General features: G+C 36.4%; 1 protein-coding gene across 4 annotated transcripts; it reads left to right on the top strand.

The window, feature by feature from the left end:
- The first annotated feature begins 21801 nt into the window (after positions 1 to 21801).
- On the top strand, positions 21802 to 44068 carry Znf644 (zinc finger protein 644). 4 transcript variants are annotated; one of them, XM_013018314.1, is made up of 4 exons: positions 21802 to 24826; positions 25023 to 25625; positions 40921 to 41023; positions 42369 to 44068. In XM_013018314.1, exons 1-4 carry the CDS (start codon positions 21832 to 21834, stop codon positions 42559 to 42561), a joined length of 3894 nt encoding a protein of 1297 aa, XP_012873768.1. In that variant the 5' UTR covers positions 21802 to 21831; the 3' UTR covers positions 42562 to 44068. The 4 variants fall into 4 exon arrangements, with proteins under 4 accessions (XP_012873768.1, XP_012873770.1, XP_012873769.1 ...); XM_013018316.1 differs by lacking the exon at positions 42369 to 44068 and adding an exon at positions 26416 to 26466 and having other exon boundaries at positions 40921 to 40980; XM_013018315.1 differs by lacking the exons at positions 40921 to 41023; positions 42369 to 44068 and adding exons at positions 26416 to 26466; positions 27951 to 28183.
- The last annotated feature ends 18689 nt before the right edge of the window (positions 44069 to 62757 follow it).

The following is a 62757-nucleotide window of genomic DNA, read 5'->3' as shown; positions in this document are numbered from 1 at the left end:
GGAGTCTCACAGTCTCTCCTGCCCTGGCTGGCTTTGAACCGCGATCCTCAGATCTCAGCCTCCTGAGTAGCTAGGATTACAGGTGTGAGCCACCAGTGCCAGCTAAATTTTAATTCTTAAGTCACACATTCAGAAGTTTTCAAATTCATGTTTTTAGTTAACAGTTTCATCTCCTGCTGTTTGTAAATAGACATTTTGCTGCAACCTAATTGATTATTGCTATGATGAAAGTATATTTTTACCCCATCTTCTTCACTAGGGTCAGCTCTTCTCTTGAAATTTAGCTTATCAAAAGAAGCTCAGATTCTTTTTTTGTCTTGAGGTGATCTTGTTAGTGATGTGTGGCGATTCTCTAAAAAATAAAATGCTGATATCTTCTATTAATACTCTCTGTAATTGATAGATTCATATATATATATATATATATATAAAATTTTTATTATTATTATTTTTGCCAGTCCTGGGGCTTGATCTTAGGGTCTGAGCGCTGTCCCTGAGCTGTTTTTGGTCAAGTCTAGTGCTCTGCCAAGTACCACTTATGGCTTTTTCTGTTTATGTGGTGCTGAGGAATCGAACCCAGGGCCTCATGCATGTGAGACAAGCACTCTACCACTGAGCCAACTTTCCAGTCCATGTTCTTATATTTTTTGACTAATTAAAAATTAACAAGTTTGTATGGTATTTGCTGTTTGTACACATAACAAGCTCTTAGGAACTTTTTCTGCTTTAACAAAACCATGTTAAATCCAGGTTTACCTCACTTAATATTATAAAATATCAGGCATTGTTATAAATATTGTGTCGTTCTCATTTTGTAGATGACAAGACTAAGTTGCAATGAGTTTAGTTATGAAAGAGCTAGGATTTGAACCAAGTAGTATGGGTTCAGAGTCTTGTGTTCCTGAAGATTATAATGTTACTCTTAGCACAGCAGTAAAGTAATTTCATGCTTACTTCACTCATTATTGTTCCTCACTCTCCTTGGTTTTTATTATCTCATATGGACAATTTGTTTTATTTGCAATAGTGTGCTTAAAGTTCATCCTTGTTATAACATTTTGCCAAATTTCTTCCTTTTTAAGGCTGAGTAATACTTCTCTATGTATATACTACATTTTGTTTTTCCCTTTATTCATTGATGGCTTCTTCAGTTTCTTCCCTATTTTTTGAATATTATGGCTAGTGCTCCTATGAACATCGGTGTATAATAATCTCTTTTGAGACTTTGATTTTGATTATGTATCCAGAAATAGAATTTCTAGATTATATGGTAGTTCTATTTTTAGATTTCTGAAGAACCATGGCATTGTTTTCTATAGTAACTTCACTATTTGATATTCCTACCAGCAGTACCCAGAACTTAGTGTTGGTCATTTCAGTTTCTGCTTACATATGTTGAAGTAGTGTCTATTCCTCATCTGCTGGGTATGTTTACCATGAAAAAGGATATTGAATTTTGTCATATCCTTTTTAACAGCAGTTGACATGATCAACATGATGTATTTTTTGTTTTTCATTTTGACAATGTGATACACTTAAATTATTTTTTTGTGTTAAACTTATTCAATTTCAGGAATAAATAAATACAGTCACTGTATATTCATATTAATTTGCTCTTGAATTTTTTTTGCTTTAGTAACTTTTTTCATGTTCTCACTCTCTTCTACCCAAATAATTAAAAGACTCATAGATGATTTCTATAATGAAGCCATACTGTAGTTTTTTATTCTTAACACTTATTACTAAGGAAAGTATGTTCAATGGAATGTGATAGCTTTCTATTAAAAATCATTTGAATATCTTTGTTTTGGTTTGTACATACTTCACAATCATAATATATATATGATGCATAGGTTTTAGACTATTATTTATCATGGCTGTTCATTATAGTGTTGTTGGAGATTTATATACATTCCATTGCCAGAATGACTTAGATTAGAATATTTTAGAATGAGAATCGGTATTTTTTAAATTAAAAAAGAAAACAAAACCTTCAAGTGCAGACATATTTGAGAATTATGACCTAGTTCCTACATATTAGGAATTACATGAAAGCTGAGCACTGGTGGCTTATACCTGTAATCCTAGCTACTCAGGAGGCTAATGTTTATGGTTCAAAGCCAGCCCAGGCAGGAAAGTCCCTGAGACTTTTATCTCCAATTAATCACAGAAAAAGCCAGAAGGGGTGCTGTGCTCAAGTGGTAAATGCTAGCTTTGAGTAAAAGTATTCAGGGACAGTGCGCAGGCCCAGAGTTAAAGCCCCAGGCCCAGGAAAAAAGAATTATATGGAATACTTAAAAACCAACAAACCTGGAAATCTTAGTAAAGTTGAATGAGTCAAATTCCAGGAAAGGAGTTGTAATAGTGTGTCTCTTAAAAGAATTTCTCTGATTTGTTGTGTTTCTGGGTCTCTATTAAGAAAATTTCGGCCTACAAAGGAGGCAGCAATGCTTGATCAAAGAAATGTACTCATTATCTTGCCCATAAAATTGTAACCCCTCTATACGGTATTTTCACAATTAAAAAAAAGAAAAGAAAAAGAAAATTTCGCTCTCTGCCAAGGAGCCCTAGAGTTTCTCCTATTCCATCCTGCAATGTTTTCAGAGTGTCTGCTTTGACTCCAAGGTCTTTGATCCATTTGGAGTTGATTCTGGTGCAGGGTTTTCTACAAGTGATTAACCAATTTTGCCAGCACCATTTACTGAAGTGGCTGTATTTTTTCCATTCTATTTTTTAACTCCCTTATTGAAGATTGGATGGCTATAGGTCTGTGGGTTCATTTCTGGGTTTTCAGTTCTATTCCATTGGTCCTGAGGTCTGTATGGTTTCCCTTATTTGCAATAACTAGTATATGTCTGAGACAAGCAGAATCGGTCAGATAAGTTGATGTTAGGTGAAATGAACCCTAAAATAAGGATTCAAATGGTTTTTCTTTCTTGCTATTGTTTCTAACATATTTATAAGATGATTTCTTTGTTGCTTTGTATGTCCTTCCCCCACAGTATAACCCCTGTTTTCGCTGTATTTTATGTTGATATAATTTGTGGAGGGGAAGGAAATAAAAACAAATTGTTTAAATAGAGATACAGGTGGACCCATTGCAACAATGAAATGTATAAGACATTATGTCAAAAAATGAACTTTACAACTTTGGCGGGCGGGGAGGAGGGTGGGAGGGCAGGGATGGTAAGGGGAAACAAAGGAGGAGGCAGCAATGCTTGATAAGAAATGTACTCATTACCTTGCTCATGTAATTGTAACTCCTCTGTATGGTATTTTCACAATAAAAAAAATTAATTAAAAAAAGAATTTCCCAAGTTTTCTGAAGCATGTCTGGGATTTTAACAGTAATTTTTGCAGTAACATTTTAACAGTAACATTTTCTCAGCGACATAAATTAAGGGCTGCAAATCTGAATTTTCTGTTATGTGGATTGAAAGGAGATATATATGTCTTCTTTATAACATATTTGGAAGTTAAGCTGTTCTTTGATCATTAAGAAAATTGACAATGGTCTCCTATCCAATAATAATTTATCTCATTGCTAATCAGTGTTGACTTACAGATAGCTGCCCTCTTGCTTTGTCCTTATGACTTTTTCTTGGTTCTTGCCTATCCTTGGTATCCCTTTGTATGTACTAGGCTTCTTGAGGTTGAAATAGGGCCCATCCTAATAACTTCATTTTAACTTCATTTTTTAAAGGCCTTCTTCAAATATAGTCATCTGTGGAGGTATTGAGGTCAGGGCTTCAATTAATTTGAGAAGAGACACAGATTTGTAATGATGAGTTCAAAATATTCTTGTATATAATGAATATTATTTAGTGGCATCTTTAGAGCATAATAATGGGATGTAATACACTGCTTAGATTTGTGACTTTTGGTTTGTTATGACTAGTACTGTGTGTTTATTTATTGGTACATCTGAAAGATACATTATTTAGTAAAATAGTTGTTTATCTGGGGGAGGTTATTACGTTATTGTATATTACTTATGCTATAATTTTTTAGAGGCTGAGAATTGAACTCAGGGCCTCAACTATATATATACTTTTCCTTCATTCCTATTCACTGTGACAAAGAAACAGATTGTACTGTGTCAGAATCATATTTCTATCATTGTATAGTCACTAGAAAGCTCTAATGATAGAGTAGATAAGTGTTGTAGAAGTTTAAGTTATTCTTATTTTCTCAGAAGAAATAATAATGATTAGTACTAGAGCCATTGTCTAAAGTCTTATTACTCAAAATACATTAAAATGAGAGAACCACCTCCAAAACTGAAGTATATTAAAGAGAGTGCTTATGTAAAGTTCAAAAAGGACTTAGATTGTATGTTTTTAATTTGGAGGGGTCACCTTTTTTCTCAATGTAATAATGTACTATGTTTTGATTTTATGATGTTGTAAGTTATATCACATCACATATATAACTTTTTATTTAAAGTTTTCAGTACATACAAGTTCCTTTACATGCATACAAAAATAGTAAATCATTTATTGATACTGCTGATGAGGCACATGAATAAAGGTGTGATCTGTTATACACTAATGCTTAACCATACCTGTAGAATATGATAACTTGTAATAGTGTTTAGATGTGTGACCTTTTATAAAGTATTTAGAAAAAGAGTTGTGGATCTGAGGGGGAGTTATACACTTGATATAAGTATACACACATATATATTTGAGAAATGTTATACGGTATCAAATCATATAATTTTCCATAATTTTTCAAGTTGATTTCAAAGATGAATTTTAATACAAACTTGTAACTTTATGCACACACTGGTAGCTAGAGAGAAAGAGAGGCTATATACAAACAATAAAGTATGTTTGATGAAATTAATTGAAGTTAATAAAAGGAAAGTTTGTTTCTATAATTTGACTGATTGCAGGCTTATGTTGTTTACTCTAGTGAGATTACTTTTTTGTGTCTCTTTAGGTTTTCTATTACCATCTAGTTGTTTTAAAACATATATACAAAAGAAGATATGGTTACTTTTCTTTTGGAACCTAGAAAGCCTTTTTCATGGAACTTAATTCATTTGGAGGAGATACATTAATCAGTAATTATCAGAAGATATCTCTGAGAGTAGTTCTGCATGAATATATTAAAAAAGAGCTTAAGGAATGTCAGGGGAATCAGAAGGAGAGGAAGGGTTACCGATAAATGAAGAGGATCAAAGGACATTGCATTGATGTTGGGCACCTGTGGTTCACTCTTGTAATCTCAGGAGACTGAGATCCAGAGGATCAAGGTTCAAGGACAGTTCAGGCAGAAAAGTCTACAAGATGGTCTCCAACATAACCAACAAAATAGCAAGAAGCATGGATCAAGAAGCATGGTAGAGCACCAGCTGAGCAGGCAAGCCGAGTGAGAACAAGAGCAAAAAACCCTAAGTTCAAGCTGCTTAAAAGCAAAATAAAATGAGACAAAAGAGGAAAAATGCAAGAAGAGGGGAAGAATAGTATACGCAGAAAATTTGTATTTGATCATAGTGCACTGAGTGCATGTGTTGAAATATCACAATGAAACCCCTTCATATTACAAATGAATGCTAGTTCAAAAATAATCTACAGAAAATAAGAAGTGCTTGTTAATGTGTAGAGGAAGGCTTTGGGTAGCGATACTGAAAGCTCAGTTGATGGGAGATTATGAAGTAAGGTTAACTAGATTTGGGTGATGGACAGCTGAGAAGAGGGCAGAGAATTCCAGACAAAGTTTATGATGAGAAATATATTTGGTGAATTTGAGAGGCCTCACAAATTGTATCAGGCCTCACAAGTTGTATCACTGAGGAGTTGTCAGAGGGAAATGAGTGACTAATGTAGTAAGATAGGGCCCAGTATGGCTAAGTAATTTTTACCATTCATCAGTGGTAAGGATTTGAATTATTTAGCATTATATAGCATTGAGAAAGGAAACATGTCAGAGGAGTGATGAATTTAGAAGTTTCATTCTTCCTACTGTATAGAGAATAATTAGTAAGGGACCAGCACCTATAAAGAAATCCAAGATGCTATTTAGATTTCTTTCTGCTATTACAATACACAGAAAAGTAGTCACTAATTTTGTTGAACACATTAGGTACTATTTTAGACCAAAGAGATATCTGTGACCAAACGTGTCTCCATCTTTGAGAAACTTTTACTTTGAGGTAGGGAGGAAAAAACCCAAATAATTAGTTAGGTAACCATATATTCTTTGTGTACTATGAAGAAAAATAGAGCAATAACAGCAAGTACTATTTAGGATGGTTTAGGTAGAACTAAGAAGGAGATAGTTGGGCACATGGTGAAAGAACTAATCTGTATATTCCTTGGTGGAACTACAGGCAGAGAACATGAGGCCAATGTGCAAAGTATAATGGGCATAGTCAAAGAATAGCAGAGGTTAGCGTGAGTACAGTGAGAAAGCAGCAGATGAAGCCTATGTACATTAAATTGTGTTGGATATAAACACTGAATTCCTTTGATACTTTTCATATAAACTCTACTAAAATTTGTTACGTCTGCTCATAGTATTTCATGAAAGAAAAATAGCAGTCTATGATTAAAACAGTTTTTATACTCGTAAAGTAGGACAAACGTACTAAAAATATTTACAGAAATTCAATGTTTTGGATTTAATTATGCCCCCTTAAAACGCTGCCTCCCTGTTTTCCAGAGTGTGAGCTTACTTGGAAGCTCAGATTATTATAGTAAGCAGTAATTCAGACTGATAATCTTTTTTTTCTTTTTGGTCAGTCGTGGGGCTTGAACTCTGGGCTTGGGCGCTATCCCTGAGCTCTTCAGCTCAAGGCTAGTTTTCTACCATTGAGCCACAGTGCCACTTCTGGTTTTCTGGTGATTTATTGGAGATAAGAGTTTCACGGACTTGGGCTAGGAAGGTGGCTCAGTGGTAGAGCACATGCCTTGCATGCCAGAGGCCCTGGGTTTGATTCCTCAGCACCATATAAGCAAAAAAAAAGAAAAAACCGGAAGTGGTGCTGTGGCTCAAGTGGAAGAGCGCTAACCTTGAGCTGAAGAGCTGAAGGACAGCGCCCAGGCCCAGAGTTCAGGTCCCATGACCGGACCCCCCCCAAAAAAAAGTTTCACGGACTTTACTGCTAAGGCTGGCTTTGAACTGAGATCCTTTCTCAGCCTTCTGAGTCATTAGAATTACAGGTTTGAGCCACTGACATCCAGCTTCATAATATTTTTGTTGTTCCTTTGTGACATTCCTAAGGCTTGAATTTAGGGCTTGGGTGCTGTATCTCAACTTTTCTTGCTCAAGACTAGTAGTTCTCCACCACATGAGCCACAAACCTCTGCCTTTTTTCTAATTAATTGGAGATAAGTATCTCATGGACTTTCTGTCCAGGTTGGCTTCAAACTGTGATCCTCAGATCTTAGCCCTCCCATTTGCAGGGATTATAGGCATGAGCCACTGGCACCTGGTGTTTCATATTCTTATGTAAAGAGGAAATTTGAATACCAAGATGCTTGTGGAAGGAGATGATGTGTACTTGAGAAGATAACTACTTATAAGCCACGGAAGGTACCAACCCTCTGATACCTCAATCTTGGATTGCTACCTTCCAGGTCTGTGGGACAGTAACTTATTGCTAAGGCAACCCAATCTTTTAGTACTTGTTATAGCAAACTAATATTAGCAAACTAGTACAGGTAAAGAGCAAAAATTTTCTGTTTCCACTCTCTTCATACCTTCCCCATACTTAATAAAGGGAAAAAGTTATTAGGAAACTGTATGTTCATTTAGTTGCCTGTGTGTGTTTCACTAATTTCCTAATAAATTGTGGGGATTTTTTTTTGAGAAATGTAGAATTAAAACATAATAAGCAACAAAAACTAGTGCAGCACCATGTTTAGTTTCTTGTCTTCCAAGAAAGTTTCACCTCTAAATCTCTTAACTGCCATACGGTAGGTACCATACAAGTTTTCCCTGACAAAAATTAGCCTCTTGTTTAAAAGTTTTCACCAAACTTATGATTGATTTTTCGATTTCATAAAATATTGAAATATAACTGTTTCAATTACTTCAAGGTATTTTTGGGGAAAAATGCTACCACTTGGTGGCAGTACATAGCTTAAAAATGAACTAAATTTTAACTATGCACTGTTAAACATAAATGATTTAATTCAGAGGGGAACTATTTGATACAATCAACTTGATAGTATAAGTGTTTGGTTCTTACTTTATAAGTAAAACAATTGTTACTACTGTAAAGTAGGATTTTATCAAAATGTCACTGAATACAAAAATTAAAGCAAGGCATAGTTTAGTATGTAAATTTTTTATAGAAACCTTCAGGCATCCTTTATCATTGTTAAGACAATGATACTTTTAGTCTAAATGTACAAAAATATGTCAGTATTAGAAACAAGATATCTTTATAGCATATTACAAGGTGGAATTTTCTTTTATAAAGTGAAGAAGCTGATCTGTAAAAAGGGGTTTCAGTTCCACCTATCAGTTTATGTATAGAATGCTTCTTGGTCAGTGCCCTTCCACTATCCCCCTTCTCACCTATCCCAATGCTACTCATCTTCTCAAGTTTCCTCATTACATATGTACATTGAATATCATAACTATATTTGTCGCCCAGAAGCTGAATTGTTAGAAAGTAAGGTAAAAAATATTAGGAAGGCAAAATTTTATCATACTTAATTATGTTTCTTGCAACTTATGGAAAGCTCAGATAATTCCCCGCCCTCTCCCCCGCCCAAGTATGAGGCTTGAACTCAGGACCTGAGTGCTGTCACTGAGCTTTTTTTGCTCAAGGCTAGGGCTCTACCACTTTGAGCCACAATTCCATTTCTGCTTTCTGGTGGTTAATTGAAGAGAAGAGTCTTACATTTTCCTATTCCTGCTGGCTTTGAACCGTGACCCTCAGATCCCAGCCTTCTAAGTAGCTAGGATTACAGGCATGAATCACTGGTGCCTGGGTTCAGATAATTCTTTTTCAAGATTTTAAAAGTCATTTTATTTAACTGGACAAAGTGTAATTGAAATGTAAGAAGTAAAAATTGATTGTGTTCACATAGTTTTAACTCCTAAATAATATATAAAACTGTAGTGAAGCATTTGTGTAGTGTCTTGTTTTTTAGGTTACATATATAGGATTTTAAAGACCAGGGTCATAATTAAATGCTAGCAAGTTTGATGCCCTGGAGAAAGAGAGGAGAGAGAAAAGAAAGAGCAAGGAAAAAATACTAAAGGGAAAGAAGTAAAACACATACAGGAAAGTGCATAAAGTCTAAATATATAGCTCAGTGAATTGCCACAAGTAAACACTCCATAACCACTACAGATCAAGAAGTAGACTACTACTAAGCCACTCCTGTGGTTTCTCTTTCTCAGTCACTGTTCCTTCCTTTCCTGTAATTACCACTAGCCTTTGACTTCAAAGCATCTTTTTTGGCCTTCCTTTCAAAGTTTATTTAAATATAATTATACAATAGTGTTACTTTGTTTGTGGATTATTGTGCTCATCATTGTGTTTGGGAGATTTTTTAATGTTTTCTTTCTATATTTCTTTCTGTATTTTCATTGTGTACATACTCCAATTTACAGATAATTTTATTCAGTAAATCTTACTACATGTTATTAAAGTCCTCTATATACTTACTTTTTAAATCTTGAGTTGTTTACCTTGGAGCTACTCCATAACTCCTAATATGTTAGTTTATTGTACCTGTAATTCACTCTATGATTGTATAACACTTTTGTAACCTAGGACTTTTGGGTTAAATAATGCTGTCATGAGCATCCTTTTGCATGTTTCTTGTGCACATGTACAACATTTCTGCTGGGTGTATACCAAGAGCAGAACTGGACTATTGATACCTGTATGTTTAAACTTAGAGAGAAACACAAGAATTGTTTTTAGAATGATGGGGTGTATGACTTCTTCAACTGCATATCATGGTTCCTCTTGCTCTGTGTCCTCACCAATGCTTTTGGTCCTTTCAGAGACTGCATTTGCCTGATTTCAAATGAAATTGAGTACCTGTCATAAATGTATTGCTGTTCAAGTATCCTCTTTTGTGAAGTTCCCCTCTCTCACCACTGTTTTTTTTTATAATTACTGTTTATTCCTCTGTGTAAATTGGGATTTCTGTTGTTTTCCTTTTGTTTTTAGGAGTTTTAATATATTACAGATAGAAATAGTTATATTTGTTAGAAAAACATAACCCACTTTGTCTTGAATTCCTCCTTCCTAATGTTATCTTTTGATGAAAAGGTCTTGCTTTTAGAGTAGCCCAGTTGTCACTATGAATGCGAAGCTACTCTCTTGTGTTATGTTCTAGAACAAGGCAATTCCCCTATCCTCACTCCATATCTCCCATCCCTTAAACAGAATATTTTTAGTTTACATAGGAATATAGTGCTCTTGACCTCCTATACTGTATGAAAGTACTTAGCTTATGATGAGACTGAAAATGATATCCTAAAAACTAAAATTTTTCTAGAACATGCTTTTACATATTGTATGACATGCTTTTAGTCTAATATTTTCAGACTCTTCATACTGTAAGTTTAATTACTTTGGTTTATAGAAAACATCTACCAAGTAACATTTAACAAGGCCGGTGTTTACAGCTCAATCAAAAAATTAATATAAGGAAGACGATAAATTTGGAAACTTGCTTTGGTAATGTGATAAAAGGGTATTCTTTAAAGGGGTGATACAAAACAGTTACAGGTTCACGCCTATAATCCGAGCTACTGAAAGAGACTGAGGATCTGGAAAAGCATTGTGCAGACCTAGCCCCAGCACAAAAAATAAAAATCCAAAAACCTCACATCTCTGATTAGCCAGCAAAAAGCTGGACTAAGGTAGGACTCAAATGCTTATGAGCATCAGCTGAGAGTAAGTAAACTGAGCATTACACCCTGAGTTCTTCAAGCTCTGGTACCAGGAAAATAAAATTAAGTAAGTAATTTTAAAAAAGGAATGCTTTAGAGGTAGAGTACATTTCAGATGCAACATTCACAGCTATTTTATAAGAAAGATGATACACAGAAGTTTAGGAACTGGAAATTATCATTGATAACTCAATACCCCTTGAGAAGTCTTTCTATATTTTCATTGTGTACATACTCCAATTTACAGATAATTTTATTCAGTAAATCTTACTACATGTTATTAAAGTCCTCTATATACTTACTATTTAAATCTTGAGTTGTTTACCTTGGAGCTACTCCATAACTCCTAATATGTTAGTTTATTGTACTTCTAAAAGGTTTTGGTTTGTATTTGTAACCATTTGGTTGTAAAGAGGTTCGTGAATATTATATCTTCATGATTATATAACTTTATTAATGTATAATGCTTATCATCAGGTTCAAGGCTTTGTGTCTTAAATTCTGTTTGATTTTATGATAGTGGAGATATCTTTTTGACATAAATGTTTGTCCAATTTATCTTTCCTTGCCTTATTTTCAGCCTCTGTGTTTGATGCTTTCAGAAACAACACAAGGCAGACTTCAAAACAAATCTGAATGCATTTTGCTCAGCACATGAGCTTTTCACTTCTGTATTACTTAAATAAAGATGTATTATTTGTTTGAACTTTATACCCTCTCAATTTTATTTTCTTTTTGTTCTTTCACTATACTTTATATTTTTATTGGATTAGTCAAAGATTGGCCATTGTTTACTTCTGTGGATTAGAAATTTATATTTCATTGTCTCAGTCATTACCCTTAACATCTTAACACATTTTTTTCTAGAGTTTTTTTTTCATTTATTGTTATTGCTTTAATTCAATGACCATTAGTTTAACCTTTCAACATGAAATATTTTTGGTGTGTCTTATCTTCTCATTTCATTTGAATCATTTTTAACAGTTATTACTTAACTGGATTTAATTGTATGTTTTAGGAGTTTAACTCCTTGGGCTGGGAAGGTGGCTCAGGGGTAGAGCGCTTGCCTTGCATGCATGAGGCCCTGGGTTCGATTCCTCAGCACCACATAAGCAAAAAGAAAAAAGCTGGAAATGGCGCTGTGGCTCAAGTGGTAGAGCGCTAGCCTTGAGCTGAAGAGCTGAGGGACAGCGCTCAGGCCCAGAGTTCAGTCCCCATGACCGCCCCCCCCCCCGAAAAAAAAAGAAGTTTAACACCTTGCTAATGTTTCCTGTTCTATATCTTCATTTTCCTTTTATTCATTTCTCACTATTATTGAATATTTAGTAAGTTACTTATCTTGATGGGATTACATGAGTTGTATTTTCATATGTTAGTGGTAAATGATTAGAATCTTGCTCAGAAATGCCCATATGTTTTTGTTATACTCAAATAGCAGTTTGGCTAATTATTAGGGAATTCTGGTTTGAAAAAGTAATGTTTTCACCATCATACTAAAAATGGCAAGGAGAGGAAATACATATTTATACATTGGAATTAAAGATGCAAATTCCTACAAAGCTGGAGAAATGGTTTGAAGGCACATATTATTAAACTGGAAATATAATAGGACTTTCATGCAAGAATATTGTAGCATGTGCTAAGTATAATTCCAAATATATGTTTTATGGATAATGAAAAAAGAATAGAAGGATAAATATGACTACTAACACTGGTAACTGAAGTGAAAGAGAGGGAAGAGGATGAATGAGATTGCAACAAACATGTATGTAGATAATTATTTTTAGACAAATTTAATTTTCTAGTTTAAAAGTTTCTAGTCAGTGGCTAGTTGCTTACACCTAGCAATTCTAGCAATTCAAGAGTCTGATGTGGTTCAAACCTAGCCAGTTCTTGAGACTCTTAGCGCCAATTAACCAGCAAAAGCTAGAAATAGAGCTGTGGCGCAAGTGGTAAGAATGCCAGTTTTGAATGAAAAAGCTAAGGAATGGTGCCCTGGCCAAATTATTAGCACCCAACCCCCCAAAAAAGTGTTTTCTCCTATAAGTTTGAAGATGTATTGTGGGTTCTTACTCCTTTCTAATTTGTATTTTGTTTTTAATCTTGCTTTCTTTTCTGAAAAATAACAGAAATTTCCTTTTATTTTTATAGTTCTGAAATGTCAGGTGTGAGGACTTTTTCTTCATCTTGCTGAGCAGTAATCTGAAGATTTATAGGTTCTTGATTCTTCATACTCTTTTTTTTTCTTATTCTTCGGTTCTGCTTTCTGTAATTTCTCCCCTATGTAATATGTGAACTTATCTGTGTGTTATCTGTGTGTCTCTTATACTATTTTTACTCCGTCACCCCTTTTTTAAAAAGATGCTTTTTCTGTAGAATACTTAAGTTCACTCTAGCTGTATGTATACTCTTCAATGAACCTATTAAGGATTCATTCCTGTTGGCAATTTTTTATTTCAAAATGTTTTGTCAGCTTCCTGTCAAAAACAGATATTTTCCTATACCAGCTTAATCTGAGGATATTAAATATATGTATTTAACTCTTTATTTTTCTAGTGATTACTTTTTAATTTGAAGCTTAATGTAATTTATTTCAGTCACTATTAAGAATTACTAAAATTGTAACTTAATTTATGTGTAAACTAACAACAGTCTTGTATGCTAATTTCAGCCATTTGTGCATCCCTACACACATGCCTACTTTTGTGAAATTTTTTTCTGAGATAGTAGGTGAATGGTAAAGATTCTCAGTGGTAAGAATGCCAGTTTTGAATGAAAAAGCTAAGGAATGGTGCCCTGGCCAAATTATTAGCACCCAACCCCCCAAAAAAGTGTTTTCTCCTATAAGTTTGAAGATGTATTGTGGGTTCTTACACATTCAACTTAATTTTTCTCTGTAGGACTCTGGAATCGAAATAATTTTTAACTCCAAACTTTGACGCTATTTGTTCATTGACTTAACACTTAGTCTTATTCTGGCTCATATTTTATATACCACCTGGTTTTTATTTTCTTTTTCTGATTTATTTCACTTGACACTAATTTCTCTATTCTTTCCAGGAACCCTCGCTGTGTCTGTTGTAATTTGTGATTTTGATTTGTCAAGTTATCTCTCTTTCCTAGTCCATTTTTTTTCATTTTATTGAGATTTTTTAGAAAGAGAAGTTAAATTTCATGTTTGGTAGACCTCAGGAATCAGAAACTGTTAACTCTTTGAGTGGTCAATTCATATCCTTTTTCCTTGGAGTGCAAAGATCCCTTTACTTTGTTACTTACTGAACATCATTTCTTGGAAGCCCTGCTCCACAAGAAGGTTTCTAATTCACTTACTCTTCAGCTTTTGCCCATTTATCATGCTTATTATACCCCGGGAATGGTAAAGTTACCCAGGTTATCTTCTTCCAAAATAAATTTCTTCTTCAAAGGTTCACCTGCACTACTTGTCATTCAGCACTACTGTAGCCATTAAACATCAGAACAGAGTTCAACTTCCATGCATTTTGGAAATGAAACAAGGCAATGGCATATAGGTCATGGAGCTTTAACAATGAATGCTAAGTTTGTTCTACATGTTTTCACATACAACTGTCTTACTTAACCCCATAATTTTATAAAGTAGAATTCTCTCTTCTTTTATTATGATACAACTAATATTAAAAGTAGATGCTGTGGAGCAATTTTAATAGCAATAAGAATAATTTTTAAATTTCCTGAAGTGATACTAGTTTTATGTATGGCTTTTTTATGTATGGCTTTTTCCAGGTAGAAGTGTTCTATTGATTATTTAGGTTTCACTGAGGAGGTAAATTGGAAATAATTGGAAGAATAATAAGCCTATAATGTATAGACTTACCAATGGTCAAAATAGTCAAAATATCCACTTTTGAACCTTGTCTTTGTTTATGTGGATAGACTGAAGGAAATTCTCTTAAATTACAATTGTTTAAATAGAGTTTTAACATTTGGTTATTACTAATGACTTTGTATTTTCTAAATATTATCTAAATTACATAATTTTGTGTAATATTTGAGTAAATTTTTACAAATATTCAAATCAGAAATAAACATGTCTTATAAAACTAGAACTGAACCTGTAATGCATAAGAAATTATTAGCAGTTCTAATGTAAATTGGTAAAGTAGTAATGTTTGCCACACAAAAATAATCTCTGTAAGGATTTTAACGTAATTGTAGGGTAGTGATTATCTTGGAATAGCTTTCTTAAAAGATAATTAGATTTTTTTTTGCTGATTTTAGAAAAGGTTGAGAATTCGTTTTTTTTTGGGGGGGGGGTTCTTTTTGCTTATGTGGTGCTGAGGAATCGAACCCAGAGCCTCATGCATGCAAGGCAAGCACTCTACCACTGAGTCACCTTCCCAGCCCCATTGATTTTAGAAAAGGAAAAGTAAGTTGGATAGTTACATTAAGAAAGCTCACATTAAATAAAATATTAGTTCATAAAAGCTTAAAGCTTTGCTTATCTGTAGTGTTTTTCAAAGAATGTCACTTTCCTATCTAACAAAAAAATTTGAATACATATGTAACAGGTAAAAGGTTAAGAATTCATTGCAGGTATCAGAATTAAAGATTTGTAAAAAATTACCTGAACTCGCAATAAAATTAAATTGCCTAACAATTCATTCTGTGGATACTAATATACTTACTTCCCCCCCCCACACACACACCCTCTTCTTCCTGATGAATATTCTGTTGGCCACTTTTTCAAATAATAGAATAGTTTCATTCACACTGACAGATACTAACTTTAATGTGCCTTGATCCAGAACGCCTTTATCCCATGTGATCCACATTTTGAAGGTAGAAGTGTCATTAGCAGCAACATTGAACATTCCTGGCTTTTAATTTCTTAGAACCAATTCCTTAGTTTTCCTAAATAAACACTAGGTAAATAGACATCTTCCTTACCTCTCACTGATGATTGCTACATTTGTTGGCACAGTAGAGTTTTTTAATAATGTATTTTTAAAATTTTATTGTCAAGGTGATGTACAGAGAGGTTACAGTTACATAAGTATGGTAGTGATTACATTTCTTATCTAACTTGTTACCCCCGCCCTCATTTTTTCCCTATTTCCCTCTCCCCTCAATCCCCCACCCTAGGTTTGGCACAGTGGTAGTGAAATTCGATCTCCTTTAGAATTATTTCTCTCTTGAAGACATTCATTTCACATGTACATGTAATTATATAATCTTGGCCTCACCATTTAAGAGTATTTTCTGTTTTTGTAACTATAAGCATATGCTTTGTTTTCCTAGGACTTTTAACCTTATTGCTTCTTTTGCACTTACTAGACATATTTAGAAATGTGATGTATTTCTTTATATTAAACATCAAAAAACTAAGCATTGACAACAAACTCATCTCAGACTTAGAATAATACCAAGACTATAAGTAAAATGACAGTTTATAATAGTTAATACTCATGGTCAGTGGAGGGCAAAGTTGACACCTTATGTTTGAAATGTGAGATTAATCTGTTGTAACTAGGGTTGGTACCTTCAAAGTATTTTAAAGATTTGGCTACCTATATTTACACTATTCATTTCACAAGTGGGGTCAAACATTTTATAAGTTTGAGAAACACGCAGCAGCATCATTCAATTTTAGCATTGTTTCTTGTTGGAGCCACTGTGCCTGTCACTCACCTTGTCAAACCCAAGATCAGCACCATTATTTTCTGATTTTATGAACGTGTAACGAATAAAAGCCATTTCATGCTTAATATAACTTAGCATTCTCCATTGGGTACAACTGTTTATTGGCTTGTGTCTTCCGTTTACAGTACTCTTCATTAAGAAATTAACCTTTAATTAATGAATATTTGTCTTATTACTACTGTTGATTCTCATTGTTATATAATTTTGCTAAATTGTTAGTTATGCATTTGTAGTGCAGCCTATCCCATAATCCTTATGTTATCTATAGCAATGTTTCCCACATAGCAGCAGAGTTTTGAGAGTTTTCTTGATATTCATAATTCTGTGACCTCAGTGTATTGTCATTTACCACCATATGTCTATTGCTAGTCAGCTTGCTGACTAAAGGATTATTTCATGTAATTGTGAATCGAAAGAGTTGAAGATTGTGTAGTGAGTGCAGTTCTCTAATTTTTAACTCATTATTTCACATTGTGTTAAGTATTAAAATGTAATATAAAGATGTATGGTACATATTAGGAAAGATGTTAGAAATCAATCCCATATTCCTTGTATAGTGTACCTGACAAATAGTCTACCTGCTGAACCATTCTTTCTTGCTCTTCTACATGTAAAGCGGCCCTTTGCAGTGTTGAAGGATTCCTGTTTCTAGTTTTTTAAATTGTGAGCCTAAGTTCTCATATATATGTTTTGAACACACTGATTTCTTCTTTCTATATGACTTCCAAATATTTGAAGGTTGTTAATTGTATGGGTTGTTATGTTAAGCATACCACCTTGTCTCTTCATTTTATTGTATGGCATGATTTTCAGTCACCCTTATACATGTGTGTGTTTTAGTATTTTCAATACAATGTCCACAATAGAATACTACCTAGGTGAAATGATTATGTAGTATTCTCTTTCTTCTTAGGGACTGTCCAATGGATGAGAAATAGGTTAATAAATTTGTATTGTATGTATAGGCTTACATACTGTACTAATTTAAAAGTAGCTAATTAAGATTTGTTTTGCAATTAGGATGACAGTTGTGAATGGCTCTCTCTTCTTGACCTGATCTCATACATTTCTAAGCGAAATTGTCATATATTCTTAAGGGTAATTTAAATGAACATAGGTTTTGTGAAAACCTGACAGATACTAACTTTAACTCAGCTAGTGGGCAACAGCATAATTTATTTATAGCTGTGTAGCATTCTTGCTAATAAACTAATGTATAACAAGAGCAAATTACACTATATTTTTGTGTGAAATTATACTACATGACAAAGGTTGGCATTATGTAATAAGGACCCACAAAATGTTAACCTACTTGCAATAAATACAATTTATAATGTACATAAAAGAATGGAATTAAGCTAATTTTCTATAAAAAAGAATTATTTATGAACAGAAAGTGGACAGCATAGATTTGATGACAGGAAGGTTGTATCTAATCTGAATTACTGAGTGACCTAGGAAGCTTGCTCAGAGGGATTACAGAATAATTATGTTAATATGCAATTATCACCTCATTTCTTCTGTAGTAACCTCAAGATGTAGTGTAGTGAGGGTGTTATAGCAAGTGCTGATAGTTTGCAAAAATACTGATGTTTGAGATTTCTGAGACAATAAGTCTAGCTTGAGGCATATAAGTGATGATCTGTCATCTTGAAGACAGATCTGACCTTTGTACTTTTTTTTAATGCTCACAGTATATAACTAGAGGCAGTTATAGCTGTAGAACTCATTATTATTGTCTGGAAACTGAAATATGTTTTATGTAGATTTTAAATTCCCATTTGCAGCTTTTTTTTAAAGTATGAATTTTTAAAAGAACATCTTTAAATTCAGTTAAAGGAAAATTCTACAAATGTGTGAGTGTATGAGGAAAGATTTAATAATGGTATCTAAATATTGTTTTAAAAGACTAATTGTAACAGAAAGTTAATTGAATATTCAAATTTAGAGAATCCAAACAACATAGCATTATGATTTATTTTAAATTTGTTAGCTTTTCTATTTAAACTTATAGATAAACTTGTCTTCAAACATGTCACTTTTGTTATGGTAATATAAGCTGATATTGATGACTTTGTTTTATATATGTGTGTGTGTGTATATATATATATATATATACACACACACACATACCTACACACACACACACACACGTGACCATGTAGAGCTACTTGGAAAACTATGACAGTATAAAATTAGCTTATAGGTCAAATGCTGTCTACCTAGAAGCTACATAGCCCTCTATGAATTGAGGGAAGTAAATGTCAGAATTCTTAGCCTGTTATTTAGTGCTATAGAGCTTGATGATCCATTGTTTTTCATTGTGTCTCTGCAACAGCTGTGATGACTACTGCTATTAAGAACAAAAATATTTGGAGCATTTTATAGTGTGTATAGAGTGTATTCTGAAAACTAAACTAGGAAAAATTTTTGTTATTCCTAAAATACTAGACTACTGAATCCATTTCATATATTTTCTAACTGATGCAATAGAGACTCAACATTAATGTGCTCCTAGGAATAGGAAAGCCTTGCCACCATAAAAAAGTAAAATTTAAGATTAAGCTATATTTTATTATGTAGTTGTCAAGGAAAATTTTGTTGTCTAATCTTAACAATAGTTTTAATAATATATAATTAGGTATTTTGCTAGAGATTTGCTTCATAGATACAATACCTATGATTGCATGTGCATTTTTTAGTGTTTTGGATAAAATAGTTTGGTGTCTTCAAAATGTGCATTTATGAAAAGCTCTTACAGCCATTCTGGTAATGAGGATGCAGTCTCCAAGCCGACATGGTATTCTCATAGTTTGTCACCCTGCTGTTCAGGGGGTACCAATGAAGTTGCTTTAAATGGAAAGCGTCTGTTCCATCTCTGAACCTCTAACACCAGAACAGATGGATGGAACATAGAACATGGAAGGTTTTACCTCTGAGGTGGTAACAGTGAAGCCACTCATTAACACTGAATTTACCACTTCGTTAGCAACGTTGCTTCCTGTTGAGAAAAGCTAATACAGCCTTTCAAATTGACTGAGCATATATTTGTCTACCTCTGATTATAATAAATAGGAACAGAAAGTGTCATTCAAGCTAGTTTTTTTTTTTCTTAAATGTCATCCACTTCAAATTTATGAGATTGTTACAATTGAGGTGTTTTACTACTACCTTACTGAGAAATACCAGGAATGGCAGAATAGTATCAAAACTCACTTTTTGTTGTCATTTGCATACTGCATCCTAACACATGTTTATGTGCTGCCCATTTTTAACTTCTGTGTTTGTGATGTAGAAACTCCTGCTGGGTGCTACATTAGCACCATTTTGGGGTGATATCATTGAATATGATCTTATTGGAAGTCTATTTTTATTACTTTGGAAGTTTGCCAAACTCACAATTCTAAAATGTGTGAGGGATGGAATAGTGATTATTGATATAAATAATATCAAAGAAAGATATATATAATTATTATAGTAATTGTTATATTAAATATTCAATGGAAAGAATTAGGTCATATGTATGAGGGTTTGTTTTAAGTTAAGAAATTAGGAAGAAAGGTCTTTAAAATAATTGTTTGATTCTTGAACTGGGTTTAATATTTTATAAAGCATGAAATTTATACTATAAAAGTAGAAATTTATTTAAAATGTCATAATCTCTAAACAGTGAATTGTAAACTCCTGTTGCCTTGTTTTTGTGTGAATCCAGAACTTTATGGTTGGCATGCAAGCTATCTGCCACTTGAGCCTATGCCTCCAGTCCTTTTTGCTTTATGCTATTTTTTTCGGATAGGGTTTCATGGTTTTTGCCCATAACTGTCTCAGACTGATCCTCCTATCTATGTTTCCCATATAGATAGCATACAAGTGTAAGCCATCATGCCTAGCTTGTTTATTGAATAGGGTCAAGCTGGTCTTAAACTACAGTTCTGCTGATCTCTGCTTCCTGGGTAGATGGGGTTACAGATATGAACCACTGCACATGGCCAAAATCCTGATATCTTTAAGAAGCATTCTACTGAATAGACAAATTTGAGATATTGCAGAAGAATGTGAAGATTTTATTATTTGAGGAACAGAAACTCAGTCTGTCTTGTTGACTGTATCTCTACTAGAGCAATATTAGTACTTAGTTAAATGCTCAATAAGCACTTGGAGAGTGAATAAACTTCACTTACTCCTCCTATGTTAAAGGATTTTTTGCCAGTAGTTACCACCTGGGAATGGATATTCATTCAGTGTTTCTTCGGTCCTTTATTGAACAAATATTATCTAGCACTTAGGCCAAGTGCTGTCTTGGTTCTAGAAATACAAGGGTGACTGGGTTTAATCCCTTTCCTCACAGGTATTGTATGGCTATATTTTCGAATAGGAGATCAGGCTATAAAGAAACTCTTAAGGTTAGTAATTATAGCCATGATGTTCTTCTTACAATGAGCCAGTATATTGTCAAAGCATTTTTGAAAAATTGTATATACATTTTATATGAAATAGTCTATATGGGATGTTTCATTTGTAAAAAAAAAATCTTCAGATTTCTGCACTAGCTTGTCAAAACATAAGTTTTATAGTTGCTTTTAGAGAAAACATAATTTTAGCCTTCCCGGTTTAGAATTAAAAACAGTTTGAATAAGGAATAAGTAAGACCTTATGAATAAAGCATTTTTATAGTTGGTAGACTTAGAACTTCATCTTGAGCAAAGTAATCTTAAACAATTTGAAAGTAAAGATTGCTAGCTTTTGTTTTTACACAAGTTGCTGGTGTTGATAGATATGTTTAAACAAATATAGCTTTGTATTGTATAATTTTGATATCTTTCTCCAGGAATAAACTTGTACTTCTGTGTAATATATGATAATTCAAATTATCTTTTAATATAATATTTACCACTAATGTACTTAATTTTCTTTTATCAGCAATCTGTATAAGAAGTTTTACCTTTTTCACTCTGTAGAATACTCATTTGCATTGTATGCATGAGTGTATGTTATCTTTCTATATATAATACATATATATTTCAAATACACAATGTTGAGTTGTTGCCTAGCAAAAACAACAATATTAACCTTTGAAATAATTTTTAAGTGGTTTTATTTTGTTCAGTGCTTCTTCATTCTGGGAGAATTACTAGGATCTTGAAATAGGAAGTAAAAATTAAGCTAATAACATGTACTTTCAACTCTCCATACGTTCCAATAGTATTTTTCTATACAAATCTAAATTTTTGTTTTCCATTTTCTAGACTAAATGTGTTAAATGGGCTTGCCAACAATATGGATGATTTGAAGATAAACACCGATATTACTGGTGCTAAAGAAGAACTCCTAGATGACAGCAGTTTTATCTCAGAGAAAGACAGTGGAGTTCATAAATCAAAAGATTATCAAACATCATTTCAGAAAAACAATACTTTGACCCTGCCTGAAGAATTGTCAAAGGACAAATCTGAAAAAGCCTTAAGTGGAGCCCAGTCTACACTGATGATACATTCTGGTGCTCCTGTTGTTTCTAGTGAAAAATTTACCTTGCCTAAAGGAGCTATTGTTAATGGACCAGTTTCACACTCCTCCTTAACTAAGACTTCCAGTATGAATAAAGGCAGTGTTTCAATAACCACTGGACAGCCTGTGGATCATCCAACAACAGAATCTTGTTCAACTTTGAAGGTAGCAACTGATCTTCAGCTCTCCACATCACAGAATGCAAGTCAACACCAAGTTCTGTTTTTGTTATCAGATGTAGCACATACTAAGAATCCAACCCATTCCATTAAAAAACTACCTACCTCTGCTTCAGTTGGTTGTGACATTCAGAATTCAGTCGGGAATAGTATGAAGTCAGATAGCACTTTAATAAACCAAGTAGAGGTAGGTGAGGAGAGAAAGGATTTATTGGTAAAGGACGGTTGTATCAATACATTAACAGGAATTTCCTCAGGTACAGATGAATTTAGGTCAGAAAATGATACAGACTGGGATCCCCAAAAAGAATTCATTCAGTTTCTTATGACTAATGAAGAAACAGTAGATAAAGCCCCCATTCATTCTAAAGTAGGTCTGGAAAAAAAGAGAAAGCGGAAAATGGATGTAAGCAAAATAACTCGTTATACAGAGGATTGTTACAGGGATTCTAATTCCAGTAAATCAAAAGTGGTAGAAGTTGACTTTCTGGAACAGAATGAAGAGGTACAAGCAGTGGACTCAAAGAAATATACAATACCAAAAGTAAAGCCTGAGTCAACTGATGAAGACTTGGAGTCCGTAGATGCTTTTCAACATCTAATTTATAATTCAGAGAAACCTGGAGAAGACAGTTCACCTGTTCATACTAGCACTTTTATTTCAAATACCTTAAAAAAGAAATGTGAAGAGAGTGATTCTGAGTCACCTGCTACTTTCAATACTGAAGAGCCATCATTCTATCCCTGTACAAAGTGCAATGTGAATTTTAGGGAAAAAAAGCACCTGCACAGGCATATGATGTATCATTTAGATGGGAATAGTCACTTTCGCCATCTTAATGTTCCAAGGCCATATGCTTGTAGAGAATGTGGACGGACATTTCGAGATCGCAATTCACTTCTAAAACATATGATCATTCACCAAGAAAGAAGACAGAAGTTGATGGAGGAAATTCGTGAATTGAAAGAACTCCAAGATGAAGGAAGAAGTGCACGATTACAGTGTCCTCAGTGTGTCTTTGGTACCAATTGCCCTAAAACATTTGTGCAGCATGCTAAAACCCATGAAAAAGACAAAAGGTACTATTGCTGTGAAGAGTGTAACTTCATGGCGGTGACAGAAAATGAACTGGAGTGCCATCGAGGCATCGCCCATGGAGCCGCAGTAAAATGTCCTGTAGTCAATTCTGATGTTGCCCAGAGAAAAACACAAAAAAAGACCTCAGTGAAAGACTCTGTTACGGGATCATCCAGAAAATCGGCTTCCTACGTATGTAAGATGTGTCCTTTTACTACTTCAGCCAGAAATATTTTAAAAAAGCACATGGAGTATTTACATTCCTCATCAAGTGTTGATTCATTTGGTAGTCCTCTTGGTCTTGATAAAAGAAAAAGTGATGTCCTTGAGGAACCAATAGATATTGATGGCTCTAAACCATTAGTTAAACAACAGTCAACCACATTTCCAAAGAACTCTGCTTTAAAACAAGATGTTAAGCGAACATTTGGGTCAAGCTCACAATCAAGTAATTTTTCAAAATTGCATAAGCGGCCACATAGAATACAAAAAGCTCGGAAAAGCATTGCCCAGTCAGGGGTAAACTCGTGCAATCCAAACAACACTCCTCACAAGACTGTTACAATTAAGAGCAGCGTCGACCAAAAACCTAAGTATTTACATCAAGCAACAAAAGAAAAATCTAATGCTAAGGTAAATAACAACTATTTATATAGACACAAATATGAAAACTACAGGATGATTAAAAAATCAGGTGAATCATATCCTCTGCATTTCAAAAAGGAAGTTAGTCCATTAAATTCTTTACATCTATTTTCATCATCAAGTAATTCTCACAATAGTTTCATTTCAGACCCACATAACTCTGACACCAAAAGGCCAGAAAGCTTCAAAGACCGCAGGCGTGTAGCTGTGAAAAGAGTAGTTAAGGGGTCTAAGAAGGAAAGTTCTGTTGGAGGAGAAGACTTGGATAGCTATCCAGATTTTTTACATAAAATGACTGTTGTTGTTTTGCAGAAACTTAATTCTGCTGAAAAGAAAGATAGTTATGAAACAGAAGATGATAGTTCCTGGGATAATGTTGAGCTAGGTGACTACACTACACAGGCCATAGAAGATGAAACCTACAGTGAACTTAATCAAGAACATGTAAACTTATTCCCTCTATTTAAAAGCAAGGTGGAAGGTCAAGAACCTGGAGAAAATGCTCTTGGTTATGATCAGAATGATGGCTTTTATTTTGAATATTATGAAGATGCTGGCACGAACAGCTTCTTACATGAGATACATGATCCTCAACATTTAGAAAATACAGAAACTCCATTGTCAAAGCATAGTTCTGTTTTTCATTGGACTGATTTGTCTCTGGAAAAAAAATCATGCCCTTATTGCCCAGCAACATTTGAAACAGGTGTTGGGCTGTCAAACCATGTCCGGGGACATCTTCACAGAGCAGGATTAAGCTACGAAGCCCGTCATGTTGTATCACCAGAACAAATAGCCACAAGTGACAAAATGCAACATTTCAAAAGAACTGGCACAGGGACACCTGTGAAGAGAGTTAGAAAAGGTAAGTTTTCCTGTGGATAGTTTGGGCTAATTAAGTCTGTGTTCAAATTCAGAGGATTTGAAAGTTGTTGTTGAATTTGATCTTTATTAGAATCTTATAACTTCGTATTTCAGAGTTAATTCCTTTTAGGGTGGTTAATTTGTAAGAAAAAGAAAAAAATACAAAACTGATACTACTTTTAAAAAATTTTTTTTAGCTATAGAGAAATCTGAAACTACTTCCGAACACACTTGTCAGCTCTGTGGTGGTTGGTTTGATACTAAAATTGGTTTATCAAATCATGTTAGAGGCCACCTGAAAAGACTTGGAAAGACCAAATGGGATGCTCACAAATCTCCAATCTGTGTTCTGAATGAGATGATGCAAAATGAAGAAAAGTATGAAAAAATTTTAAAGGCATTGAACAGTCGTCGTATTATTCCTAGACCATTTGTAGCTCAAAAACTTGGATCAAGCGATGACTTTCTGTCTCAAAATGTTTTACCTCTTGAAGCATACCGTAATGGCCTAAAGACTGAAGCTCTGTCAGTGTCTGCATCAGAGGAAGAAGGACTGAATTTCATAAATGACTATGAGGAAACAAAACCTGAACTGCCCAGTGGAAGAAAGAATCAGTCTCTTACACTGATAGAACTTCTTAAAAATAAAAGGATGGGAGAAGAAAGAAGCTCTGCCATTTCTCCTCAAAAGATCCATCAGACAGCAAGAAAGAGATTTGTTCAGAAATGTGTTCTTCCCCTAAGTGAAGATAGTCCATTGATGTATCAACCACAAAAAATGGACTTGACTATGCACTCAGGTAAGAGGACATTTATCATGTAATTTTAAGCACAGTAAAATTATGCTTTCTTACAGAATATTCAGAGTATTTTTTCAGAAACTTCTTATTTAAGCTGCTTTTTTTGCAGAACAGATTGGTTATTCTGCTGTCATTTCTATATAACTGATCAGTTGATGTCTGCCAGCACTGAATCTTTGTGCATCATTTCTTGGTCTGAATGTAAGGTGAGAACAAAAGCAAAATATACACACACACACACACACACACTGTTCTGTAAAAATAAAAGTTTGCATTTCTTCAGGATGGTTGTGGATGGGAAGGTGGTGTTGTTGAAAAGCATAGAGTTACTAAAAAAGGAAACTATACATATTTTTGCTAGTGTTCCAAAGTAACAGTATTTTCTGAATTAAGCTTTTTGGTTCTCCCATTGCTTAGGTGAAACAAAAGAAAATAACCTCTTTAAGCCTGGGGGATCTGTGTGTGTGTGTTGTATGTTGTGTATAACCCAAAGAAGCTTCTTTCTCTCCATTTTTTTTAAGGATAGTTTGATTTTGGAGAATTATTGTGATTGTAAAACATACTTGCTTGGACTTTTAGATTTTTACATTGATCTTCTTGTAGAACTGAACAGGTGATTCGCCTTAGTGCTTGTACATTAGTCTAACAGTTTTTCTCTTTGGAAGAATACTTTGTAGGCAGGAGGATTTTATAGGTAAATGATGTGGCAAATAAAGTAGCCAAACTTTATTTGGTATTCTTAGGTCTGGTTTATACTTGTACACTAGAAGAATTTTAAATTTCTTTATAGGTTTCTTTTGGAGGTTGAGCATGTTGAAGGTTTACCTATATGGTCTCTAAGGTGAGTGTCTGAAGTAATAGTAATTGAATAAGGATTGGTAATGAAAAGAATTACTATAATGTTGAATTGTCTATTTTTGGCAGACATTGTGGGATATCCCAGATATTTGTTGTGCAGTTTTGATTTAGTCTAAATGGGCTTCTGGTTAATAGTGTGCTTTCTTTCATGTGGAGTCTGTCCAAATTTGTAGTTTTCTGGTACATTTTTTAGATGATAAAATGTAGGGAAGAAGTGCTAATGTGTTTGATCAAGAGGTGCTGTACTTAGGAGAAGGGAATCAAAATTGTAGTTGTAATAATAATGTTGAAGAAACCAGTTGAAGCATGTTGGGGAGTAAGGGTTTTCTGAGAAATTACAAGCTTCTTACTGTTTCGACATGTTTTCTTTCCTGTGATACTAATGTTAGTTTGTTGATCATTTATTAACACAAAGATTTTAGGAAAAAAAACCTTTAAATAATTAACTTTCACTATTGATTGCGCATTCAGAGTAATGAACATAAAATGCCCTGAATAAAATGTTGTGTCTAACAGCTGTTCAGTGGTGTGTTTTGCCACCTTTTCTCCCAGCCTTCATCAGAAAGCCTAATTTAGTATGGAGCCTTTTACGGTTTTGTGGATAAAACACTTTAATTACCACTTTGTCAACTAGATTTTTTAATTCTTTTTATTGGTAATGTTGCAAGCTTTGAAACTTACCAACAGAACTGTGCTTTTCAAATCACAAGATAGTGTTTTAGTAAGTTTGAGAAATGATCTGCATAACACAGAAATCTGCCAGAAATCGATAAGGTGCTAAATCTACAGGACCTTAAAGTGTCAATCCTCTTCTACCTTTCCAAAGTTCATGGATTGGCTCTAAATACTAACTGCAAACTACTAGTAGTTAACTTGTTTCCCCCTTCTTATTTTCATTTAACCTAATTCAGTGAACGTTTTTGCAACCATCTTTCCTATGGTACTTTTCTGCACACTTTAAGCTAAGAAAACTTCCACTTTTTGATGTGAGAACTGGATTATAGTTTTATTTTGAATGATAGGTATGGCTGGGAAGCTTAGAAAATGTGTGCATTGCAGTGTGGCCTTTACAAGTGCTGTTAGCCTGTCCAACCACTCACACGTTTTTGCACAAAAGAAGAGTGCTGCACTTTTGACTGGTACAGGTATGTTTGAACAGATATCACAGCAGATCTGTTTGATACAGTATTCCTTTTTTTTCTCACTAGATTGGTGTTAATTCAGATCATATGTAGAGCTTTCTTACGTGAGCAGTAGTTGAGTCTGAAAACACATTAAATTTCAACAACTTGTAAATTGTTGGGATAGGGTTTTAAGCGAGTAATTCATTTTCATTTGGCTCATTAACTAGATTGGGGGAAAAATAACCTATCAAAAAAGTATGGAACTTTGGAGTCTACATTAAGTTCATTGATTTTTTTTTCATTTATACTATTTTTTTACTTTAAAATTTATTTTTATTTATAGATTCCAATAAAGACACCGTCTCCTTGGTTAAAGAAAGAAGAAGATTATAGCAATGCTATCTGGAAGAAATACTTTGGTAGAAAAGGAAGAGTGAAAATTTAAATACATAGAATTGATTAGAAAACTATTCCAACTGAATGAGTTTATATTAGTCTACATTTCGAGTCTTTGAAAGGACAAGCCTTTAGACCCATTATGACAACTGAATAAATTTTAAGTACCCCTTATCTATATCTAGATTAATAAACATCATTATACACATACATTTTAACATGCATATTTCTGTGCTTTTTTGGTTAGCTAGTCCAGCCTCTCATATTCCTCTTTATACCACTTATTTGTGAAAATTTTGTCAGCTTGCTCACATGTAGTATGCTTCTTATATCTTTCAAAATGCTCTCTTTGATTGTTCATTTGTAGTCTTTTAATCTCTCCTACCTCAGGAAATCCCCATCCTCACATCTTAAGATATGCCCTTTTTTTTCAAAATAGATGTATGTAAATCTTTTTTTTTTTTTTTGCCTAAAATTCTCTTGCCCATCTTTTTATTTCTCTTCTTTCTTAAGCTCTAACCTTCTGCTTTCTCTGGCTGTTCTATTCCCAATCTTTTCTCCTTACTCATGTTCTATGGCTTATATCAGTATGTTCTTGCTGCCAGTGAAATGCTTGTATTCATACTGGTGTCTTTCTTCTGCTTCTTTGCTTTATTCCTAGATGTGATATACACAGGACCAGGATACTATTGACTATTTATATTAAAAAGGAGACGACTGGGAAGGTGGCTCAGGGGTAGAGTGCTTACCTTGCAAGCATGAGGCCCTGGGTTGAATTCCTCAGCACCACATAAGCAGAAAAGGCCGGAAGTGGCACTGTGGCTCAAGTGGTAGAGCACTCGCCTTGAGCTGAAGAGCTGAGGGGCAGTGCCCAGGCTGAGTTCAGGCCCCACAACCGACCAAAAAAAAAAGGAGAGGACAAGTGAGTTTTACTTGACTAGATCAGAGCTGCTTCTATGGGGTTGTAATTTTCATGTAACTCTACCATCATCAGGCTTAGAAGGTAACTGCAGACATTAAAGTTGGGGATAATGGACAGAAAATGCAGATATGGGAAATCATTATTAGGATTATTGTTATCACAATATAGTCTATTGGTATTGATATTGTGCTATGCAGTTTACATGCTTAACAATTACAAACAGCCATCTGATGTACACATTTTATAGTTCCCTTTTATTGGAAACTAGGACTAGGAGAAATTCAGCAGCTATTTGAACCTATATAGTTAATAAATAGCAAAGCTGAAATACAAATCAAGGCTGTCCTTAAGAGTTGTTTTTAATCACTATTCTCTGATCATATATAGAGACTCCTAAGGTTTCTTATTTTAGAAAGCATTTGAAAATTCTAGAACGAATAAGTTGGGGATAAACTGGGGAGCATTCTAGTGAAACTGAATAAATAAGAGTCCTAATTAGAATGACAGAAGAGGTGATATTGATCAAGATATAGTATACTCACAAAATGGACAGATTGAACTGGATGAAATCCTATATACCAGCAGGTTATAAGAAATACCTCAATTAATGTGAGTTAATAGCATCAGTTCTTCTTTTGAAGAATAAAATACCTGGTCCTGCTAAACCCCAAAATTGTAGCAATGTAAAGGTAAAATGGGAATAAAGCCTCTATCCATAAGGATATCTGTTGTGTTTCTATGTGTTCCAGTTTAGTCTGTCTTTATTCATGTGGATTTTTACTTGTTTGATCCATTCTTGAAGAAAAAGCTTAGATACCTCCAAACTAAATAGTAAAAGGCTGCTTGGTTACCTGTGAGAATAAACTTTAAAGCCTTTTTAGCAACAACCACTGTTAGGCTTCTTCTATGGGAATTTGTGGCCTTTTGAAGGAGTGAAATCCTTCTTAGACTTCCCCAGCTATCCTTGAATGAACTGAGGATGCTATTTCTCTGCTTCTCAAAAATTCTTACTTTGTGGGGCTGGGAAGGTGGCTCACTGGTAGAGTGCTTGCCTTGTATGCATGAGGCCATGGGTTTGATTCCTCAGCACCACATAAACAGAAAAAGCTGGAAGTGGTGCTGTGGCTTAGGTGATAGAGTGCTAGCCTTGAGCTGAAGAGCTGAGGGACAGCACCCACGCCCAGAATTCAGGCCCCATGACTGGCAAAAAAAAAAATAATAATAATAAATAAATTAGAACGTTGAACTTGGGAATCTAGGAACACTAAGAATTTTTTTTTAATGAGAAGATACTTAAGGTTCAAAAACTGCATAACATCAAAACAAGTTCCCTGTTAAAGCATAAATGAAAATGCATCCTCCCTAATATTAGCAAAAACAAGTACTGAGGAAACTAGGAAAGCTGTGGAACTAGCAGAAACAGTCATGTTTGGGACAGTTAACTTTTCAACAAAAGAACAAATACCATAGATTATAATTTTGTCCCAAACTAGCCCAGTTTGATTTCATTTGGTAGGTTGACTTGCTTGACAGTTTCACTGTCTTCAATGATAAATCATTTAGAAAGATATTTTGATTCAAATGGATCTTCATCTAAAGTACTGTTACCATAGGGTTTGTTTTATACCCTATTTTGTAAATTCAAGACATACTTTTTGAAGGATTAATTCTTGTAAGTGTAAACTTCACTACTGGTAGTTTTCTTTTTGAAACTTTAATCTCATTATTTTAAAGACTTATACAGCTTTTTTGCTTGTTAATTTCCTGTACAACTTCATAGAAACATAATTTCATTTAAAAATCAAATTTCATGATACAGTTCAGATTGAGTTCTTTTGGACTTTTTCACTTTGCTTTTTGTATTTAAAAACTGATACTTTTCTACTGGGAATTTTAATAGCAGTATTATTTAGTTATCACTGTAGAGTGCTGTACTCATAGCCAAGAATTAGTGCCACTTTTTTTAAAAAAATAATTTTTATTGAGATTGTGATTACATAAATTTCACATATTTCACAGTATTGTATATAGTGATACTTAAAATCACAAACACATTTTAACCTTCACAAGGCAAATTGTCATTATCATGGTCTATAAAGTTTGTGAATTCTATAAGCTTTGACAGTACAACTATTTCTTCCACATTGGATGATACGTACATTTCATTTCTTGTGCTTAGTGTCAGCTGTTCCCTCTTTCCATATCCTTCCCTCCCTCCCATTGCTGCCTTTGAGTTGTTTAGTTCATTTTCCTTAATGTCCAGTGTAGCTGATGGGCCCTTGTGTTGTGTTTTTCCACCTGTTTCCCTCTTAATTCTGTGCCTTCCTCCTAGCTTCCCTCAGATGTGCACATATATGTACCATATATGAGGTCAAGAACTTGGAGTCATTTAGAAATTATACAGATTATTAGAAATTATGACAGATTAAGTAGATTTCCTTTGTTTCTTAAGTCCTGTTTACTTTGTCATATCTCTTTGCTTTGGATTTAACATCCACATATCAGGGAGACCATGTGCTGTTTGTCTCTCTGATCTTGGCTTACCTCGCTCAAAATGATTTGCTCCAGTTCCATCCATTTCCCTGTGAATGCCATTATTTTGTCCTATCTATTAGCTGCATAGTATTCCATTGTATATAGATACCACAATTTTTGGATCCATTTATCTGTAGTGGGGCATCTGGACTGTTTCCATATCTTAGCTATTGTGAATAGTGCAGCAGTGAACATGGAGGTGCATGTGTCCTTGCACCTGGTTCCTGTTGCTCAGGGTAGACGCCTAGGAGTGGTATAGCTGGGTCATAGGGGCTGGTAGTGCCACTTTTACTTTCAGATATGTCCGAGATTGATAACTATATTAGTTTTATATGTTATCCCTGGTACATAAATTGTACAATATCAAGAAATTACTTAAGAGCTAAGGATGTATGGCTCAGGACTGAGCACTTGTCTAGCTCACACAAGGCCTTGGGTTCCATCTTCAGCGTCACAAAATAAACAACTTTGGGGGGAGGGGAGTAGATCGTGGGCCTTGAACTCTGGGCTTGGATGTTGTCCCTGAGCTCTTCAGCTCAAGGCAAGTGCTCCCGCTGATGTATCTATCTTAATCCCACAGATGTAATCTTATTCACTCACTTGAATTGTGTGTCACACACTCTGATATTTTGTTTTTATTAAACATTACTACTATCCACTTACTGTCCACCAAGTAGTCACTGACAAGAGATTCATGTTGCCCTCAGTCCCCTTTTGTTTAGCCAACAACACTATCTTAGAACTCTAATACTTTTTCTGTGGCAGCAGCTGAAATGTTTTCCTTCTTGATTCATTCTAATCCATAGATTAAAATTTCAAAACCAAATGCTGACTTTTGGGATTTAAAATAAATTGGAAATGTCTAGCTACTTATTTAAATTTAATAAAAAATGCTTTTGTGTATCTCCAAAATATATTTGGAAAGGACTTTATTTCATTATCTTCAGAACACTCTCTTCATAATATTTTGGAACTAAGGCACAATAGTTATTACCTATAACAAATGACTGATTTAATTAGGGAAATTACTTTTCCAAAGAGAAAAATGTTTTAAAAATTAGTATTAGACATTTACCTGATTTGGGGAAGGGAAGGGAAGGGGAATAACAAAATGGTGAAACAAGGACCAAGAATGACCTAATGCAACAATGATACTCACAAGACACTATGTTGGAAATGAACAACTGTTGAAGGGTGTTGGGGGTGGTTGGGGAGGGGGGATAGTGGGATAAAAAAAAGTGGGTAACAATGTTCGACAAGACTTTATGTAACTGTAACCCCTCTGTACGCACCTTTATACAACAAAATAAAATATAATAAAAATGGAAAAAAAATTAGTGTTAGAACTTTTTAGCTCCAATTTTAATGCTAATGCAGTGCTAATAGTAATGTAAATGTGTCTACCCTTTTCCTTTTTGTAAGGTCTATGTTTTATTTTTCTCATCCATTTTTCTTGTCCATTTTTATTTCAAGTATATATTGCATGTTACCAAATAGATACTTTTGCCTGTTTAAAACTTTAATAATAGGCCATAGAAGCCTACAACAAGATGTGCTAATGAACTTATATAACATAGCATCAGGTGCTGAGTGTTTGCTAAGACATTAGAAAAGTCTTTCCTGTGTTGTCAAAAGTGCTGTGGGAGCACTTTCTGCTGTGATTAAAAAAATAATAGCAAAAGAAAAAAAAAGTATTGTACAAGCTTCTCAGTGTGTAGTGATTTGTATTTTCTTGAGTGTATGCAGTATCTTCTTTTATATTAGTATAATATATATTCAAGCGAGTGCATATTCTTCTGGTGAGTCATTCACTCTTCTTATTTTTGCCTTGCCAAACAATAGACAAAATATAATTTAATCTCCTGGCATATGTAGAATAACTTATCTAGATACTAAATAATTATTGTTTATTATGTTCCCCAAACTTTAACCAATTCAGTGAACATTCTTTCAACTTGCACTGTGGTTTATGCATTATACAGACAGAGATAAGTTGAGTCTCACATGTAATAAACACATACTCATATATACAAACTATTAAATATAAGACAAATAGACAGTTGTGCTTCAAGAGTTACTCTGTGAAATTCTTTGGAACTTTTTTGAAGACAGTACTTAAGGTGGACAGATCAGCAAGGCTTTTGTAAGTAGTACTTGGTTTGGGTTTGATCTTCAGTTGATTTTTTATTTTTCCTGGTCGTGGGCCTGAACTCTGAGCCTGGGCACTGTCCTTCAGCTCTTCAGCTCAAGGCTAGCGCTCTACCACTTGAGCCACAGCGCCACTTCTGGCTTTTTCTGCTTATGTGGTGCTAAGGAACTGAACCCAGGGCCTCATGCATGCAAGGCAAGCACTCTACCACTGAGCCACCTTCCCAGCCCCTTCAATGGATTTTTTAAGGGTAGAGGTTCTTGGATTCAATCCAGGGCTTGGATTGAATCAAAGAATACACTCCACTACTGCAGTCCCCCATCCCTGCAAACAGTATTTCAGTGGACGCTCAAGGATAGCTGATTGAAATGGAAATCAGGGCCTGTATAGGGATGGAGCATAGCTGAAGGAAGGAGTCACAATGTGGGAAATTTATTAGAAATACTTGGGAGTAGAAGAGATAGGAAATTGAATTGGACTGAGGAGGATTCGGGTAGAGGATTTAGAATGCTAGTTGCTGGAGTTAATTTTGTAGTGAGGCACTGTTCAATGCTTTAAATAATTTATATAATACATTATAAACTACCTTTTAAATAAAAGTTAAAACTTTGATTAGGAAAAAGATATTGTTAGTGATATTTTCATTTTAAGAGTTCTGTTTCAGCAGGGCACAGTGCCTGTAATCCTGGCTGCTCAGGTAGCTGAGATCTGAGGACTATAGTTTGCAGTCGGCCAGGGAAGGAAAATCTGTGAGATTCTTCTCAAATTAACCACCAGAAAGCCAGAAGTGCAGCTATGGCTCAAGTAGTAGAACACTTATCTTTGAGCTAGAAAGCTCAGAAACAGCATTCAGGACCTGAATTTAAGGCCCAGGACAAGCTGGTCATGTGTGCACGGACACACACACACACACGTGCACGCACGTGCCAAAGAGAGAGAAAATGGGAATGTATAATAAGTCAGTCATGGTGTCTTACATCCTAGTTCAGATGCCAAGATTAGGAGTAACATAGTTGGAAGACAGACAAAAGAAATCAGGAAGCCAGGTGTGGCCTAGCTACTCAGGAGGCTGAGATCTGAGAATCATGATTCAAAGCCAGCCAGGGCAGTAAAGTCCATGAGACTCTTATCTCCAGTTAACCACTCAGAAAAACAGAAGTGTGCTGTGGCTCAAGTGGTAGAGCGCTAGCGTTGAGCTGAGGGACAGTGCCCAGGCCCAGAGTTCAAGCCCCATGGGTGACTCCTCTCCCCCCCCCCCAAAAATCATGAGATTCTTACTTCAGCCAGTAAAAAAGACTGAGCAAGGTGGACCTGTCATTGCATAGGACACATAAATAGGAGGATCATAATTCAGACCAGCATGAGCAAAGAGTGGGACATCATTCCAAAAATTACTAAAGCAAACAAGGCTGGAAGTTTGAGAGCTAGAGTACCTGCCTAGCAAATGTGAGCCCCTGATTTCAAACCCCAGTACTCCTGTCCCCAAAAAAGGTGAAAATAAAAACTCATTGTATGTCTTTATGCTTAATTCTGGGTTAAGAAGGAAACATTGCTTTTCAAAACAATAAAACAATATTGCTCATCTTGATCATGATTGGCTGATTATGGTGGTATAATTATGGACAGAGAATTTGTGTTGATAGAAATGGGAGGTATATTCCAATTATAATGTGCTTCAGGGAAGGGGATTCAAGGGTTTTTCTCAATAGCTACCTTTTTTTTAATGGGCCAACAGTTGAAGTTGAAATGAGTATATCCTTTCCCATTTAGGATACTATTCATTGAATTTTCATTATTCAGTGAAAAATATGTAGTGTCATTTGTTTAAAAGATAGTAAGAATTTCAAGACTGCAACAGGAGAGCATTCAGCCACATGAGGGACCCTGTGCAGCTGTGTAGGCCACATACAAATGAAGTGTGTCACTTAGTGCAGATAGGGCACGTAAGCTTAAGAGTAGCCTTTCATCAAATGGCTTCCTCTTCACTTAGCACTGTCTTTTACAAGCTAATCTATTCTTTAAAAACAACAACAAAACTCTCTGGGTTTCTCAGGTGGGACTTAGGGAAGGAAAATACCAATTGGCACTGAGGCTATGAGCCTTGAATGATTCGTGGTAGTAATTAGAATTGAGTTTATCTTAGTTTGCCACTTGGAAGGAGGCATCCTTTTCTCACCTCTTCACTGCCACCATCACTACCAACTTTCTTTTCTCCCCTCTTTTTTCTTTTTTTTCAGTACTGGGTTTGTGAACCCAGGCTTTCTGACTTGGTAGGCTGGCACTCATGCCACACCTCCAAGCCAGGCTTCATATTTGCTATTTATGTTTGAGATAGGGTTTTGTTTCCTGCCCAGCTATGGATCCAGGTGCTGTCTGCCTATGTTATATTTTTGGTAACTAGGATAACAGGTGCATTCCACAGTATCTGGCTCTTCATTAAGGAAAGGTCTCAAGAACTTTTTTGCCCCCAGCCTAGAACCACAAATCCTCACAACATCAGTACTGACTTACCCAAGTAGGTTAAGATGTTTATGCCCATCTCCAGCAGCTTTTTGTGGTTGGAGAAAGATGGTTTCTGGGCTTTGCATTATTTTTATTCTTACTAATTCACAGCTACTTTTGCATATCCAACTCATACAAGCTAACTATAAAAAAGTGTCTTCCCTCCAATAGGATTTATGGCTTTTATTTGGGGTATATATAACCAGATACCATTGTATGTTTTACTCCATTCCACATGATTTATACATCCTTTCTAAAACTTACTACATTGTAATAGTATTAAGAGATGATTACACCATTAGGGCTCTACTCTAATGACTACTCTTCATTCTGAGAGTGGCTGATTTTCTAAGTAATAGGTTTCTAATACAAAGGATGGCTTTGGTCTCTTTTCTCAATCTCTTTATTTTTTGTTATGTTACAACCTAAAGCAAAGATGCTTATCAAGTGCCAAGCCCTTGGACTTCCAGCCTCCAGAGTTTTGAGTGAGTGGGAAGTTGTTTGCTTTTACAGATTCCTGACAGCAGCATTTGAACTGGATAATGGTTAAAAGAATTCCAAACACTTGATTCTGTGAATGGAGCATTACAGGTGGATGATCCTGATCAACTCTCAGAAAAGAGCTATTGGAAAAGTGAATGTTCTAAGAGAATACGTCTGGTTAAGATCAGAATATGGGTATGGACTATGTAAACGCCATTCTGAGCAAGTCTCAGATGGGAATGTAGACACAGAAGTAAAGGGCATCCTTGCTACATTGTTGTGAACTTGGCAAAAGTGTGTTCTTGACCTTAGAACTTTATAGAATGCACAATTTAAAGGCAATGAATTAGGATCTGGTGGGTGAAATTTCTAAACAAAACATTCAGCTACTTTATGACCTCTTTAAAAATACTTCCAAAATTGAGAGAGGAAGGAAGGGACTTATAGATAAAGTAAGGATTTGAGAAAAATAAATCACAGCCTGGTCATGCAAAGAAGGAAAAAGTGTTTAGGAAGGCATACGAAAAGTACCCCCAGAGACTTGCAAAAAGGTTGCTTGTATATTAGAAGCCTGATGTTGTTCATCAGGGCAGTGCCTGAAGGCATGTCTTTGCTCCCTGCATTCCTATGTGTAGCTTTGGTTCCATTGTTCCCTGGTGGGTTGGTTCACCCACTGTTTCAAAAGACTTAAGTGGTAAGCTCTGGCTCATGCCCACAGAATGCAAGAGTTATGGAGGTTGGCTACCTCCATCTAGATTTCTAGATCCATCTAGTGGATAGTGTGGGCTAACTGGGTGCTGGGGTGGAGACTTGCAAGGCCCTCGCTAGATCTTGTTCTTGAGCAGTGCTGAGTGGACCTATAGTCAGAAGTGCTGTACAGTCCATATACTAGGGCATTGGGAGTCAGGCAGCTTCCAGGACCACAGGACGACTAGACACCATTATGTAGCTCCAGCCTGGGAGAGTTACAGGCACAAAACTGGCCCAAAAGTGCTGAATCCTGAGTTTAGCCATGCTACCTAAGGCTTTGTGGGCCCAGATACCTCAGTGTTTTGGGGAGGTAGCACATGAAGAATGGTAATTTTGGAGGGTGAAAGATTAATGCTGTTTTCCCTGTTGATTTTGGACTTACTTGGAAGCAGTTATTCTTTCTCTTTGGAATGAGAACGTCTGATACCACCGTTCTTGAGTAATACAGTAGTAGTTGAGATCTTTCATGAAAAGACCCAACAGTTTTCTAGATGACGTCGATTCACTTTCTGCCACCTTCAGTAGGTACCTGGAGTAAATGAATTTGTTCCTTTCAAAAGAAACAATTATAGCCTTGGAGAAGAAAATTAACCATTTCTAAATTTAATGTATTTTTGCGTATTTTACATATATTTAGAATGTTAGGTTGAAAAAACTTTGAAAATTGTAAAAAGATGTTTGGAGGTGTTTTAAAAAAAACACAAAACAAAACACTGGTAAGTGAAAATAAAGCCCTACAACAAAGAAAGGCTTTTTATAACAAACTTAGCTGTTTGGCAGATTGCTCATAGAATACAACTTGTTACACCTTTGACTATCTGAGCTCTCTATTGTTTTAAAATTGAATATGTTAGATACTCATTCTATAGTTAATGTTTTAGTGATTCCAGAACAAAATTGCTTTCCTTCCAGATAGGATAAAATCCATTAAGTGGAAATGTTTGTTAGACATAATCTGTACATCTTTTTCCTTCGGACCATTTTGTGTAGATGGTCTTTTCATAAAGAGGTACCATATAGATATCCCCTCTGTATACATGTTAATAGTTTAATAGCATGTTAAACACTTAGTTTGTAAATGTATTGTTAGTATCAGAGGGATAGATAAAATGTTAGTATTAGGGAAATAAATGGATTCATATTTCAGTTTATTCATACTTAACATACTATAAGGTTTAAAGTGATGGATGAACATAAGATGTATTTAGAATTTACTACTTGAAGACTTTAATATCTGAACCTTATGTAAAAGATTCTAAGACTTTTCAGTGCATGAAGTTCTCTAAATAGTAGCCCAGAAATTATGTCACATGCTGGCAGAGTTCTCCTCCTTCCTCAAGTCATAGTACCTTCAAATATTAATTCCTATAACAACAGTGGGATTCACAGTTAAAATTTAAATCTGCTCATTCATAAAATAGCCTGTTAGAGTCCGTAGGCCTTCAAAAGTCAGAAAAAAACCATTTCATTCTAAAGTCTAAAATATTTCTGCATATGACAGCATCGAAATATAACTTAAATGTTTTGTAACTGGTAACATTCTTTTGCATACTTTTTCACCCTCCTTTGCCTTTTTCCTTCAATTTGTTTTTTACCCCAACATTAGCATTCTGTGAACATTGTTTTTAAGTATTGTTATAATGTATTCTATTTGTATTCTACAGTAACTTATTTACATTTTAAAAGGAATTGAATACAGTGTGGCAACTTTGACAACCAGCAAGCTGTTCAAAGTAAGGTTTTACCTGTAATCTCATGACAAACCAAAAGCTTGCTCTGTTTCACAGTGGCAGGACTGTGTGTGGTTTACCTTATAGGTGGAAAGAGGAGCTGGCATCTAGTAGCACTTACCTCTGAATTCTCTGGACTCTTTCCAGTGTGTGAATCTCTAAAATCCACTTAAATTCAAATTGCTCACCACAGCAATTAGGAAAAAGAGGTTCCTAACAGAATAGGCGGCACTTTACTCTTTTGCACTAGTTGTGAAGAACCTGGTTTTACACACAGTGATGTTTATCTAAGGTAACCAAGCATACTTTGACATGAATGATAGAAGGATATTGGCTGGAAAGATTACTCACATTACATGGTGGTAGAACAGACTTCTGGTTGTATACTTTCTAATGTCCATGATTAAATTCTGAGTTTTGCCTTATTTTCACCCTAAAGTATTTGTTGAGTTCTCTGTGTGCCAGGTTCTTGACTAACTAATGAAACTGTCTTAAGAATTTTGTATTCCAGATTTTGCTTGTTTAACTTTGAACTAGCCATTCTTTCATATTTAACCTGACTTCTAATAGTTTTTTAATTAAGTCTTGTTCTACAAGTAAACAGAAAAAGATGATGGGTGCTGGGTGTTCCTTTTATAGACAGCCAGGTAATCAGAAATGGAAATCAGTGACTTCTGTGAGACCTAGGCTTCTTATGGCTTTAATTTTCTGTGTGGTGTTTCTGTTAGTCTTGGAACATAACTACCATAAGGAACATTTTCACTGGTGTGTAATAATAGCATCTGTCCATTTGGAATCTGGACTTGTAACAGCTCATTTCACAAAATCATTGCATAGCTGTTCCTGTTCACTCTTGGTCAGAATTTTTTCAGAGGGTTTCACAGGCAGTATAAGAAAAGTCATTTGAGTGACTCTTCTGTTGTGTTTGTATCCATGACCCTTTGGGTCCCCATTGGTAAACTCTTACCTTCTCTTCCTTAAGCAGCACCCTGGATCACTACCATCCCTTTGGCTGAAGGATTGCTGCGTCTGTATTCAAAGACTTACAAGCATTATATTCTAACCATTTCAACTTATTTATAAAAATATCTTTTTTCAAAATTAAACTTTTTGGAATAAATGATTTAAGAACACTTTCCTTTTAAGTCACATTTTAAAAAGAAACTTGAAAAAAATATAAAATGAAACAACAATTAAAAATAATACTGGCTCTAGTTCTAAACTTATATGCAATAATACAGATTTATATTTATTTTCTAATGAAACTTACATGTTTGCATAATTGTATGTGGAGTGCAATTTGAGTTTTTAGAAAGGGGGGCATAAAGTTTTTTTTACCCTTGAATTACTATGAAATTGATTTTTTTTCATTGAACTTTACATTATGTTGATGTATTGCTCAGCCTTCAAAGCATGTTAGACAAAGCATGTTAGACCTACTTAATGAAATGGTAATCAAATGCAAACTTATAATGATCTTAGAAGATTATAATTTTTTGAAAATATGGAAGATTTAACTATACTTTAAAATTATGTGTGACCAAAAGTAAAGATTCTTTATTGTAATGATTGACTAAAACTAAACTTAGTTTAGTTTTATTATTCCATTATTTGTTCCCAGTCCTAGTTTGCTGTAATACTGTATTACTTGATTTTTTAAAAGTACATGATAAATGACATATATGTGGATAGTGCAACTGCTATTAGAAAATCAGCTGAAAGTGCATGCTGGTAGGAAGTGAATGCACATTTTAAACTATTAGATGGCTTAACTTCTAAAAATGTGTCATTTAGGTATATTTTAAAATATATAAGGAATGTTAAGTCTTTCTCTTCCCTTTCTTAGCCTTAGACTGCAAGCAAAAGAAATCAAGGTCGAGATCAGGAAGCAAGAAGAAAATGCTAACATTACCTCATGGTGCTGACGAGGTTTACATTCTCCGATGCAGGTATATGCCTATTGCCAAATCTGATTGATTCTACAGATTTTGTTTTGAAGTGTTGAGATTTTAAGCTTGGCAAGGGTACATTCTCAACAGTCAAGGTATAAACCATATTGGGGCACACAAAATTTTACATGACTTGTCCTAGACTGTTGTTTACTTTGGCAGCTAATCAAGTGCATTAGTCTAAAACCTTTATATACTGTGATGATAAAAGTGATTTGTTTTAGTTGTCTGTTTCATTTTATTTTTTGGTGTTCTTTGGGTTTAACTCAGGGCCATACCCTTTCTAAGCAAATACCCTACCACTTGAGCCATGTCCCCAGCCCTGCTTGTTTTAGCTGTTGTATAGGATAAGGCCTCGAGTTTAACCCCAAGTGGGTCTAGACCTCATTCTCCTATTTATGCCTCCTATCTAGTTAGGATGGCAGGCACAAATCACTACCACACCCAGCTTTTATAGGTTGAGATGGGTACTCATCTGGGCTGGCTGAAACCATAATCCTCCAGTTTTCTGCCTCCTGAGTAGCTGCAGTTAGAGATGTGAGCTACAGCATTCAGCTGTGTTTATTCAGTTGTGCTTGATTTCCTTTTTTAACTGTCTTAAGTTCCTGCTTATATGGAACATATTTTCTTTCCCTCATATACATACCTTGCATGTGCTCACAGGAAAATGCAGTTATACTTTTAAGTGATTATGAATTCGAGATGTGTCTTTAGATTGATACATTTTGGAGTAATTGTTCTTGTTGTAAATGAGTTTAAAGGATTAGATGTTAAGGACATTTAATTTCTACTTAAATAATGTACTACTTAAACAAAATTTTACTGTTATTATATTGTACTGTTGTTTACTTCAGTAACTTAGGCCTCTGTTATATTATGACTTGTAAAAGTGACTTGTTAGGAAAAATAGGAAGTTTTGCTATTAAGTCATTCTGACTTAATTTAGAAACTTGTCTGTTACAAGTGCTATATGTAGTATGTAATGAAGTTCATTTATTTGTGTGTGTTTATCCATAATATGTAGGGGATGGTTGTTTGTTTTGTTTTTTTTTAATGTTTTATTATTACTATAAAGTTTTGTACAGAGGAGTTACAGTTACATATAGTTACTGGTAAAGGATACACTTTTTTGGCTCAATGTCACCCATTCTCTCACTTTCTCCTGGTTTTTCCCTCTTTTCTCACCCATAAGTTATAGAGTTCATTCTCAACATAGTGTCTAGTGAGTGCCACTACTGCATTTATTCACCCTTGAAGTTTATTTCTTATGCTTGAAGAGTTTGTGTGAATTGGTTTTAAATGGAACCTGTTATGATAAGAAAACAACTATCAACTTCTCCTGTAGGTTTTGTGGCTTGGTCTTTCGAGGACCACTGTCTGTTCAGGAAGACTGGATTAAGCACTTACAGCGACACATTGTAAACGCTAATCTTCCACGGACTGGTGCTGGCATGGTGGAAGTCACGTCACTACTTAAGAAGCCAGCCTCCATTACAGAAACTTCATTTTCTCTACTAATGGCAGAAGCGGCTTCATAGAACCAGGAAACCTTTCAACTAGCAAATTTGAATTGGATGTATATTTGAAATTCTTTGTCTTTTTTTTGTAAGCCACGTTAAATTATCCATTTATAAATACTAAAGCAGGAAAATGGGGAAAAGTGAATTACAGTGACATCAGAGCAAACTGAATATAACACAGTAAGTAATCTATATATTTTATATAGGGAGAAGATGTGTTTTTAAAGTTTACTAAGTTTTGTTGGTTCACTGGGTTTGCTCAATAAAAATCTTACATCTAAGAGCCATTTATAAACTGTTACCCATGGAACCTTATAGACAGACTTATTGGGAAATTGTGTTTTCTGCAGTGTTACCAGACTCAAAACTCTGTTGATTCCCCATAAGACTTGCATAGAAAAACAAGATATTATATTTTGTTTGTATGTATTTAGTGTTTTGTATAATACCAGGAACTGCTAACTAAATTCACTCAATGTAGGGCATTAAATATCATGTACATCATAGTTTGAGACTGTTCACTCAAATAGGGGCAGAGTACTATTCTATCTAGATGTGTAAGTGTTTTTTTAAAATCACATGGAATGGTTTTTTTTATACTAAAAAGTGGAGGGAGATTTGTTTAAACAAGTATTTCTAAAAGAAATCTGTACATAGTTCTGGAAATTATTTGTGGTAAGGAAATATTCTTTACTCCAGTTGCATTTCTCAGACGATAAAGTGGTGCATCCATGCTACCTCCTACTTTGTCAACAAAGATGCTATTTACCCTTTCCATTTTTGTATCATAATAGATTTAAAAAAATCTAATGTTCTTTATGGCAAGACATCCTTTTGTTAACAGATTGGTTTCTTTTTAACATTTTCCCTAAAATTTGACATGCTTATAAGGACAGGTTTGTCTCTTACTTTATTTAACATTGTAGAAATGTAATTAATAATGATGCTCACTACACAGTTTAGAATAGGCTTTCTCATTTATATTATCTTCCAAATTTGATCAGTTAGCAAAACTTAATACACAAAATATTTCTACATATGATGAGAATGTTTACAATTTAAATTTTAGAACTTGTTTTGGATGTGATTATATGTACAAAAATTGTGTAACACTATGCTCATGCTAAGAACCTCCATAAAGGAATTATTGAAATAAATGTGCTGTGAGGAATGGAAAATATGGTGCGGGTGTCTTGGTCATAATAGATTGTGATTATACTTCTGAACGCTCGTTCCAAAAGTTAGTTCCTTGAATCTGAAATTAGATTCCCTTACAAATAACAGTTTTGTATGCAAGCACCATTTCATTTAATTTCATGTAGTTTGGCTAATATAATAGAGTTGAACCAAGGATATGCATTGATACTTTCCTTCATATGTAAATAAAGTTAAAAAAACAGTTAAAATAAGGAGTATTTTGGTAGAGTATATACATACCTCACTGTCAGTGAAATTGCTTTCCTATGGTATATCTCCTTACCAGAAAAAGAAAAATCTCTAAATAAAAAAGACTTAAAGCAAATTATAATGTCTATAAGTGAAGCATTTCTTATTATTACAATTGGTGGAAATAGTCCACTTGAAGCTTGTGTTTCATTAATTTAAATTCTTATTTTTTGCTAGGTTACTTTGCTCACAGGATGTAGTTTTTCTAGAAGTGTCATGTTGATCAACTTAATACATCTTGATTAATTAGACCTCTTTATCCAGAACCTTTTTTTTTCTTTTGTGTTGGTACTGGGGCTTGAACTCCTCAGGATCTAGCTGCTGTCCCTTAGCATTGTCACTCAAGGGTGGCACTCTGACACTTGAGCCACAGCTCCAATTCCAGCCTTTTGGTGGCTAATAGGGAATAACAGTCCCATGGACTTTCCTGCTCAACTGGCTTTGAACCTCTATCCTCATACCAGCTTCTTAAGTAGCTAGGATTATAGGCATGAACTTAGTTACCAGCACCCTGCTCAAAATGAGCAATTTTTTTTAAATCCTGTTATTTGTTTGTTTTCTACCATTTCTTTTTTCTTTCTTTTCTTTTTTTCTAATGAGGGAGGGTGGTTTTAGATGACATCATATCTTTCCTTTACATTTATCTTTTCTTAAGATGACTTAACTGCTAATTTGAAATGTATTGCCATGAAATTTCAGAACCAAAGGTTTGCCCACAAAAGATGAAAGATTGAGCTGTGCACTGGTTGCTCACACAGGAGGCTGAGATCTGAGGATCATGGTTCAGGCAGGAAAGTCTGTGAGAGTTATTTCCAATAAACCACCAAAAAGCCAGAAGTGGAGCTGTGGCTCAAGTAGTAAAGTGCTAGCCTTGAGTGCTAGCCCTGAGTTCAGAAGCAGCACAGAAAGAAAAATTGAGTGTATGAATTTCTAGACCTCACTAATACTTTAAATGATATATTTAAGCTATTTGGGGGATGATTCAATCTCTTTGCTTCATAAAGTTTCTTCTCACCTAGAAGGACAATGCAATGAAGTTGTAAAGCCATTCACTGGAATGACAGAAGAAACTTATAGAAGAAACTGATATTCCCCCATGCATAATTTTAAAAATCCATTTTCTCAACAGCTGCTATTGTGTATTTCCTTTATTGTTGACATTTTGTGTCTACTCATTTAGGACACTTTAAATGGTAAATCAAAATCGGGAGGAAGTGGAGCTGTGGCTTAATAGTGGTAGAGTGCTATCCTTGAATACAAAAGCTCAGGGACTGTGCCCAGGCCCTTAGTTCAAACCCCACAGCTGACCTCTCCCAAAAATTTGGTGGTCTTAGACAGACATGCCACTTCCTCTAATGTACTGCAAGGAGCCACTGTAATTGTCCTCCCCTTTTCCTGGAGCAACAGTTATGAAGTCAGTCACCATACCAGTGTTGCTCATTATTATTTTTTGTTTTGATGAATAAATGCAAAAGCAAACAAATGTGTTTCTCACTGTGGTCATCTGGTGAGGGTTCTCAGAGTGACAAGGATGAACGCAAGTTTGAAATCTATGGTTGTTTCTGGAAAAAAAAATAGAAAGCGGTGAAGAAAATACTAACCAGGTTATCATAACTTGATTTCTAGGTCTGGGTTGTTCCCTGCTTTTACCAAACAAAAGTCTGGAATTTGTTCTGGTGTTAGTTTTCTTAACAGTGGAACCCACACGTCCTCCTGTCCTATCACCTCTGAACTAGGTTATTAAAAGTGCCCACACTTGGAAGTGGTGCTGTGGCTCAAGTAGTAGAGTGCGAGCCTTGCGCTGAAGAGCTCAGGGACAGTGCCCATGCCCAGAGTTCAAGCCCCATGACCAACCAAAAAATAATTGTCAGAGAAATTTTTCTCATTTGCTCACTGTAGTAAAAAAACGTGCCCACACTAACACTAAAAAAATTGGCCTAATAGCATCAAAAGTTACTAACAATGGCATATAAAAGTAAGATCCTTTTAAGATTATGCTTCATTATCATTTGTTTATGTAACTGACTTTCAGGATATAACTTCTGGAAACTCAGAGGTCATTCTGGCAGAGATAAAAGGCAGAGCTGGTCACATACACTATCACCACACGGAGGCTCTAGCAATTAGACATAAAGCTGGATAAAATCACAAGAAGAGCCATAAATAAAAGAGAGTCTTAATGTGATTTAAATACCATGACTGCGTTGCATTCAGTGTCAGCCTGGTCACCAAGTACAATGCAACGTCACCCTCGATAGAGATGTATTCTAGCAAAAGACTTGTGCATCTGCCATCTGGCCCCTGATTGAGGGAGCTCATCTCACCAAGTGACACCAGAGGGATGCACCAAATTAGCTTAAATGTGAACACAAGCCTGACTAGCACCCCTAGTTTATATTCTTTAAACTTGGCTGGTGAACATTATTAAAACGGTCTTCAGGTAGGCCTATAACCAACCATTTATTGATCTTATTTCCTATGTCAAAGCCACAGCTTAAGAAAATCCTGTGAATTGAAGAGCCATTTAGGTATACTTTCATCCTTTATGTGGTAAAATATAGCAGTAGTAATATTCTCAGTTAAGTGAGCTAAACTACTGACAAGGTAATTGGACCTTGTGAACAGGAGTTTTTTGAACAGGGAACTCCAAAAAATTTTGTTTCTCTGTTCTCTCACAACTTCCTGGAATTGTGCCAAGTGGACACTACTTGAAGGGTTTTGTAAGGTTTTCACTTTAATTTAATACCTTAATCTGACTTGAGGCATGTTCCAGCAGAAAGATCATCCAGTTTCTCTACTCCCTGAGATAGAAGCTTCTGGGGTTACTGTTTATAATTCTAGAAGTAGAAGAATAATTCCAAGAAGAACAGTATGATTTACCTAAGTGGAAAGTATTTTTCCTTATAGCACTTCTGTTACACCTCAGATAAGTAGCTTGCTGGCTTTGGGGAGGTAAGGAAACTATTATGTGTTTTGTTACTTTAAAAGCAGTTGCAGGGGCTGGGAAGGTGGCTCAGTGGTAGAGCGCTTGCCTTGCATGCCTGAGGCCCTGGGTTCGATTCCTCAGCACCACATAAGCAAAAAGAAAAAAGCCAGAAGTGAGCTGAAGAACTGAGGGACAGCGCCCAGGCCCAGAGTTCAGGCCCCACTACCGGACCCAAAAAAATAAAAAAATAAAAAATAAATAAAAGCAGTTGCAAGCCAGGCACTGGTAGCTCATGCCCATAATCCTAGCTACTAAGGAGGCTGAGATCTGAGAATTTCAGTTAAAAGCCAGCCCTGGCAGGAAAGTTTGTGAGACTCTTAACCTCCAATTAATCACCAGGAAAAAACACAAGTGGCACTGTGGTTCAAAGTGGTAGAGCGCTAGCCTTGAGCAAAAGAGCTCAGGGACAGTGCGCAGGCCGAGTTCAAGCCCCATGACCAACCTCCCACACCCCCCAAAAAAGACCTTGCTGCTCTGTGGTGCTCTTCCTGACAAGATCACATGACTACTGAAGGAAGAATATGATGTGAAAAATCAGGGAAACCATATGGTTTCTTCATATGTTTATAGAAAGCCATGATACCCCCCCACATTGGAATAAGAATTGAACTAGCATTAATAAAAAGAAGTAAGAACACAGACTTCTTATGACACAGCTTTCTCAAGACTGAAAATAGTTACAAGTGAGAGTCAAAAATTTCAAAATGACATGATCAAACAGTAAATATGAATATATTTTCATGAAAAGTGAAAGTACACATACAGCTAATAAGGTATAACAGTCTAGAATGCTGGGGAACCTACTAAGCTAGAAAGGGCTTCAGGCATTGGAACATGCCTCAAGTCCATACTTCAAGAATTGACCTCAATTACTGAGGAGCCAATGATAATGAAGACAGCAGAAAGCATGGTAATGCTAATAGTGTCAAATGTCTAGTCACTTGGACTCCTTGCCTGGAAAACTAGTGAAATTGGTGAGTGTGTGACGTTGGGCTGGTGGGGTTGCGGGGGGGGGGCGCATTCATAAACTCATTTGAAAGAGCATTAGGCTGCACTGGGAAGTTGGCTCAGTGGTAGAGTGCTTGCCTCATATGCCTAGACCCTGGGTTTGATTCCTCAGTACCACATAAGTAGAAAAAGACTGAAGTGGTGCTGTGGCTCAAGTGTAGAGCTCTAGCCTTGAGCTGAAGAGCTGAGGGACAGCGGCCGGGCCCACAGTTCAGGCCCCATGACCAACAAAAAAGGAAAGAAAGGAAGAAAAAAGCATTAAGACTAGATAATAAACAATTATTAAAGGATAACACATCATCTAGTCTAATAATTGTCCCTAAGCTGCCACCATGAATGTAAGCCCCACTCAGGTATATGGTAAGGGCCATTATGTGGAAGATAAGAGCAGTTTCTTCTTTTCTAACTACCAAACCATTAAAAATGGCCTTAAGCTTCAATATGAGAGACTGGGTTGAAGGATGGAGAGCAATACTGGCAAGTGAAGCAGGTGACTGAATCTTGCTCTGTAAAAGTTGCAGAAACTCACCTCCGTCCCTCAAAACATGAGTTTTCACTTTGACCTGGGAAAACCTAGAGGAAGAGATGGTAAGTTACTCAGGACTTCGAAACACTGATATGGATAGTCATTAGAAAACCAAACCACAGAAATTAGGGGAGAACATATATATCCTTCTGGTACCAGCATTGAGCTAATTAACTTCATGGAAAACTGTTCGGGGATAGCAAAGGAGTCTTCATTTTTGGTTTTTCAAGCTGACACAATTCTGAATTAACTGACACATTGGCATCTCTCTGTGTGTTCAGCTTTTGGAACAGCCACCTCCTGGAGAGGTTTTAGATAAACATTTGGCATCAATAGAAAGCTTTGTTTATCAAACTGTCGATGTTTTTTCATACAATACCCATAGACCGTCAGAAGATTCAAGCTGGTTTAGAGGCTGAGACCCTAGGCGTTAGACCAGTTGAGGGCTTGAGTCCTGATGATCTGAAGGTAGGTACGCCCAAGATAGAACTGTTTTTCTGCTGGTATAGATTCTGAGAGATGGTAGTGGTGTTTTAGATTAGAACTTTAGAGTTTCATTCAAACAACCTAATAAGAAAAGTATCCTCAGCCAGGTAGGGGCTGATGGCTCACACCTGTCATCCTAGCTACTCAGGAGACAGATCTGAGGATCGTGGATCACAGCCAGCCTAGGCAGGAAAGTCCATGAAGCAAAGCTATGGCTCAAAGTGGTAGAGCATTAGCCTTGAAAAAAAGTTTAGGGACAGTGTTTAGGCCCTGAGTTCAAGCCTCTCCATAAACAAAAAAAAAAAAATTATCCTCTTGGACCTTGAGAATCACTAATTCAGCATCAATAAGAAGAGCTTTCAAGAAGATTCAGTGCAGTAGAGGGTTGGTTACAGATACCTAAAACTTGTAGCAGTTCAACTCCAGTGGCGTACTGTTCCCCTCTGTCCCCTCTTGCTCCAACACACCAGGGATCCTTTTTACCTGTAGACATAGCAAAACAGTTGAGAAGTATCACTCATACAATAAGTGAACCCTTGTTGAGACCAAGTAGAACTCCCTTCTGCCCGGTGGTAAAATATAAGGCTGCCTGCTTCCTCTATGAAGCTATCGTTTCTGCATCCTCAAGTCTTTATTAACAAAACAGTTCCTCCAGGTCGCCCTTTGTAGTAGTGTCCCCCAGGTCCTGATGTGTTTGATGGCAGAAATGCTTTTTACTGTACAATCAACAACTGATTTCCAGGAAGCAGTCAGCTGAACACAAGCTACTTGAAAGGTGGGCAAATCTCTGGTGCCTGAACTTTTGAAAACAGCCTGGAAAACATTGTAACACCTTGTCTACAGGACCAAACAGAAAGCTAGAGAGCATGCAGTATTTTGGATTTTGATATTTTTGTGTTTAAAAGACTCATAGCACGGAGAACCACCCTGCCATTCAGTAGAAGTGACTGGAAACATTTAGGGATGTCAACTTTGAAAAATAAACTGTCACAACATTTTGTTTATAATTTATTTCTTCATTCTCTGAACATATCTTGGTGACTCCTGAGATGGTGTATCTATGTACATCTTTGTTGTAAAAGAGAATACACTAAGCTTCCTAAGATCAAAGCATCCAAATGTCCTGGGTTCCTCTCTACAAATTATCTTGTCTAAGAACTGGAATTTCTTATTGCTTCCCCCATTTACTTAGGAATTTCTGCTGTTTTTAAGACAAAAGTTTCCCAAACTTCCCCTGAGCTTTAGGAGAAAAAAAGAATGGATTCATTCTTAAGAATATAATCTTTCCAGTCATGGAATGGCTTGTGCTTATAGTGTAATGCCTTTTATCTCTATGCTGTTCATTGGTCTTTACAACAGTTCTCAGAAATAATGGTTATTTTACAGAGTAAAGGAGAGCAAAGTCACCTGCCATCTGGTTCACAACGAGATTAATTTTCATTTCTGCTACAAAAGGTGATTAACATCCATAGCAATGTCATTGTCCAGGCTCATATTCAATGATTACTCTATTTGGATTTAATAAGTAGTTCGTGAGAAGAATCTGTTGAATAAGGTTAATTATTATTTGATGTAAGCTGAGCAGGAGTTAGAAAAACATTTAGAAATGAAATTCTTGGGCTGGGAATGTGGCTTAGCAGTAGAGTGCTTGCTTACCATGCATGAAGCCCAGGGCTCGATTCCTCAGTACCACATAAACAAAAAGCTGGAAGTGGCACTGTGGCTCAAGTGATAGAGTGCTAGCCTTGAGCAAAGAGAAGCTAGGGTCCTGAGTTCAAGCCCCAGATCTGGCAAAAAAAAAAATTCTGATTTTGCCACTAGCAGTGAATTTAAGCCCAAATGAATTCAATACTGAGGGTCTTAATAAAATTTTGATGATAGGTTTGGTTGATTCATTTGTTCTTTAGCTAATGCCAATCATCTCCATCACAGTTGAAGAGAGCCTCATCCCTTAAGTCTGTTTAATACCATGTGCAAGACAGTACTAAATTTCACCCCGGAAGTTAATGAAAATGTGACTCCGTCTTCTTCCTGTGAGTCACTGCTGCTATCCCCCTTGTTATTCTGTAATGAGTTACATTCTTTGTCTGGTTCTGACTTGGTTGACATGAACCACCAGCAAGATGACTGTGTAGAAGAAGAAAGGAAAGAATACATCAGTCGACATTGTAAGGTCACAATCTAGAACCATCGGGCTTCCAGGTCCTCTGCCTTAGTGTCACACTTACCCTCTGGTGTGAAAAGAAACGGAATCCTGAACAATGTAAAAGCCTACAGGAAGACTTTCTACAGAAAGATGTGTAGATCTTACAGTCAGTCAGATTCCAGCTCCATTTACACTATAGGTGCTAAAAAGCAGTGAAGGTACTTGGATTTGCCCAGAGTTGGAAACTGTGTGTGGATGAAAGGTATCACTGAGGGAATCACATTGCTTCACCAATGGGAGCTGATGGGAGAGCTTCCTGCTTCAAATAACATTGTTTCCAACACATTTCAAGTTTGGCCTACAGTGAAGATTAGCTCTCTGTGGTGCCCAGGGGTATCTTTACAATGTCTCTTGACAAGTGTTCCTCTGTCACCTGTCTCTTGTGGAGCCTTAGGGGCTATTGTTAGGAAGGAGAGTTCTAGCCAGAGGCAGATCACATCACATCCTAAAGGTATTGAGGATGTCCTTAAAAACTGAAAGTTTAAAAAAGTCAGGCCTGGGCCACTTTGAGAATAAGAGTATGATTTCCAAACTCTGACCAAGCCCAATCAGGAGCTGTTTCTCATATGCCCCAATTTTTATAAAGGGAAGCCCTAGGGAAAGGCAGGATTTATGTGGAGTGCCACCAGGTGGCACTATGTATGGCTTGAAAGAACATTGATATTCTCTGGATGGTAAGATGTTTCTTGCCTTAGTTTACAGAGATGCCTTTTTTAAATAGCTCTGTCATCAATGGTGGATGGTGCCCTTAAAAGGGCTTGGGAAGGGCTGTGGTCTAGTGACATTTCTGAAGCTACCAATATCTAAACTATTTGCAGGAGCGAATGTAATAATCATTAAGCTACCATGGAGTGAGGCAGAAAAAGGGAAAGGAAGCAGTATTCATAAAAAATATTAACTTGGGTAGGATCAGGGAAAAGCATCATCAGGCAAGTAGCAATACAGAAGCAAGTCGGGTATTTCTATCAAATCCCATTTAAGGAAAGAACATCATGCACCTGTAATTAGGTGGAATCATAGAGATCTTTAGCATTCCACCATTCTGACCTGCAAAAAATAAATCATGAAATATGCAACTGTTGAAAACAAAGTAAAACATAAAAGCACACTCCCCTCTTAGTGGTAACAGAATGGTGGAAAACATAAATGATCTATTAAAAAACCAAGATAGCCAACTCATTAACCTCAAACACCTATGATTTCTAATCCAAAGTATCTTCCATATATCCAGACACATGACAAAACAAGATCAGAAAGAACTTGAGTTTAAGTTAAGCAGATCTTTTCTGCTAAAAGATAATTTAGCAATGTTGCCGGTGGTGAAGGATCTGTAACCATAGAACACATCAGAAAGGGTCTCATGCTGTCATTCTTTCTATGGTGAAGCAGAAGAACCTTGGCTGTGGAGTTTCCTACCCACAATGCAACCTTGACTCTCATGGTGATCTACCACCCCACAGCTGCACAGTCAACATCTGGCTATAAATAAGCAAATGTTAGACCTGTCTGTACCCAACTCCTTACCCTGCCCTAGGGCTGGGTACAAGTGTTCCCTGTCTGAGCAAGCTATCTGTGGTTTCTCCATCAAAACATGTTTTGTGCTTGCACGTACCATTACCAGGGCTTAAACTCAGGCCTTGAGCTCACTCAGCCTACTTGACTATGGCTGGCACTCTACCACTTGACGCCCACATCTCTGCCTCTGCTAGCAGATTTTAAAAGGCCCTAGGAAGTAATAAGAATAGCTTTCAATTTTCAACACAAAAGAAAAGCAGGCTTGGGATTTCTTTTCTTTTGGTACCAATCCTAGAAACTGGCTGGAACTCAGGGCCTGGGTGCTGTCTCTGAGCATTTTTGGTCAAGGTTAGAGCTCTACCACTTGAGCCACAGCTCCACTTCCAGCTTTTTTGGTGCTTATGTGGAAAACTGAATCTCACGGACTTTCCTGCCTGAGCTGGCTTTGAACCACACTCCTCAGGTTTCCGTTTTCTAAGTAGCTAGGCTTACAGGCACAAGCCACTTGTGCTGTGTATTTTTTATATTAAATTTATGAATAGGGGCTGAGAATGTGGCTCAACGTTAAAATGTATTGAACATGTGCCAGGCCCTGAATTTGATACCAGTACTGAAATAATTAGAAATTATGAATAATCCCACAGCGTAGAAGAAGAGGCAAAAAAATAGTATCTTCATAGTATTTTTGTGGGGTTAAAAAACCAAAGGTATGTTATCAAATTTTCCCCCAAATGATGAAAAAGTAAAAGGAAACAAACCAATTACTTAGCATAATTTTGGTAGATAAGTATAAATGATAGTTGGTTTGCAATATCTTTTCATACACAGCTGACTTCATGGTGCTTCTGTAACGTAGGTGTTATTTTCCTGCTTTTACTGAATAAAAAGCTGAGGCCTGTTACTACAGGTTTGGTGAGTTCTCCAGAGGCACACTAAACTGGAGTTCAGTTTCTAATGTAGGTTTTGCTGAAGTGCATTGCAGTAAAAAGCAAAGATCTGTGTTTGGCATCCTGCCAGTTGGTATTGATACCTGACACTGTTCCTTGTTGTATTAAGTTCATTTAAAAAACTAAAACAAAAACAAAAATCTTCCCTTCAAATGAACCTCTCTGACTTTCAGTTTCCTCATCTGCAAAATGGCAACAATGACCCTCTGCTGTAGAACAGTCCTGAGAGGATTCAACACAATATTTAGAAAATTCAGGGGACATTAAAATGACTCAAAAAGGGGGATAAATCTTGCTTTTCAAGTCATTTAAAACTTCAGCCTTTCTAAAGTCAACATTAAGAGGAGCTGCTTAGGAGGCTGAGCTTTGGAAGGGCTGCAGTTTGAGCAGAGAAGTTCGTGAGGACCCCTCGCAGTGTGTATCTACATCCGTCATTCCCATTTCCCACAGTTCCAGACCAGCTTGGGCATAAAAGCCATGAGACTATCTCAATAGAAGAAAGTAGGTGTGGTGGTGCATGCCTCTCTTTTCCTCAACAATGGGAAGCTCAAAATAGGCAGTTTGTGGTCCATGCCTGCAGTGGGGGTGGGGGGGCGGGGAGTGAAACTTTCTTTAAAATAACTGACTAGAAGCGTGGGTTCCGCAGTGAAGTGCCTGCCTAGCAAGCATGAGCCTCTGAATTCAAGTCCTATGCAAAAAAAAAAAAAAGAAGAAGAAGCAAAAGAAGAGAAATGCCAAGCTGAGTTCAGACTGAGACGGCCACAATACACACATCTAAAAAAAAAAAAAAAAAATCTCACATCCAAAACAGAAATAAAACTCTTACAACTAATTACAAAATAAATTGCCTAATTAAAAAATTGGGCAAAAATTTCAACAGATACTTTAAAGGAGAAAATATATAAATAGCCTGTTGGCATGTGAGAAGATACTAAATATGACTAGTCATCAGGGAAATGCAAATTAAAACTACCATTTTATTTCAATTATTTAATGTGTTATAAACCAACCTAAAATGTAGTGGCTTAAAAACAATGCCAGTTGGGCTGGGAGGTGGCTCAGTGGTAGAGTGCTTGCCTTGCATGCATGAGGCCCTGAGTTCAATTCCTCAGCACCACATAAAAAGAAAAAAGCCGGAAATGGCACTGTGGCTCAAGTGTTAGAGCGCTAGCCTTGAGCTGAAGAGCTGAGGGACAGCGCCCAGGCCCAGAGTTCAGGCCCCACAACTGGACACCCCACACACACACAGAAAAAAACCAATGACAGTCATTGGGCGCCAGTGGCTCACCCCTCTAATCCTAGCTACCCAGGAGGCAGAGATCTAAGAATCGCAGTTCAAAGCCAGCCCAGGCAGGAAAGTCCATGAGACTCTTATCTTCAATAAACCACAAAAAAACCAGAAGTGGCGCTGTGGCTCAAGTGGTAGAGTGGTAGCCTTGAGCTGAAAAGCTCAGGGACAGCACACAGGTCCAGAGTTCAAGGCCCACAACCAACAAAAACAAAAAGAACAATGACAGTCTATTTTTTGCCTGCATGTCTGCAAAAGCAGGAGTGAAGCTGATCAATCACTTCTGTGCCGCAAAGGTCCCCTTCTCTTCAATTTCCAGTCACATCTTTTTCACTTTAATCTGTTCTCAACAGTCTCATTGAGGGTGACTAAGTTTCCACTAGAAGCAATTTGGAGAACATTTCCTTTTATTAACAGTTCCCTGGACGTCCTTCTAGTTTCCACCCAAAGCTACTACCTAGAACAAGTTTGTAGGCACTACAACACACCTCTTTCAGGAATCTGCCTACTAACTGTTGTGTGAAAAAAAAACAAACTCTAAAACATAAGAGTGCAAAACAATAACATTAATTTTAGCCAAGAAACTGCAATTCAAGACAGCGCAGTGGGCCAGCATTCAGCCCTGCCCCACATAGCGGGGGTGGCTCAGTGCAAAGTGGCTGGAGCCCCAAAGATACAGGTGCTCTAGTCAATACGGGCTTGCAGCTGGACTTTAGCCAGACTGTTACCTCTAACACTGTCACACAGCCCCTCTGTGTGGGGCATTCTTCCAAAATGGTGGCTGTCACCATTTATCACTCATTCCAGGGTAAGTGTCTCCAAAGAGACCAAGGTGAAAATTGCATCACCTCTTCTGACCTTGACTTGGGAGACATTCACCATTACTGCTACTGCATCTATTCATTTAAAGGATGATGTCAGAGTGAGAAGCTCTGATGTTCTCCATAAAAAAAAATGCCAAAACTGGTTCAAAAGTCTCTGAGTCAATTTTTTTTTCAGTACAGTAAAAATGAATCAAAGGTTTGCAGCCAACTGTGAGTTCAGTGGCATTTTAATGTGCCCTGGTCCTGCCCCTACTACTCAGCAGTATTAGAAATAACTCAGTATTAAAAAACAGTAGCCCAATAATTATCTGAAGGAGAATCATGGGCTTTATTCACAAACAAGTATGGTAGCAGAGGGGCAGGCAGCAGGAAGAGAAAGGGAGACAAGAGAGAATGATGAGAGACTGAATATGACCACAGTATATTTTATGCATGTATGAGAACAACATGAGACCTTATTATTTTATACAGTTAATAGACACTAATAAAAACAGGTTGGTTTTTAAAAAGACATAGCTCAGTAGTAAGACACTTGTCTAGTATGCACAAGGCCTGAGCTCTAGCACTGCAAAAAGTCTGGTGGCTTCCAGGAAGTCTGGCTGAAATGCTCTTCATTAACTTGCCTCAGCACCCATGCAGTGTTAAAGCTGCACAAAAGCAGTCTTTGCTGAAACACTCATATGCAAATGTTTTGGTTGAGTTGGCCAAAATGATAGATAACAATGTGGCAAGCAGTGAAGGAGCTGGTGGCTTATGCCTGTAATCCTAGCGACTCCAGAGGCTGAGATTTGAGGATGGTGGTTCAATGTCAGCCCAGGCAGGACAGGAAAGTCCATGAGACTCTTACCTCCAATTAACTACCCAAAAGCCAGAGATGGAGGTGTTACTAAATGGCAGAGTGCTAGCCTTGATAAACAAAACAAAACAACAACAAAAAACCCTCAGAGACAGAGCCTCAGCCCTAAGTTCCAGGCCCAGGATTGGTACCAAAAAAATTCTATATATAGTAAAACAACCTATCAAAAATGAAGGAGAAATCAAAGAATTCCCTGATAAATAATACAGAGATCATTGTGTTGTTATCAGATCTTTCCTATGTGAAATGTTGAAGATTTTTAAGACTCAATACACAGATAAGACCCAACTATATGCTCTCTACAGGAAACTCACTTTTAAAATCAAATACTCAAATACCTTGACAGTAAATGATGGGAAATTATATGCTAGCAGCCACTAAAATAGAATGGAATTGGATACACTCACATCAAACACAATAAACCTGAAGATGAAATTTCCTGCTAGAAGGTTGAAAGATTAAGGTATCAATAACATATAACAGTTATGAATATATACAACACCTAAGTGGCTTTGATTTTTTTTTTTTTGCAAACTGGCTACACTATTTTATAGTCCTACCAAGATCCAATTATTCCTTCTTATCTCTATTCTTACTCTCCTGGTCAAAGTCACCATTATTCATGTATTACCTGGATAATTGCCATAGGTTTCTGACAGTTAGTTCTTCTTGCCTTCTGTCAGCCTGTTCCCAGCTGTGTTCTGATGAGTCTGATAAAATACAAGCAATATCATGTATCTGCTCAAAATCCTCCAGTGGTCCCCAAGCACACTTCAAGCAAGAGCCAAAGTAAAGTAAGCAGCTTACATTAGTTGATGGCATTATAAATGGAATCTTTTTTAGTATTTCATTTTCTAATGGTGCTACTAGTATATAAAGTACTTTTTTTACTTTGTATCTTTCCACTTTTTAATCTGTTAAGCAAACTAATAAATAAAGATAAAGATATTAACACTTCTCCCTTTCAAATTGTTTTGCCTTGTTTTACTGTTTTGTTTTATTACCTGGTTAAAAACCCCAGCATAGCATTGAAAGAGTAGGTATTGTTGTCTTATTTGCAAAGTTAGAAAGAAAGCACTCATCCTATTACTCTATGTATGATATTTTGCTGTTAGTTTTTTTCTTTTGCTTTTCTTTTTTGCCAGAGTATCACATACTTTCCTGCTCAGGGTTGGCTTTGAACCCTAATCTTCAAATCTCAGCCTTCTGGGTATTGAGGATTACAGGTGTGAGCTATCAGCACCCTGCTTGCTGTATTTTTTTAAAAATTGAAACATATAGGTATAGTTTTCTAAACACTTTTTTATTATTTGGTGCTCAAGTTTTTCTGATGCTTTTTCTGCTTCTGTTAAGATTTTTCAATAATTTTTCTTCTTTATTTTGTCAGGATTGCAAATTACATTGATTTCCAAATGACCAAGTTTGAATTCCTAGGCTAACCTATGTTTGATTATATTATATGTGGTTTATCTGATCCATTGTTACTTTATATAATTTGTTAATATTTTGTTAATGAGTTTTGAATCTCATCATGTGGTGTCCTCCACATACTTGAATTTCTTACATGATGGCTGGCTTCTAAGTGCAGATGCCACCAACACAGTTACTCAAAGTTCACGTGTTGCTTTTCCTTCCTTGTAGACAAAAACTTAATTTTTTCCTAGGTAATGTATTTTCAGGTATGGCATACTTCAGAGAGAGCCATGACCATTTCTATTAGCAGATGAGGGAGATGGATTAACTTAATAAGTCAGTCACAGCTAATCTGTCCTTCTTGCCAGCACTTGGTTTAGAAATAGGCCTGTGACACAACTCTGGATAGAGCTAGAAGCAAAGTCTGGTCATTTTGGTCATGGGGCCTGAACTCTGGGCCTGGGCGCTATCCCTCAGCTCTTCAGCTCAAGGCTAGCACTCTACCACTTGAGCCACAGCGTCACTTCCAGCTTTTTTCTTTTTTCTTATGTGGTGCTGAGGAATCGAACCCAGGGCCTCAGGCATGCAAGGCAAGCGCTCTACCACTGAGCCACCTTCCCAGCCCTCCTTGGGTCTTAAAAAAGGACACTCAACAGAAGACTGTCTGTCCCCTTTCTATTTCTGGATAGTTGTATCTTCATTTATAATGTGTGACCAATTGCATTCCCACCTTGAAGAAAGAGAACATAAAGAACAATTACACATCCTGAGATAGCTTAAGAGAAATATGGAAAAAAACCTGGGTTATTGGTGATAATCCCGGGATCCAACATTAACCAATCCTGCTCGGTGAAAAACATAGAACAACTCCCTTTTACTTCAGCCTCTAGCATTCTGAAAGATCAAGAGGAAATACTTTAAAAGGAGAAGAGGCTGGATGGAGAGTGACTATTACAGAACGCTGTGACAGCTGGGGAGAAGCTCACTGGACAGAGCTCCCCTGTATGAGCAAGGTGCCGAGTTCCACCTCCAGCCCCATTCTAAAAAAAAGGAAAAAGGATGAGGGGAAGAAGAAGAAGAAGAGGGAAGAAGGAAAGGAAAGGAAGGAAGGAAGAAGGAAGGAAGGAAGGAAGGAAGGAAGGAAGGAAGGAAGGAAGGAAGGAAGGAAGGAAAGGAAGGAGGAAGGAAGGGAGGGAGGGAGGGAGGGAGGGAGGAAGGGAGGAGAAATAATTATTTTAATAACTAGCTACAGAGGGATTATGTTTGATATATTTAAATCTACAAGTTACAAAGGAGAGTAAGACGCTCCAGAGTTAAATTTTCATTTTACAAACAAGATTTAAATCTAAAGAAAGAAAACTGGTTTTACTTTTATCTCCCATTACTAGAGAAGTCCTGTTAATAATAGCCCTGACATTAAATGGAGGAGGGAGGAAGAAGCACGTCAAAAAAAAATGATCTTGAAGGTAAAACACAGTGATTAGGAACACATCTTCCAACTGTGCACTGAAACCACAGATTTCAGTTTGAACATTGGGTTTAAAGACAGACCATAGAAGAAAAATCTAAAAGAATGACTAGATCTTAGTGTCCTGTCGAGGCCCGGGTAGCAGTAGCGCCATGTCTCTGCCAGGAACTCTCTTTATTTTTTGACACTCAATGAGTTGCAGTGGATTTAAGTTTAAGCAGTTTGTAAGTCACTGTTCGGTGTATTCATTCTTTTGGCCTTTTCTACAATGCATCTTGGTGTTTTGCTTCTCCCTCTTTGCCCATAGAATCTTTCTTTGATACCAGTGAGATGAGGGATCCAACCCAAGCATTACCATGTTTTTGATCACAGAATTGCTTTATGATTCCCCTGCCCCCCCACTGTATATCTTGCCTTGACAAGCAAAGGTATTAATGAAAAGTATATATCATTTATCATTATTATTTATAACTAAAAGTAATGTCTCAAATACATATACCTTGGACGTGTGTGTGTGTGTGTGTGTGTGTGTGTGTGTGTGTGTGTGTGTGAACTCAGGGCCTGGGCCCTGTCCCTGAGCTTTTTTTTTGCTCAAGATTGGTGCTCTACCACTTGAGCCACAGATCTACTTCCAGTTTTTTGATTATAAGAGTCTCACGGACTTTCCTGCCTAGGCTAGGTTTGAACCATGATCTTCAGATCTCAGCTAACTGACTAGCCCCTCTAACTTGGACTTTCAAATGGATCAAGTTTTGTTTTATAAAATCACACCAGGGACTGGGGAGATAGCACAGTAGTAGAGCACTTTTCTAGCATATGTGAGGCTCTGGGATTGATCCTCAGAACTGTGAAACTAACAAACAAATCACATGAACTTAGTTTCTGTCTATTTATCACAGACAGGCTAAACTTCGTGGACTGTCAAGAGCTTGCACTCAGGTACACAGAAACTATGGCTTTCAATTAGTTGCTCACAAATCTATTGTAAACTAGAAAACATTTCCCCTTCTCCTTGTAAAAAAAATAACTTACTTTGTTATTATAGAGGTGACGCATAGAGGATTACAATTCCATGCGTCAGATGATGAGCACATTTCCTTTCATAAGTGTCTTCTATTCCCTCACTCTCTCCCAGTCCCTCCCTTTCATCAATGTCCAGTGCCTTTATCTTTTTTTTATACTTTCATGCCCCTTTGTTCAGTGACTAGATATTAAGTTTATGACCTATGGCCAACTCTGAAGAGCCCTAAACCCTGGAAGACCTTACTCACTCTTATTTGGCTTGTTGATTCCTTGACTGGCTGTAAGACATCACATGATCAGAGGAATCCAGTGCTGTCTGCACAAAGCACTTGCTATTTATTAAAGTACACATGCCAGTGAATTTCTTTTAGGTCTAGCTCAATGGCTGTCAGGTCTCAACTGCTTGTGTCTTTATTAATAGGCATCCAAACAGTAAATGTGAGTGTAGTGTCGCAAAAGGGTGAAGCTCATCGGGGGCCATAAAGCTACCATTATGGGAGGGCATGAAAACCGCAAGCATACTGGGAACAGGACCCAGCCACACGTGGACTCCTTGCTCTTGGGATGTGTCTTTTCTGGCTCCTCACTGAAGCTTCTCTCTCTAACCTTCTTGGAGCAAATGGACAGGGAGGCAGCCCTGTTATTTCTGCGCTCTCAGATCTTCTGATCTGTCTGGCCCTTGAAACTGTGTTCTCAGAATGTCTGAATTTGATCAGTACTCTAAGATGATTATGTTCTCACCACAAGTGGGTTGTGAACTAAATGGATTGAGTCGCATGGACAAGATCAATAACTTTCCCTCAGCATTCTTTTTTTTTTCCTTCCCCCAAAGGAAGTTCCCTTTGGCAGAGGCCATTAATGGGTATTCTATCCATCAGAACTCAGCAACGAATATGGAATTTTCTGGATTTATCTACTGGGCAAAATTAACTCCAACTCATTGCTAATTTGGCTCCTAGTTTTGAAAAGATACACGAGTGATGTCCAGGGTTTTGAAATGATCAAGAAAGAAAATGGTTAAACAAAACACACACACACACACACACACACACATACACACTCACACACATCCCAGGCACCTTATTTTCAAAGTTTCTTTTCTACTACAAACAAAGTAACAGAGGCAAGCAGAATCAATCTCATAATTTCATAATTCAGAACTACTAGCCAATATATTTTATTTGCTCCAAACTTCTTTTCCTGTCTGCTTGTTTTATAACAAATAAGGATGAAGCATGGACAAGACCCTGGGTTTGATCTTGGGTTTGATTCCTTCCTTCCTTCCTTCCTTCTTTCTTTTTAACAGTAAGCCTCGGGTTGAAGAGCTGATGGACTAATCAGGGTCATTTAAGGAAATAGGAAGAAATGGGCTTCCTTCTTACATATACTCAGTGCTTGTATTGTTAGGAAATACAAGCAATCCCTGAAACTTTTTCCCCTTGGGTTACCAGAATCCGAGACATTGATGACATTACATCGGTCGTTCATTTTAGATTCGTGGAGCCCACAAAAATCAATAGTTTTCCATTATCAGGTCCAGCTGGGTCACTAGCCTGTCAATGAGCTGTTACAATTGCTGTACAGGGGTGAGCCTGACCAGTCAATTGCTGCTGACAAGAGGAAAACATGCTGACAGCCACGGGAACAAGTCAGAACACAGATTTGCACTTCAGTCTGCCATCCAAAGAGACTGGGAGCAAGGCCATTTTCAAGACACAGGGCACGCTCCCCAGGAGGTCTGTGGGTGGAGTAACCACCTCTGGTTTCCTAACACAAATGTCTAGGGGCCTGTCCTAGCTCCAGACAACCACCTCTGGTACAGTACATCTATAGTCCCTGCCTTTGTTAGAAACAATGAGCCAGCCAGAATTTCCCTAAAGAGATCCCATTTTACCCAGAGTAAAATTAGGAAGAAGCCACTTTACTTTTATTACCCCTGGTCCAGATGAAACTATACCTCCTTGCAGAATATAAAAACTGAAAGAGGAAGAATATGAGCCAGAGGCCACTCATCTGAGCAAATAGAACTAAACCTGTGGCAAGTAAGTACTGATGGAGAAAGAAGGTCCTCTGGCGTTGGTACGTAGAGTGTACCCTAAGTGTCTCATTTATTTTGTAATCTCATCCACACTTTGATCTCAGAGTGTGGGGGAGATATTTAACCAAACCAAGCAGCTCTAATTGGTGGCTCCTCCACAACCCTCAGCCTCAGATGTAGTGGG

This window comes from Dipodomys ordii, unplaced genomic scaffold, assembly GCF_000151885.1.
Source record: "Dipodomys ordii isolate 6190 unplaced genomic scaffold, Dord_2.0 Scaffold39, whole genome shotgun sequence".
Classification (NCBI taxonomy): Eukaryota; Metazoa; Chordata; class Mammalia; order Rodentia; family Heteromyidae; genus Dipodomys; species Dipodomys ordii.
This window is presented reverse-complemented; position numbering and strand designations above follow the sequence as displayed.

Coding starts and splice junctions, on each gene's coding strand:
- Znf644 (XM_013018314.1), top strand. CDS start 21,832: ATGGATGATTTGAAGATAAACACCGATATTACTGGTGCTAAAGAAGAA. Junction 25,626..40,920: donor GGACTTGACTATGCACTCAG/GTAAGAGGACAT, acceptor TCCCTTTCTTAG/CCTTAGACTGCAAGCAAAAG. Junction 41,024..42,368: donor GTTTACATTCTCCGATGCAG/GTATATGCCTAT, acceptor CTTCTCCTGTAG/GTTTTGTGGCTTGGTCTTTC.